The 72089-nt window shown below is 35.9% G+C and overlaps 3 protein-coding genes, 1 long non-coding RNA gene and 4 pseudogenes across 4 annotated transcripts; 4 read left to right on the top strand and 4 right to left on the bottom strand.

Annotated features, from left to right (window-relative positions):
* Nucleotides 1-5385: 5385 nt before the first annotated feature.
* Nucleotides 5386-9654, bottom strand: LOC116129799 (annotated as a pseudogene).
* Nucleotides 9655-19309: 9655 nt separating this feature from the next.
* LOC116129876 lies at nucleotides 19310-22246 on the top strand. The gene is made up of 2 exons (XR_004127965.1): nucleotides 19310-19916; nucleotides 21992-22246. It is a non-coding gene; the product is annotated as an uncharacterized LOC116129876 (long non-coding RNA).
* A 417-nt stretch (nucleotides 22247-22663) lies between these two features.
* Nucleotides 22664-24991, bottom strand: LOC116129873 (protein SRG1-like). The gene is made up of 4 exons (XM_031415604.1): nucleotides 24734-24991; nucleotides 24395-24642; nucleotides 23197-23521; nucleotides 22664-23129 (listed from the first exon to the last, which is right to left on the bottom strand). The coding sequence occupies exons 1-4, from the start codon at nucleotides 24971-24973 to the stop codon at nucleotides 22866-22868; spliced, it is 1077 nt and encodes a 358-aa protein (XP_031271464.1). The 5' UTR covers nucleotides 24974-24991; the 3' UTR covers nucleotides 22664-22865.
* Nucleotides 24992-26135: 1144 nt separating this feature from the next.
* Nucleotides 26136-30297, bottom strand: LOC116129874 (annotated as a pseudogene).
* Nucleotides 30298-31347: 1050 nt separating this feature from the next.
* Nucleotides 31348-35533, bottom strand: LOC116129875 (annotated as a pseudogene).
* A 3015-nt stretch (nucleotides 35534-38548) lies between these two features.
* LOC116129944 (thebaine 6-O-demethylase-like) lies at nucleotides 38549-39296 on the top strand. The gene is made up of 2 exons (XM_031415698.1): nucleotides 38549-38938; nucleotides 39078-39296. Exons 1-2 carry the CDS (start codon nucleotides 38657-38659, stop codon nucleotides 39294-39296), a joined length of 501 nt encoding a protein of 166 aa, XP_031271558.1. The 5' UTR covers nucleotides 38549-38656.
* Nucleotides 39297-40281: 985 nt separating this feature from the next.
* Nucleotides 40282-55942, top strand: LOC116129800 (annotated as a pseudogene).
* A 9028-nt stretch (nucleotides 55943-64970) lies between these two features.
* LOC116129942 (protein SRG1-like) lies at nucleotides 64971-67159 on the top strand. The gene is made up of 4 exons (XM_031415697.1): nucleotides 64971-65339; nucleotides 65424-65671; nucleotides 65891-66215; nucleotides 66760-67159. Exons 1-4 carry the CDS (start codon nucleotides 65019-65021, stop codon nucleotides 66967-66969), a joined length of 1104 nt encoding a protein of 367 aa, XP_031271557.1. The 5' UTR covers nucleotides 64971-65018; the 3' UTR covers nucleotides 66970-67159.
* The last annotated feature ends 4930 nt before the right edge of the window (nucleotides 67160-72089 follow it).

Here is a 72089-nt window from a genome sequence, read left to right on the forward strand (position 1 = left end):
TCCAATGAGTAAGAATGAGAAAGAACAGAAACAGAAAGAGAACAGAGATGAGAAAAGCTAAGAGTTAAGCTATATTATGAGTACTAGCTTGAGAAAGAGATGAGCAAACATGAGAAAGAATAAGAAAGAGATAAGAGCATAGAGTAGATTATGCGATAGGGAACCCGTGAGTAATGGGTAGAGTATTCCCGCATGTACGCCGCATTGAGAGAGCAGCATGAGTATGAGAAAGAGAAGTGGTGTAGCCCGTGAGAGTACATGCGGATGAGGGCTATGCCCGAGTACCCGAGAGAGAGATTATACACTCACATGGTCAAGGGTTCCAAATCCATACATAACCGAGTCCGATCGGCTAGAATGAGTAGCAGTCACGTAGAGTGGGAGTGAGTCCCGGCCGTGCCTCCGGTAAGATGAGGCCGTGACTACTAAAGAGCGAGTTAGTAGAAATGATTTATGAGAAATGAGAATGAGATGATAGAGAGAATTAAAGAATGAGAAAGCTTGAGAAATAATGAGATAGAAAGAGAGAGAGAGAGTATGAGAATGAATGCGAAAGTTTGAGCTAAGAAGAATAGAGAGTAGAAAGAAAGAAAAAAACATGCAACTCTTTTGCATTAATTGCATGTACCTCTCATACATGCATGTACCATAAGTTCTTCCATGGTTAGTGAGAGTATAATGAGAATAAGAGAGAGAACCATGATTTTCCTTTATGGTGAGTAAGAATAGAAGGAGAAAAGAGAATAGGAACAGAGAGAAAGAAAGAATAAAAAGAGCAGAACAGAGTTAAGGGAGAATAGTAGTATTAGCAAGAAAGAGAAAAACAGTGAGAGAAAGAAATAGAAGAACGATAGAGTAAGGAAAGAACCAAAGAGTGAGTTGCGGGGACAGGTAGTAGAGGATTTACTTACTGAGCATTGTTGTGCTCACCCTGTTGTTCTTCTCTGTTTTGCAGGAAATAGGAGCAACGGTCGGATGGACGTCAAGGAGCGAAGAGTATTGGCACCACTGTCCACCAGCTATGATATTTTGTATTAATTAGAAAGTTTTTAAATACATAGTCTTTTGTATTTGTAAAGAATTTTATTTTACGAGTAAAGAAAAATTTGAGCCCACTATTTTCCTTATGCTATGTATATCTATAATTTACATAGTATGCATTTTAAGAATAGTAGTAAAGAGGAGGTGTTACAAAGTCACAAGCTGCAATTGATCCACACTGATGTGTGTGGTCCTATGAAGACTGAATCCTTTAATGGTAGCAGGTACTTTGTACTCTTTATTGATGATTACTCAAGGGTGGCTTGGGTGTATTTTCTGAAGCAGAAAAATGAGGTGGCTGCTGTGTTTAAGAAATTCAAGTTGCTGGTGGAGAATGAAGCTGGAACATTGATCAAAACCATAAGGAGCGACAATGGGACATAATACACCTCAAATGAATTTAGTACAATCTGCAGTGTAGTTGGAATTCAGCATCAATTCACAGTCCCGTACACCCTTAGCAGAATGGTGTCTGTGAGAGGAGAAACCGAACCATTATGGAAATGGCTAGGTGCATGATGACTGGGAAGAACCTTCCTAAAGTGTTCTGGGCTGAAGCTGTTAATACAGCAGTTTTCCTCCTGAATAGGCTACCCACCAAGGCAGTTAAACATCAAACACCAATTGAGGCATGGAGTGGAGTCAAACCAGCTGTAGGGAGCTTGAAATTATTTGGAAGTATAGCCTATGTAATGATCCTAGCAAGCAAAAGATCCAAATTGGATGATAAGGCTGAAATTGGGATACTTATAGGCTACAGCAGCAACTCTAAAGCCTATAGAGTTTATATCCCTGAGTCTAGGAAGATTGTAATCACAAGAGATATAAAGGTTGATGAAGGTATAGCCTAGAACTGGGAAGAGAAGAGAATTGATGTGCAAGCTGAATCAAGATAGGAAGAGATGAATGAGGGGCTGATCCAAGAGGCAGATTCAGATGAGGAAGAAGAACATGCTGACAAGATCACTGGCTGATGTATAGGAAAGGTGCAATGTGGCAGTGGTGGAACCAAGATATTATCTTGAAGCTGCCAAGTCTGAATTGTGGAAGGCTGCAATGCAGGAGAAGCTCAGCATGATTGATAAAAACTAAACCTGAAAATTGGTACCAAGACCTGGAAAAAGGAAAGTAATTCAGGTAAAATGGATTTTCAAACTGAAAATCAATCATGATGGCTCAATCTACAAGCACAAAGCAAGGCTAGTGGTCAAGGGCTTTGCACAACAACCAAGTATTGACTTTTCAGAAACATTTGTCCCGGTAACTAGGCAAGACACAATCAGGTTGCTGTTAGCACTTACAGCTCAGTTTAACTAGAAAATTTTTCAGCTGGATGTCAAATCGGCATTTCTAAATAGGTGGATTTCAGAGGAGATTTTTGTGGAGCAACCGGAAGGCTACAAGGTTGAGGGCAAAGAGGCTCATGTGTACCTGCTAAGGAAAGCTTTATATGGCTTGAAGTAGGCCCTTAGAGCCTGGTACAGCCGAATAAATGACTATTTGTGCAGCCTCGATTACACTAGAAGTCCAAATGAACACACTCTCTACATTAGGAAAACTGAAAGGGGATTGGTTGTGGTCTCTCTCTATGTTGATGACTTATTGGTGACTGGAAGCAATCCTGAAGAGTTGGACTAGTTTAAATCAGCCATGCAAACTGAGTTTGAAATGACAGATTTAGGATTGATGAAATATTTCCTAGGCATGGAGATAGGTCAGATTGCAGGTGAGATTTTTGTGTGCCAACAGAGGTATGCAACCGAGATTCTCATGAAGTTTAGAATGGAGAATTGTAAACCAGTGGATACCCCACTGGTTCCCAACCTAAAACTGAGCAAAACTGATGGTGCAAAGAGGGTGGATGAAGGGAAATATAGGAGCTTGGTGGGAAGTTTGTTGTATTACATAGCCACCAGACCTGACCTTATGTTCACTGCAAGTTACCTTTCAAGGTTCATGAGCAACCCAATTGAACTGCACTTTAAGGCTGCTAAACGTGTGTTGAGGTATGTAAAAGGAACCATCATGTTAGGCATCTGTTTTAGGAAAGCTGAAAGTCTGAAATTGTTGGGGTATACTGATAGTGACTGGGTTGGATCCCTGGATGATGCAAAAAGCACCTCTGGTTATGTTTTCTACTTGAATCAGGGTGTAATTTGCTGGCTGTTAAGGAAGCAGGAGACTGTGGCACAGTCTACTGCTGAAGCTGAATATGTCTCTGCTGAAGCTGAATATGTCTCTGCTGTAGCAGCAGTGAACCAGGCTGTATGGCTTAGGAAGATGCTGGATGATTTGCACCAAGTGCAGGGTGGTCCTACATTAATCCTATGTGATAACAAGTCGGCTATGGCCATGGCAAAGAACCCTGTACTCCACGATAGAACTAAGCATATCAAGATCAAATATCATGCAGTAAGGGAAGCTGAACAATGTGGTGAAGTGAGCTTAATGCACTGCAGAGGAGAAGAACAAGTTGCTGACATTATGACAAAGGCTTTGTGCAAATCCAAGTTTGAAGCCCTAAGACTAGAACTTGGTGTTTCCAGCCAAAGCATCAAGGATGAGTGTTGAAGGTTGATGCTGTGTTGGAAGTATATTTTGCTGGAACCAAAAGTTTGAAGCTGTTTTTGATGCAACCAAAGTGACGTGCATGGTGCTGTTTTAAGTGCAGTAGTTTAGGCTTAAGTTGTCAACTTGTGTGTTAAATTTGACTTAGGTAACTCAGCTTATTTTGAGGCTTTGTGTCTCTAATGTGTAATGTAGTCGTTGGATAGGTTTGTGTAAAAGTCTTACTAACAATGGTTGTAACAGTAAGCAAAAGCATGTTATATTCAGTTCTTGTTTGTTAATGAAAGTAGATTAATTCTCTTCAGTTCTCCTTTTCTTTGCACATCCGGCATAAGCTTAAACACCAACACAAACAAACAAACACAAACATAAAGAATTCATGATCAAGATCCATATCATATAAACACAAAACATAAAGAAAACATGATAAAGCAGAAAGAAAAGAAAATCAAATACCAGCAGGAGAGACGGAGCGAGGCTTCTAGCTATCAGTAAAAATGTGGTTTTTGTTACATGAATAAGGGGAATTGATGTTGGTGTGTTTATATAAGTATAGATATATATAGACAGAGAGTAAACGACTTTTTCCCACTCGAGGTTTGCCTTAATGACACTTTCCCACCCAAAAAGTTTAAAAATACCATTTTGGACCTGTTTAAAGCGACCCGTTTTGGGCCCGCACCTATTTAGACTTGACCTGTACTCGACCCACTCACTCGTTTTGCTAAGTCTACCCGTAACTGAGGTATCCACTCTCCTACAACTCGAACACAAGATCTTTGGGTATAGCTAACCTTAGTGACTAAAGGGCTAGACATCCAGCCACAAGGTGAGAGCCTTTTTTGTAACTTAGTTTTTTTTTTTTTTTTTTTTTTTCTGTTATATGAGATATTGCCTTGAGATTGCCATCTGACCACTACCTCGCACAAATGTGTTAGGTGCCTCTCTTGCAAATCGAACAAAAGACCCTTAGGTATAAATGTGGTATGTGCCTACCGTGCAACTCGAACATAAGACCCTTAGGTATAGGTAACCCTAGTGGCTAAAATGTTTGCCTTTCGGCCACAAGTAGGGGTGTGCAAAACCAGATATCCGATTCGGTTTTGCATTTTTTTTATCCAATCCGAAAATTTGGATCAGGATGAAACCTGATCCGAATCCTATTCGAATTTGGATCAGATAAACCAGATATTCGATTTTATCCGAATTTGCATGGAAGTTATCAAGTTGCCCCCTAACATTTTTGCATTATTCTTTAGTACCCCACCACATTAGCATTTCAGTACTTTTTGACCCCCAAAGTTGTCATCGTATCTCAAAACAATCCACATACTTTACCACTTTTCACCTAAGACCCCAAAATAACTTCTTAAAACTTGTAGTTATGGACAAAACTGGATCGAATTCGGATATCTGGTTTCTTTGTAGAACCGATCCAGTATCCAATTTGAAAATCCGAATCTTCCAAAAATTTATATTCGAATCCGATCTGAATTTTCGGATATCCGGTTTCTTCGGATCGCATCGGATATGGACCAGATATCGGATTTTTTTACACATCCCTAGCCACAAGGCCCAATAATTGCCTCTCCTGCGACTTGAAGACAAGATTCTCGAGATATAGCTAACACCAGTGGCTAAAGGGCTTGTCATCCGGCCACAAGGGAAGAGGTGATTGAGAGTTATTTTTGTCATCTCCATAACCAATTGCATAAAAAAAAAAAACAACAGAAAGAAGAGAGAATATAATTTAGAGTAATTGCTGAATTTGACTAATTATTTTCTTTCTGGCATTGAATAAAGAAAATCACCAAGTAATTGAAAAAAAAAAAAAAAATCAATATGCATGGGAACCTTTCACATTATCACATTATAGGAAGGTTCACTTATCTATATATAATACTACTTCAAAATTTAACATGGAAACTCATTTGAGTTTATGGCACCTAGCTACAACTGTCATTCACATGCCCTCTTTTCAATTAAACTGCTTGTAATGTCAAAAGAGCTTGATCAGAGTGTGAATTCCTCCCTTGTGAATCGCTGAGGCCATTACTTCCTCAAATTCGATTAAATTCTTCTATTCTTTATGCAGCAGCACTTATGTGAAGTGCTACCAATGATGCATAAGCCCCGTCAGTGATTTTCATCAGCGCCTCGTGCCTTCCTTTCTCTGCGATCACCCCATTCTTCACTACTGCAATTATGTCTGCGTTTTTTATTGTTGTGAGGCGATGAGCAACAACTACTGTTGTTCTGTTGACCATCACACTGTCTAATGCTTCTTGTACAACGCGTTCTGATTCTGCGTCCAGTGCACTTGTCGCCTCATCAAGCAGAAGAATTTTCGGATTCTTTAGTATAGCTCTTGCAATGGCAATCCTTTGCTTCTGCCCTCCTGACAGTTGCACTCCTCGTTCCCCTACATTGGTGTCATAGCCATTTGGCAATGCAGCTATGAAGTTGTGCGCATTTGCTGCTTTTGTTGCTGCAATGATCTCTTCTTCAGTGGCATCTCCATGTTTGCCATAGGCTATGTTCAAGCGGATGGTTTCATTGAAGAGTATTGGCTCTTGACTCACCAACCCCATCTGTTGCCCATCACCAACTTTTTTTTTAACTCCTTTGTTCTATATGTCCAAGAATATATGGCCGGAATCAGGATCATAAATCTCTCTATAAGAACTTTACAGTCGACTTTCCACACCACTCTCTCCAACAAGAGCAACAGTCTGCACACAGAATACAAAAGCTCAGAAATGATTCAAAAGAAAACATACATATGGTTGGTGGCTGAAATGGAATCCTTTCCAGAAGGGATGCTCAAGGACAAATCTTTGAAAATTTGAACATCTGGCCTTGTTGGATATTTTGAAACTGACGTGTTCCAATTCAATATCACCACGTACACTTGTGGTGTCATGCCCTCGTTGCTGCTGGAGTCAATTTTAGCTTGCTGTCAAGAATTTCAAATATAGAAGCTGTTGAATCCTTTGCCTTCGCTGTGTCCGGAGCCAAAGCACGGATTGAGAGACACCGATTGCTGAAATTGTCAATGCGAAGAAAACCTGCAAAACTACATACGTCAGATTAAAAACTCAATAGATCATAGAAGGGTTAAATAAAAACCAAACAAATAGCTAACGCATACCTTGAAGACTTCTCCAAATGTTGCTTTTCCATGCTGTACAAGTACTGATCCAATGTAGAAGCAGAATGCATTCGTGCAGTAGAGTGCAAAGAAAGAAAAGCCGAAACCTCCACCACTTACAAGTCCTAGGCGACTCCCGTTTTCATGGGGGCATCGCATTTCTTTGGTACAAATCCATTACCTTATTTTCGCCCAGAATAGGCCACAGTTCTGATGCTCCCAACTGCATCATTGGCCACTTGACTTGCTTCCTCATACATAAGCTGTATTTATATAGATTATAGCATAATTCATTATCACCATACAGTACTAAGCACACAGGGAAAAACTAACCTTGGCTCTGCGCTGAAGCCCTTCAGAAACTTTCCTTGAAGGAATCCTTGAATTAAAATAAATGGAGATACTGCTAAAATTATAAAAGCCAAAATCCAGTTAGCAGTGAAGGATATGACAAGCCCTGCTGTGATTGTGGCTAGTTCTGGACAATTAAGGCCAATGCATCACCAACTTACTCCGAACTTGAGAAGCATCAGTTGATAACCTTGCACCAATCGCACCACTGAAAATTGAAAGTAAAATTCATTGTTAGAAGCATAATTTAAACTGGATGTATGAAGGTTACCACGTTTTAAATCACCTTGAATTTGCAGGATCATCAAACCAGCTGATTTCCTGTGCACAACTTTCTCAATGTCAAGGCACGGATTCGTTAATCAGTTTACCTCCAGCAACTCCAAAGAAGTATTTTGTAACGGTATGCTACTAGAGCAAGAACTCCCAACTACAGTACAAAATTGCCCAAACCTGGAATCTTTCCGTAGCTCATGTGGCGGTTCATAGAACATCTTAATGGATGATAGATTAAAAGACCAAATATGGGAAAGAGTACACCATTAACTGCACCTAGTGATCCAATCAACAAAACTGGAATCTCAGTGTTGTTCAAATAGGCCAGTCTCCTAATTGAAACGTTCTGTCGTTTCTCATTCCCCTTTGCAGATCTTTCAGTTCTCCCTTCCACATCTTCACTAGTCTCATACACATCAATGGGGACAGGAATACCATAGTTAAAACCAAAGGAATGTCGGCTACTTGAGTATCTCTCACTACGATCTTCCCGTAGATACTCTATGGCTCCCAGACCTTGACATGGCCTTTCTGTGACATCAAAACTTGTTTCTGACTTATCTCATCGTGATTCGAGGATCTTCACCTTCTTTAGCCCTTCTTGCAGGCGAACCAGCTGGGAGTAAGCCCCCTCAGGATCTTGGATTAATTCCTCATGAGTTCCTATGAATCAAATTTTAGAAATTTTAGTAGTCGGTGAACATTTTAAAAATCTGACAATGAAAGGAGGTTTCTGTGCTACCTTTCTCCACGATTTTCCCCTGATCACCACTGCGATCATGTCAGCATTTCTGATAGTGGTCAAGCGATGTGCAACAACCACAGTTGTCCGATTTGTCATATTTATCCAGTGCATCTTGGACAATGCGTTCAGACTCAGCATCCAGGGCACTTGTAGCCTCATCAAGAAGAAGAATTCTTGGATTCTTTAAAATGGCCCTTGCAATTGCAATTCGTTGCTTTTGTCCGCCAGATAGTTGAGTTCCATGCTCACCTACCATTGTATCAAGCCCTATGACAAAAAGCTATCTCGTTAATTACTCTTTGAAGCATTAATTAAATAAAATAAAAAAAAAAAGGCAAAAGCCTTGACTAAGATGTTAAAGTGTCTAGTGGTAAATGTAGTTCAAGCAAACAGGTGGTAATTTTAATAACACTAGTTTTTACAGGAAGCTTTACCTGGGGTAGCTTCAATAAATTTTGCAGCATTAGCAAGCTCAGTTGCTGTTCTAATCTCTTGATTAGTTGCATTTCCTTTCCCATAGCTATGTTCTCCTTTATACTGGTTGCAAATAGGATGGTTCCTGACTAACTAGACCAATCTTCTCCCTTATCCATCTGAGCTGCAACTTCTTTAAATCAACACCATCTTAAGTACTTCACCAGCTTCAGGATCATAGAATCTCTCCAGAAGGCTGATAACTGTTGACTTGCCACTTCCACTTTGCCCAACTAAAGCTGCTGTTGTACCACTTGAACATGCAATGAGAAGCCTGAAAATCTGCACCTCGGGTCTAGCAGGGTATCTAAAATAAACATCTTTCAGTTCAATATCACCCTCAATGTTGTCCAATGTTATCCCACTGGTGTCATATGGATCGATGCTTGGTTTGCGTTTTATTGTTTCAAACATCTTATATGCAGCAGCTTGTCCTCAGCAAATGCATTCACACGGGATGTCTGACCCAATGACCTGTTACAAAAGACCGCAACAAATGCTGAGATTGACAATGATTCAGGTATATAGTTACAGGGTGAGATGTCATAATCACTTACATCCTCCAGTCATGATAGCCATTATAACATAATGACATTCCCCATTATATCCTTTCTCAATGATCAATTTGGATCCATACCATACGGCAAGTCCAAAGTTCCAAAGACAATGAGCATAAGTAAACCAAGTCCGATGCCTGAGGCCAGCCCTTGATGACGGTAGCAGCGTAAGCGACTTGGAGCTTCCTATTGTACTTTTCTATCGCTCGCTTCTCCCGGTGAAGGATGCACCTGGTAGAATTCAAAATAAGTATGCAAGCTGTCATTAGAGAAAAAAACTAAAAAACATTGTATAAACATAAACTAAGATGCATAATATTGATCAATGTATCTTACTGTTCTAATGGCTCCAATTGTTTCTCCACAACATTTCCTGCATCTGCATACGCAATTTGTCCGCGGCTTGACATTTTGGACATCATCATTGACATGATTCCACCAACAATTACTACAGCAGGAATGCATGAAAGCAAACGAGTGCTAGAAGCCATCCTTTTTAAAGCAATTCAAGCCCCCAAAATGTTGAGATAAGTTGTATAAACTTCCCCACCTGTTACAAACTTCTCCATTAGGATCACATTCAGCAGAGCAAGAAAACAAAAGGGTTCAATCAAGTAGAAATAGAGATAATCATTATATAATTGTTCTCAATGTTTATGTTTTACCTTTTCTCCCATGGCTTCTTGAATAAGGATTGTATCTCCAGACATTCTCCCAATGACTTCTCCGTTGATGTTTCAGTGTCAAAGAAGGCGATGTCTTGTCTCAATATTGTTTTCAAGTACAAACCTCGAATTCTAGCAGCCTGTCTTTCTCCAGTTACCATCCAACAGACACCCTGCAATACACAACAATGCTAACAATTATTTACAGGGTTAAGATCATCTCCTGATTTGAATTTTATTTGAACATCTACAATTATAATCGGTAATTATGAAGACATACACAAAGTCATGAAATTCTTCAAAATTCAATTAAGTTTAGATCATACAAGTTAAATTTTGTTTAATTGAAAAGCACGTGAAGAGAAGGTAAGTTTCAATATGGTAAATTTAAAGCTCTTACTCATTATTTATGATTGAATTTAAGCTAGATTCCATAAAAGTAGCAATCTATAAATAAACTGATTTGTCATTTTGATATAACATTAAAAAAAGTAAAAGCTTTTTTCCACCTAGGTTTGCCTTAATGACACTTTACCACCCAAAGTTGATATTTCGTTAGACCCAAAGTTTTAAACCGATTCTGGCCGATTATTGCCGCAAAAATTCTTTTCTTCACCCACTATTGAACCTCCGGTCTTCTCTCTACAAAACTCTTCTCACTCCAACACTGATTTTTCTCAATTTTCAACGATTCAAAGCTAGGGTTTCCTATTTCTTAGTTGATTTCTGGTGATGAATATTAAATCGTCATCACTATTCGATCTACTGATCCACTATACAAAACCCTCTTACCTTGGCTTTTGGTAACTTGTTGACTAAGATCCACCGACTTCTACTATCAAAACTCTTCTTACCTTGGCTTTTGATAACTCGTGAACTTCGACCAAGAAACTAAAGTATATTTTGTATTAATGGAATATAAACTTAGATGAAAAAATGGTATTTTGAAATTTTTTGAGTAGAAAGTGTCTTAAGGCAAACCTGGGTGGGAAAAATTCGTTTTCTCCATTTAAAATGGGCCAAGAAGGCAAATGGTGGGTGATAATAGGATGATGGTTGGTCACTTCATAAACATGTTAAGTTTCATGCGTATGCTTAACTTAAAAGACAGTGCATTATTAACTCCAATTACCCGAAAAAAAGCTTAACTTATGCAAAATAAATAAAATATGAAAAAAAAAAAAGACAAAAAGTCATCTGCACTTACGTAAAAATGAAGCTATGCCTGTGCCCACAGCCAAATACTTTACTGCTATCTGAAAACCATAGGGCCAAAAATCCAAAATTTAGCATATAATTTGCATCAAATAATCTTAATTTACAACATGGTAATTAAATATAATCTACTGAATATAATTCAGGATTAATGGTAACACATCTTCCGTAAAAACAAGGGTAAATACTGTTATTTAAACAGTTGAAAATACATAAATATGTATTTAATTTTAAACATTAATTAATTTTAAAGAATTTCTTCATCTATCCTAAAAGAAGATATTATAATATCCTATGAAATTTTAAATACTCTTCTCTAAAAGGCCAAAATATACTCTAGACTCACGAAACAATTTGAAGATGAGGGTTTAGTTTAATATATAATTTGAGATTTTTTATTTTATTTCTTTGATTTCTGAGCCTGATTGATGTTTCATTTAGTCTGACCTATAGAAAAAGCTAATTTTTGGCCATGCCCGAATATGCAAAGCTAGAGTAATTTGACTGTTAAAAGTGGAGAGTATAAATAGTGGGCAGCCTAATGAATATATCTTTTTCAACTATATTTTATCCATCTTGATGTCGGCCATTAAATGAAAGTTGAAAGTGAAATTTTCCTATTCGTCTTCTTCTTCTTCTAATTATAATTCAACACACAGATGGCGACTATATAATATAGTTGTCATTGAAATTGGGTGTCAACCATTATCATTATCATTTCACTTTATCTCCAACAAGCTTAACCCAAATCTTGGATCTATTCAACATGTGTTCTAACCTAGTCTCCTGTATTCACAGGATGCCCATGCCAATATTCCACCATTAAACTGTACTAGATTCACTTCTAATGTAAGAATCATATTCTTGAAAGTCATCGGAATATATATATACAAGTAAGCACTTTTCTTATCACAACCCTAATTAGTTTTGTTTAAAACAGGAAAAGAATCAGGCGGAAATGAAGGGAGCGTAAAGTGAATGTGAATTTGAATGGGAGATCAGTTCAGTAGTTCACCCACCTTCGAAACTTCATGAATACATTGGAATATTGGGGCGGCAAAGGAGTTGATGATTGGCCAAAAAAAAGAGTCATGAACGGCTGCTGAGTCCATTACAATGGCACCAACGGTTCCCACCACCATCAAAACGACATCCTTTTTGTCAGCAAACGCAAACAGCTTATAGAATGCCACCTTCTGTGTAGTCTCCTCCGATCCTTTCTTCTTATTCCCATTCCCATTAACACTACTCGACGGTCCCCCATTTTCCGTCTTATTCTCTCCCAAGATCAATATCCCTCAGCTCTCTGTAAATCAAACAACAAACACAAACATAAGAACTCATGATCAAGATCCGTATCTATAAACACAAACATAAAGAAATCATGATAAACAGAAAGAAAAGAAAATCGAATACCAGAAGGGAGACGGAGCGAGGCTTCTAGCTATTAGTGAAATGTGGTTTTTGTTACGTGAATAAGGGGAATTGATGTGGTGTGTTAATATATAAGATATATATAAGATATATTATAGAGATGTGAATGAATGTAAAGTGAGAGGAAATTCATATTATGTTGTAAACTGAACCCACTCTTCTCAGTTCTCACTACTTCTAGAATCTGATATTTTATTATTTTCCCTATTTTAACGTCGTCACCGCTACTCTTTCTGTTTTCTCTACTTCATAGAACATGCCTCCTTATTTTGTACCTTTCCGTACACGATATTCCTCCACACTTTCCCTTTTCTTCCTCTCTTTTTTTAGCGAATACAAATTGCGTTTCTATGCTACCAAGGACAAGAGTAAACGATTTTTCCCCCCAAGGTTTGCCTTGATGATGCATTTTAATCCAAAAAAAAAAAAAATTAAATACTATTTTTTTACTAAAGTTTATGTTTCGTTACTACCTAAAACTGATTCTAAAGATTTTGATGACAAAAATCTCCATCATCACTTTGAACTTCGATTCTTTTCTGAAAACTTTTATATTTCGACACTTGATTTCTTCAATTGCTAGTTATCGCAAACTAATGTTTTTTTTTTTAGTGATTTTCGACGGTGAAATTTTCAGTCATCATCATTGACACTAACTTTCACTTATAAAATCTCGCTTATCTAATTCTGGTAACTCACGGAACCATTGAAAGAGTGAAGTATATTTTAGAATTTTAACAATAACTTGAGTAAAAAGTGTCATCAGATAAACATTGGTTGGGAAAAAGTGGATTACTCATGCTACAAAATACCAAATTTCTTAAGCATATTGTAATTCCAATAATTATTTATTAGTTTTTAATATATAAAGTGAAAAATCAATTACTATTTAATAAATAAAATAGAATTATAAAATTAATTTGTGTTTAAAAACATTTTAAATTAATTTATCTGAATTTTTATGAGTTGGCATTATTATGTGGTCCAATAGAAAAACAGCGATGGAGAGAGAGCATGCAGTCCATCTAAATGCTACATTCACAGATAACATCATAGTTCATAAATAGACGGTGACGTGCATCTCAATTGCTAAAGGAGCGCGTGGTTAATGGAAGCCTAATTTGTTGGAAATGAAGGCACATCATATTGTATGTATGACTGTGTGTGCGTGTGTCAAGTCTGAGGAATAACAGAACGCGGTTGGCGTGTTAATCTCACTTCTAGAAAAACATTTAATTCTTGGATGTCAAGAATCCACCACCTCTACCCACCCCAGGTCAAATTAGGAAAAATAAAAATAATTAATTAATTAGTTTTTATTGTATCTAAATTTGGAATTTATTACATGTTTGATTATTTGATTTTTTCATTAAAAAAAAAATATATCTCTTAGTCTTGATAAATAATTTAATTAATCACCCTTGAATAGCCGTGTGAGACAATAAAAAACTTTTGATTGTATTACTCAAAAAGTTTTGCTTTTAATTACTTTCAGTTGCTAATAGGGTTTACTTAATCGTTAATTTCAGAGTCTAGAGAAATTAGTTGATTGGTTGCTAATAAAAGTTACATGGTCGTTAACTTTAAGGCGTCGGCGGATTAATCGAGGTGCGTGTAAACTATCTCTGATTACCAAAAAAAAAAAAAGAAAAAAAAAATATTCTTTAACTTGTCAAATAGTTTTTGTATAATTTATTATACAGTTTTTTTTTTTTTTCTTTTCTTTTTTCTCTAAATTTTTGTTAATCCATCCTAAAATTAATTTTCGATTTCACCCGTACATACTTATAGAATAATAAACTCATTGTAAAGGGGATATAATCATATCATGGATAGATATAGAGATAAATACTATAAGGGTGTATTTAAATTTATAAAAAGAGATTTAAATTGGATTAGGATGTAAATTGTTATCAAGATTTCGTAGATGATATCAAAAAAGCAAACATTTGAATTCGCCAATTTTATTTTATAAAGCTTTGGTCAATCTCACCAACCTCGTTACTTGCCTCCTAAGATTCATTTAGTTATTGGCAGATTAAATTATTGTTTTATTTTGGAAATTTTTATTTTGGGTTGCGTGTGTAGAATTGGGAATGGAAACTCAACTTAATTAATTTCTTAGTCTCTAAACTCTTTATCTCGTTTAATTAATGGGATACTAGAAACCTACTCCCATTCAGATTTTGTTAGTCTTTTGGTCAAATTTTAATAGAGTGCACGGCTTTTTCCCACTCAAGGTTTGCTTTAATGGTATTTTTCTATCCAAAAAATTTTAAAATATTATTTTTTTATCCAACGTTTTTATTCTATTAATACTAAAAAATATACTTCACTTTTTTATTTGGCGTTCAACGAGTTAACAAGAGTCAAGGTAATAGGGGTTTTGTAGAGTGGAAGTCGATGGATCGAATAGTGGTAATCGATTGAATATTCGTCGTCGAAACCAGTCGAAAATCAGATAAGAATAGAAAACTATAGCTTTGTAGTGGCTGACAATCAGCGAAAAATCAGGTGTTAGAGTGAGAGGGGTTTTGTAGAGATGAGACTAATGATTCAAATTAAATGGTGGTGATTAAGAGAATTTTCGTTGTCAAAATTGGTTGAAATTGAGTCTAAATATTAACAAAATATACAAATTTTAGATAAGAAAGTGATATTTTAAAATTAGAAAAGGTCATTTAAGGCAAACCTTGGGTGGGAAAATCGTTTACTCATTATAACATTATTCTTCTTTCTATAAAAAATACATATTGGTCAAATTATAATAATATTTTTCTTTACGTAAAGTTACTTGTTTTCGATCTTGAATACCACTTTTACGATAGCAACACTACATCATCATAATGACATGTTTATTATAATATAATATTTTCCTTTAATCTTTATACGTGGGTTCTTCAAATTAAATTCAAGAGTAAATGACTTTTCCCACCCAAATAGTGACTTAATGACTCTTTCTTACCCATAGATTTTTAAAATAACACTTTCTCACCCAAAAAAATACACTTTTCGATTCGGTGACGAACGGAGAGCAAACTCGGTACACTCTATTGGGGCTTTTGAAGAGGAAAGGCAGGTAAATCTTTTAGTGGTGGAATGTTAGATTTTGATGGTCGTGATCAGTTAGAATTTAATTTGGGAGAGGTGGTTGCGCAAACGCTAACTGCTTTATTTCTAGCAATTGACGGGATCGACAGTAGTAAGATTTGAGAGATTTTGGTGAGTGATGATTAGGAAAGAGAATGATGGTGGTTTAAGGTCGCAATAATATCGGAATCAACCGACGATTGGTAAGGTAAGTGGGAAAGTGATATTTTAAAAATATATGAGTAAGAAAGTGTTATAAAACCATTATTTAGGTGGGAAAAAAGTCGTTTACTCTAAATTTAATTATATAGTAATTTTCCAATTTATCCAGATTGTTACATATTATTATCCTTTCACGTGCTTCATCAGAAACTTTATCTTAAAATTGTCACGGTTAAAATTTGACTTCCAAAGTGCATTTGCACCAAGAGACTAGCAAAAGTGTCTGTGAACCTAATTGACTTCATGTGATTTTTCACCAAAATAATAATTGAAGGGGTTGCATAAAATTAGGCGCTTATGGCATATTGGTCCTACCAATACCACTAACGAGTGAGTAGTCAAGATTATGCATTAAAATTGTAGCAATGTATTTAACCGAATTCGTTCCTTCAATGTAAATCGGCCAAACTTTATTATTTTAATTCCTTTTTATAGTTTTAAAGCTAATCTATTGATGGATTGTTGAATACTATGAGCTAAAGCAACACACATACGTACCTTTCCAAGGCCAATTCATCGAACCTTAATCGCTTAACTCATCGGTGCGCTTACTATTGCATTGCAAAACTCTTTATATTCGTTTCGTTAAGTTTAAAGTTCTACACTACCATTGATGGAATATGAAAATAAACAATGGTGGACCGCCCCAGGGCCACCCGAGACTTTATATATGAAAATTACAATATCATCTTATTAAAAGCTATTTTTACCATTTGGTCTCTCTCGTGCATTAAATATTACACTTTGGCCCTTGGCCACTGAAAATAGAGTAAACAGACTTTTTCCCACCCACTTACACAATTTTAAAATACCACTTTATTATCTAAATTTATATCTTGTTTCTGATTCCAACATCGTTGCGACCTTACACCACCACCATTCTGTCTCTCAATCATCACTCATTAAAACCCTTTAAACCCTACTCTCGCCGACCTCGCCAATTGTCGACAATCGAGCGATTATAGTTTATACAGCCACCATTCCTAGGTCAAATTTCGATCAATTCCAATCACTAAAATTCAATATTTCACCACCAAAAGACTCATCAGTCTCCCCTCTTTAAAAGCCTTAACAGCGGACTGAGTTTGCTCTTTGTTTGTCATCAAAATATAAATTTGGATAATTAAATGATATTTTAAAAGTTTATAGGTAAAAAAATATCATTAAACCAAATATTAGGATGGGAAAAAGTCGTTAACTCCTGAAAATATAGTTGCATGATGGTTAATGACTTAAGCTTTTAGTTTCGTGGGCATGTATGAAGGGTCTTTATACCTGGCTTGAAGTTCACAAAAAACCCCCCAGGAAGCTTTTGTAACTTGATCAAAAGTTATGTCTACTAAAAGAAGATCAATCATCCTTTACAATGTTGACAATAAATCAAAATAATCGAACTTTAATTATTTAAATTTAGTATATAAATTGAGCTTTTAATTACTTAAATTGAGTGCCATCCTCTCGAGACAGTGAGGTTGCCCTTTTTGTTAAAATTAAGAACTCTAATTAAAGGTGGACAGACCCTTCTTGTCTTCCTAAAGCAAGATTATTCATTTATTTTGGGCTTTAATTAAATGAAATATTTATATATAGCCTCTCAATAATTAATTTAATTAAATGTTCCATTTTTATTCCAAAAAAAATTAAAAGAGAGAAGCTTTTCTTTATGCCATCAAAAGAATTTGATTGAATCTTCTCTTTCTCTTTTCTTTGTGTTACTTTTCCACTTTTTTTTTAATTTTTTTTATTAAATAAAAGTATTAGGAAGTACAATTTATTAGACACGTGCCCAAATAGTTAGGTTTATAAATAAATACTATTTTTTATACTATTTATTAGATACGTGCCTTAGGAGTCAATTGTTTTTTTTATAAATAAATTATTAGCCTTAAATCAATGTATTAGAATGCACAATTCTTTTAGGCCCTTGCCCAAGTGTGTGTGTGTATATAAATAAACCACACACGTGTGTGTGTGTGTGTGTACATCTTTGTGTGTGAGAGAGAGAGAGAGAATGAAACATCAATTCCTCAACAAACAAAACATACATATGAAATAATAACATACATATGAAAGCCATAAACTAGAAATCAAACAGTCTAATTCAAACAATTTATCCTAAAGACAAATTTTCAAAATACTCGTTTGGCAAGAAGACAATAAATTCAGAGGCAAAGAATTCAATTATGCTAAACTTGCATCCTCATGCGCTAACATATTAGTTTTCCTTCTGGTCCATCGAAACCCAAATGAGGAACAACTATGGACAAGGTTGTGAATATCTCTCACAATTACATCAATTTCCCAAATTTTTTTTCCTTCTTACAAGCTTTAACAAGATCTAAAGAGTCTATTTCTAGTAAAACCTTACTCAAACTCAGATTGGAAGCCAAAGCTATAGCTTGTAAGTTATTGTGGCCCATTATCATTATTAATTGTTAATAATAATAATAATAATAATAATAATGACTTCCCATATCAGTTACTTAACTTTCCACCAGTTATAAGTATTAACTTCCCTATATACAACTTCTTCTTTGATGGAGAAGAAGATATACAAATTACATAAAATAAAATTAAACATAAGGGAAAACATGTCACTAGTCTACAAGAAAGTCTGTGATTCTTCATCCATACATGGAATAAAGTCTTGGATAGATTAGAACCAATCTCAAGTGTGACCTACAGTAGAAAATCTGTGATTCTCCATCGATATATGAAATAAAGTCTTGAATAGACTAGAGCCATTCCCAGGTGTCACCTACAATATTTGGAAATTGATTGCTATGGCGGGAGCTATGTTATTGGGTTTCCGCTTTTGATTTATTAAATTGATGATAAATTGGTTACATAGCTTCGCCTCAAGGGGGGTTGTAGCAAAATTTTTTGATGCTTGCCTCATTAACAGAATACCTTTGTCGTCCCTGTCTACAATTCCCATCACTGAAAATGATAGAGCCACCGAAAGTTACGCACTGAATGACGTGGCAAAATCTTGACCGTTGATTAATATTAACTGATAATAAATCAACGATCAAAATTTTATCAAGTCATTCGGTGCACAGATTCGTTGCACAACATTCGGTGACTGTAGCATTACTCTTCCCATCACTCCTTCATGAGAGTACTTCTTAAAAGCTGCGTCACATTTGATTTTAATCCAATTAGCAGGGGGGTGGGCTCTGATTATTGCAGAATGAGGTGGAATTATGGGCTATTATAAATGCAGCCCATAGGAATTTTAGGAACACCCACTGTATGTTCCTTTTGGGCTTTTAAAGCAAGCTTATTAACCATTTTCGTTCTTCACCTGTATTTGTAAGGTTCTGCTAATGCATAATTACATATTAATTAATGAATTAATAAAATGCTTTTAAAAAGGTTTAGCCGACGTGATGTAACTTAATGTGGTGATTAATGGCAGGGGATTTGGGAAGCTTGTAAAATTGTTGTGAGAAACTGAGAATATAAGATAATGTGAAATGAAGAAGAAATAAAAGAAGTTCACACCTTTTTTTTGCTTTAATCTTTATTCATTTGAAGGAATATTGTTTTTTTGTTAGAATGAAATAAAGAGTTCAGCTTTGTTACTTTACTTGGTTCCATGAAAGAGCCCCAATTTGCTATAGTTTGTGTAGAATGAGTGATATGAAGTTAAATACAGTAGTTTCAAAGGTTTAATACGAGAGAAAATGGTGTGAAAATTGGAAGAAGAAAGGGGGGTAAAATGTAAAGACAAGAAACATAGCGCGGGGTTTGGTTTTTCAAAGAACGATAGAAGTGAACGACAACAAAAGACCTCGGATACGCAAACCAGCCCCACCACATTACACACTCTCTCTCTCTCTTTCTGTATTTGTACGTTGGGTTTCGTGCGATCTATAAGAAGAGATTTGTTTGTCCACTCAACTCTTTTCATCCTCTGTCTCTCTGCAGTTCTGCTACTACCCACAACCTCACTTTACTCTCTCTCTCTTTATAATTAAACTAAACCCCATTTGTTTCTTTCTCTCTCCCTCCCTCTTCTCATTTCGTCTTTTCATTTTTAGGGTTTATTAAGATGTGCCTGTGCTCTGCAACTGCTGCTGCTCCCCCTCACGGCCCTACTGGCCATGGTTTTTCCCAGAAAGGTAACGTTTTTGCTTCAAAGTTTTGTTTTCTTTTGTTTTTTGTTTTTTGTTTTTTTTTGTGTTTGGCTTAAGGTTTTTATCTGGGGTTTTAGGGTTGTTGTTTATCTACTGTTTACTGTTGATTTGTGTTTTTGTCATTGTTTGATTTGGGCATTTGGTTTTGTTAAAATTTGTAAAGGGTTTTTACTTGGTTATTTCGTGACTTTATGTGAAGCCTTAAAAGATTGTGCTTGAATTCATGACAATAACGAAAACTTGGGGCCTCGTTTGGGTGGCATTTTGAGTAACTTGAGATGTGGGTAGGTGATGATTCTCAGTTTATATGTTGTGTATTCTAAAGAGAAGGCTAGTAGAGATGTGGACAGAAAATCAACTTGTATTAGGTGCCTTTGTTGAGTGCTACACAGAACAGGAGAAATTTAGTGTGGCATTGAAGAAATTGGGTTGCACAACTCTGTAATTATGTATTTCTGGTTAATTTATGAGTCTTGGGCATGATTTGTATATAGGCAAGGTTCTTGGCTGGGGCAATTCATATTCTTTTTGTTGTTTTTGTTTAGTTTGTGGTTTATATTTTCGTTGTTCACAAAGGGGCTTTTGTGGAATTGGTGATACAAGCTATTAAGATTGTAAGTTCAAAACATTAGGAAGATTTTTACTAGAGAATGAATAGGTTTGTTTGGCTACCTTATATAACTTGAAAGGAGAAAGCTCGTATTAAGTGAGGGGTAGAAATTAAATTTTAAAACCATACAGAGATGAATGAAAAATATTTGAGAGAAATAAAAGGTATGCAAAGAGAGGGAAAATGAGCATAAAGAAAAAGAAAATATAAAAAAACAGACATGAACTGCTTTGCACCTTTAGCAAAATCCATGTGTTCAGATTGCTGGCCCTTTATCTGCCCAACATATTATTTTGACATTCTATCATGGTCATAAAGACATTTAGGGATAAAACATATTTTTTTGCCTCATAGTATCCAGCTGTTCTCCCAAACTATTCACCACATTCTGGAAAATGACAATATTTCTTGGATATTTTGAAAAATCGCTGACTACTGGATACAGTTCATCTTGCATCTTAACCAATTCAGATACAATAAATATATGTGAGGGATTTCGAAACTTGGTACTTCATAAGTTTTATTGCTTCAACACATCTTAATTTGTTATTCATTGGGCTGAATTCTGCTGGTAGTGTGAGCAGTAGCAAACATGACATTGTATGCTATTCCCATAATGCTGATAATTTACTAGAAAATTTCAAGCATTCTGACCCTTGTATCTTGTGTTTTTTGAAATGTTTTGGCACTAATTGAGAGCAAACTGGGCTAGCTAGCCACCCAGGTTGAGTTATAATACTTGGATCTCCTTTGGGTATTCTGGAATTTTACCAACTCGTTTTTTTTTTTTTGTTTATTTTATTTTTTAGAGATTTGTGCTAGGCTTATGCTTAAAGAACATTGATGATGATTCACTGTCAAAAGGAAAGATTACCATCTAAATTTTTATTAACACTTTATGTTGTCAACCTATTTGTGGTCACAATTAATGGGTGACAAAAATGGTACTTACATATTTCCAACCCAGGGAGACAGATTAAACATAGTTGGAAACCATCATAGTTACTGTCACTAATAGGTACTATTAACTTTTGTCAAGTATGAGTTACATTGTGACTACCATTATCTCCTTTTCCCTCGTTCCTGAACTCCTAATCATTATATTTTAGAACCTTATTGAACATATTAGTGTCACCAAGAACTTAGACATTGCTAAGGACTTATCCAGTTTTGAGAACCAGAACTCTGATATAACCCTTATGACATATCTCTAATAGTGGATTGATTTTAATACCTTTAATGACTTGGAAGGCAATGTTGCATGTATTTTTTTTTTTTTCTTTTTATTTGTTGCCTATGTGGATGTTATAGATCTTGTTTCCATTTTTTCGGCTTCCATCCCTTTCCCTGTGAAAGTGTCCCTGATCCTTTGAACATATTTTTGTGCAATTACTTTTAACATGACATGTTTAGTTGTTGCTTCATATTTTTTCCTAATTTTCTCTGTCAGGTTTGGAGACAATAGTGATGCAGCTGATGCTTGCTGCTGTAAGGAGTATGCTCTGTTCCAACATTAAGTGTTAAAGATCTATCACTTTTAGGTAGTGTTGGAATTTATGGATTAATATACTTCAGGTTTGGGATAGGGAATGAAGCCATCGGTCCGTGTAGTATAGGGTAAATGTATTATATTGACATTTACTGTAAATTACTGATCTATTTTTAAGTTAGATAATAGAAACAGTGCTGCAGCTTCAATTTGTTCTCTTTTTGTGTTCTGGTCAGTCTAGCAGTATATCGGAAATTTCATACTTCTCTCTTCCCCTTCATTTATTTTACTATAAATCCATAATTCTTGGCTTGTTTTCGGAGTATCATTGACAACTTGATGCCTGGAGGTTTCGTTGCAGGAGATTCTGAAAATTTTTCATCTTGTATCATATATATACGATTCAAAGATTAGGTAGTATTAAAAGGGGTAAAATACTGCTGCAAGCTTTGATGAGAACATGATAATAACCATCACAAGCTCTCCAATCTAAACGGGTCATGAAAGGCATCTATTTGTGCTATATTGTTGGACATTGACTTAGCTATACTTTTTTTAACTGTGGAAATATCATGTATCCATTTTTCCCTAGCTTTCAGGCTGCAAAATAGAGCAGGATTATATTTTGCCCCAAACCTGTCATTCTCACGGGTTTTTGTTTATTTAGACCTATTATCGATTTGGCAATGTCAGCATGGATGTACATAAAACAGACCAGTGTTCTAACCAGGTTGAATTACTCTCAATTACAATGAAATCATGTAGCATCAAACAGATGCCTGTCAATTTTTAACCAACTATATAGATAAACCAAACCTTTGAATTTCAACATTACTCAACAACTGTCGTTCTCATTTTCAATCCTCAAGACATCAAGGTATGATTTTCCTTGCAGTTCGCGGGAAAAGAATCCCTTGAAGTAATCTGCAACACTTGTTCTCTCAAACAACGCCGGAGTCTCTGGTGTAACAAGGCTCGGCGCTGGACCCATATTGCCGTCTATTTTGGGGCTGTAGAATGTGGCAATTGAGAGCCTTTCTTTGACAGAGTTTACTACTGCTCGATGCTCAATACTACGGTAAATTCCATTGGTTAAAACCTGCAAAATCAAAATCAAAAGATTCAACTAACGGGTTACCATGGAAGTGCTTTGTGATGAGTATTACCTCCAAAGCGTCTGCAATGTTGATGATAAAAGCATCTGGTAGGGGTTTAACAGGAACCCACATTCCATCTTTCCTGATTTGAAGGCCTTCCATCTCGTTGAGCTGGAGGAGGATGGTAAGGCCGCCGCCGTCAGAGTGAGGATTGAGGCCGGTGACAAGCTCTGGTTGTGGACATGGAGGATAGTAGTTCACTCTTATTCCCTGCATCCCTCCTTCAAACAAATCGTTCATATCCTTAGCGTCCATTCTCAGAGCTTTTGCCATTTGGTTCAGGATTTTCATAGCAAGATCTCTTAGTTCTACTGAGTAAGCATCCAATGTTTCTCTACATTAAAAAAATAAGTAAATAAATAGAGACTAGATTTATATTACCCAAAAACAAAAGTGCTATATGTAAACTACCATTGGATGGCTTGATAATAAAAGAGAAAAAAGAGGTCACGAACTTTTGTGTTCGAGTCTTCTCAGGTATTAATATGGGTAGTCACTGAAGCTCTTATCGGTCAGCAGTTCTAGAGGGATTAGTTGAGATGTACGTAAGTTAGCTTGGACATCTCTAGTGATAAAAAAAAAAAAAAAATTGTTATCTGTTTGTTGATTATATGAGTCAAATTGAGTACCTAATGTATATAATAACGCTAGGTTCATAATCTTCTCTTACAACCCTCGATGTGGTAGTTCATCATTGGTTAGCTCGCATGGGTAGGCAGGACCCATACAAGTAGGCAGAACCCGTTTTGCGTGTTAACCAATGACGAGTTGACACATTGGGGATTATGAGAGAATGTTGTGAGATTGAATTGTGAACCTAACATTCCTATAATATATTACTAATACTACGTCCACAACCTCCGATGTAATAGCTCATCATTAGTTAGCTCTTAATGTATGAAATTTGAGTCTTACTGTTTCATTTCAATGCTTCTCCCAATTGATTTCCTATCATATAAATGTATTATACTATTATAAACACAAAAGTTCTCTCTTTCTGAATGATTGTATCGTAGGGCAATTAAATTTGAAACCACAAAATAAATCAAAAGATTAATATAAAAAACTCCACTATAATATTATAATGGACCAAAGAAGATTTGGTGGTTGAAGATTATAATTTCGATTTTGACGTATACGAATATTTGGTGCGCGGGCCTAGAGATCTCGCGACAAGGAAAAGAATTGATATATAGAAAGAGAAAACCTGAAAGGGAGAGGGAGATTGGGAAATAGGTGTGGCTTTCTCAAATGAATCGGAAGGCTGGTCACGAAGAAGATGTCTGCCCAATCAAGCTTCTGCTCCTCAGACACAACAAACGCCTGACCAAATCCTTCCATCTCTCCTTTTTTTTGCCAATACTTTTTCTTCTCCTCCATTGGCAGATTGAAAAATTCCTGAGTTTCTACCTTCACTTTCTCCACCAATGAACTGGTCACTCCATGGTTTATTAACTGTAAATAAAACATTTCCATCTTAAAACATATTAAATTGTACATGACACATGACATATATGCTAATTTTGATTTATCTTTTTACTAATACCTGAAAGAAACCCAATTCTTTGCAAGCATGGTGAAGCTTGTCTAATTCTGAATCCATCAGGTCTCCAGAAAGCAGCTTTTGCAAGTCGATTACAGGAACTTGTGGAAAAGAAGTGGCGTTGGATATGAAAGGAGGGTCTTGGTCTGAACGAACATATCGTTGTGGAACTGTAGTGAGTGGCTCCTTCGCCAGCTCCTGAACACTAGGCACAGGAAGAGAGCTCCACACCTTTTTCTCCATAGATGATTGATCTTCTCTTTAAAGATTATATGTCTTTATATATTTTGTTTTTGCTGGCTCGCACTTAAAAAATAATATCATGTATAAACCGGAAAAGAAAACTTTTGCTTTTGCATGTTACTTTTATTTTTATAATAAGTAACCAACTACTATCCGGCTGCTATATATTAATTTATTATCTCAAACAACAACCGGTTGAGTGTTTGAGAAAACGAATGCTTTAAGTGTTCTTATAATCGGGGTGGGTGGTTCTGAGTATCTTGAATTTTTTAAAAGAATCAGAATCGGTCGGTTCCTAAGATTTGGAATCGGAACCGGAAACATATGTTCCAAGTTTTGGGTACCCAGGTTAATTTCAATTATCCCCCTATTTAAAAAAAATTATCAAAACACCCCCAATAGTTTATAAAAATTACAATTCAGTTCTGGTTCTGATTTCCGGATCTAGCACTATAGAAATCAGAATTGGACCTAAGAATTCCCAGTTTCAATTTTTCTGAACCGGAACCGGACCCTAATTATGCTCACCCTTCTTAAGATTGACCAAAACACATGCGATGATTGCTCTTAAAATTATAAGGTATGGAGATTATAAACTCACTGCTATAAATTAATAATGATACCATTCATAAGTAAACACGTGTTGGTTTGTCAATGACTGTATGGAACTTGAATGGTATCATTATTAATTTAATGTTCAGGTATCTCGATCATACAAGACAAACAATTTGATGTCATTTTCTTGAGTTTATTTTATAATATCGTATCTTGAAAAAATTATTTTATGAAATCATATCTTGAAAAATGTCACCAATGTATAAAAGCATCTGGTTGGGGTTTATCTGGAAACAACATCCCATCTGTATAGATTTGAAGGCCTTCGATCTCTTTAAGCTGGAGGAGGATGGTTCGGGCGACCGCATCAGAATGAGGATTGAAGCCAATGACAATTTCAGGTTGTGGACATGGAGTATAGTAGTTCATCATCCACATTGATATTTTTGCATGGTTACTTTTAACTTGACCTCTTGAGTTGATGTTGCTTCATTTACTTTTCTTATTTCTCTATGTCAGGCTTTGAGACAATAGTAACGCAGCCGATGGCTGCTACAAGGATTATGCTCTGTTTTAACATAAAGTGCCAATGAGATTTATGGATTATAATGACATTTACTGAAAATTAGAGAGATGAAATCAACTGGTGTGAAACTTTGTTTAAATCTCAAATGGGTCTGTCTATAACAAACCAGCTTGAATTACACACTCAGCTACAATGAGATGATGTAGCATCAAACAGATGACCGATCATTTATTCACCAGCTTCTATAAATAAACTAAACATTAGGTTTTCCACATTGCTTGTCCTCATTTTTAATCCTCAAGCCATCAAGGTATGATTTTCCCTGCAGTTCGCGGGAAAAGTATCCCTTGTAGTAGTCTGCAACACTTACTCTCTTAAACAATGCCGGATTCTCTGGTGTTATGAGGCTCGGCGCTGGACCCATATCGCGGTTTGTATTTGGGCTGTAGAATGTGGCAATTGAGAGCCTTTCTTTCGTAGAGTTTACAGTGGCTCGATGCTCAATACTAGGGTAAGCTCCATTGGTTACAATCTACAAAATCAGAAACTCTAATTAAACAACATCAAAGTTATGCTCTTCATCTTTCGTGTCTCTATGTATATATACGAAAATTCTCTAGTAAGGATTGCCCCATATAATTATATTTTACATATAAAGATCTAACAGTGAATATGTTAAAAGAGTTAATATATTTATCCATTGAGATAGGATATAATAATAAAAATCCTCCCGAGGTTTCAAAAATTAATAGATATCTCCCTACTGTTAAGCTAGCATGTAAGTGTTAAAATAAACGGACAGAAGGATTTAACAGTCAAGAGGATATTTATTAACTAATAACAGTATAAATGAGGATATTTATTAACTAATAACAGTATAAATTTTAACAGTTTATTAACAATCCAGGGAATTTCTGTTATTTCAAAAAGCTCAGGATGATTTTTATTATTATATCATACCAAGGGGGATTAACGTCATTAAATCTATTTTAAACTTACACATCAAACCAAACCTCTCCCGTCTTGTTATGAACAATATTTCTTTGTGATGAGAATTACCTCTAAAACGTCTCCAATGTTGATGATAAAAGCACCTGGTAGGGGTTTAACAGGAACCCACATCTCATTTTTCCTGATTTGAAGGCCATCCATCTCATTGAGCTGGAGGAGGATGGTAAGGCCGCCGCCATCGGAATGGGGATTGATGCCAATAGCAAGCTCTGGCTGTGGACATGGAGGATAGTAGTTCAATCTTATTCCCTGTCTCCCTTCGTCAACCAATTGTTCATATAATCATCTTCAATTCTCAGAGCTTTCCCATTTGGTTCAGGTTATAATGGCAAGATCTTTTAGTTTTAGTGAGTAAGCATCCAATGTTTCTCTACATTTAAAAAAAGATAAATAAAAGAAGTAGAGACTAGTCTTTAAAGATAAAGGATTAGACAGTTGAGTAGCAAATGTATGGCTCCGTTTGGTTCAAATTGGGGGTTTTGAGAAAAGTTTTTTGAAAAAAGTTAAAAAAAAAGCTGAATTAAGCGGGTATTACGATGTAGGATTTATAAATTAATAAAATACTCCATATGTTTGTTTTTTTACAAAATACCCCCTATAATAAAAACTTAAAGTTAACAAAAATACCCCTAACCCACCCTCAAACACCCCTAGTCGGCCCCCACACCGAGGGTGGCTGGAGTCACCTTATGGGCGCATGACCGGCTGGATCTTGCCGGTCATGCTCCGATATGGCTTTTTCGGCCAGATCCACGGTGGATCTAGCCGGCAAAGGCCATCTACGCCAGATCTGGCCGTCAACCACCAGATCTGGCCTATGCTATCAATGATGGCCAACAAATGGTCGACCGTTTGTTGGCCGTCGTGACCGACTGTTACGGCCAAAGATCTGGCCGTCAACGCCAGATCTTTGGTCTTAGATCTGGACTTTTCCGGCCAAATCCACCGTGGATCTGCCGGAAAAGTCTAGATCAGCGCACTACCGGCCAAGTCAGCCGAGTCGCCATCCTACCAAATCCGGCCATTTTCCAACGGTGGTGGCCGGAATCTGGTAAATGTGGATTGTTGGGGTGTTTTTATATTTTAAAAAAATATTAGGGGTATTTAATTACATTAACAAATTAGAGGGTTTAAAAAAAATTAATAATATTTAAAATAGTATCCCAAAAATGAGGGCTCCGTTTGGTTCACAATTTGTGTTTTTGGAAAAAGTTTTTTGAAAAAAGTTAAAAAAAAGTTGAATTGGGCTTATTCGATGTAGGATTTACAAATTAATACCCCCTATGTTTGTTTTTTTACAAAACACCCCTTAAATAAAACATTAAAAGTTAACGAAAACACACCCATCCACCCTCAATATGACAGCCGGCCACCTGCCGGAGGGTGCCGAGTCGCCGTAACAAAAACATTAAAAATATTTAGGGGTATTTAATTGAATTAACAAATTTAGGGGGTTTAAAAAATGTTGAATAAAGTTGAATAATATTGTGAGTTTTTGGGTATTTTACTGTTTAACTTTTTTGGGAATACTAAAAGTAGTATTCCCAAAATCCAACCAAACGAAGCCAAGAATTTTTGGGTATTTTACTGTTTAACTTTTTTGGGAATACTAAAAGTAGTATTCCCAAAATCCAACCAAACGAAGCCGAGAGTTTTTTGGTATTTTACTGTTTAACTTTTTTGGGAATACTAAGAGTAATATTCCCAATCTTGAACCAAACGATTCCATTGTACAAACTTAAAAGTGCCTGTTGAATATATGATTAAAGAGGAAACTACTTATTCCCACCCAAATAGTGGCTTAATGACCCTTTCCCAATCACTTGCTTTTAAAATACCATTTTACTACCTAAATCTATATTCTGTTTCCGATTTTGAGTTTCTGACATCTTTGTGACCCCATACCACTACTATTCTCTTCCTTTATCCTTATTCACCAAAGCTCATCAAACCCCCTTCAAACCCTATTCCTGCCAACCTTGTCAATCATCGGCAATTGATCGATTAGGGTTTACGTAGTCGCCACTCACAAGTTAAATTTTGATCAATTTCAGTCACCAAAATCTAATCTTCCACCATCAAAAGACTCACCGGCGTCACCTCTTCAGAAGCCTTAAAAGTCGAGATTGAGTTTGCTCTCTATTCGTTGTTGGAATATAAATTTAAATAGTAAAATAGTATTTTTAAAGTTTGTGGGGGAAAGTGTCATCAAACCATTATTTGGGTGGAAAAAAATTGTTCACTCATGACTAAATTGCTATCTAATCATGATTATGACATTGTATTAGTTATCATATTTAATTAAATATAATATGCTAGCCGATGGTTTTCAATGGCACTAATATAAGATAATTTTAATGGTTATCTGTCCAGATAATTTAACTTAAATTATGTTCACTAGATATAAGATATAAATAATTAAACTATGATCTAAATAGCTTTTAAACTGTAATTAATTCAAACATCGATATCAGAAACGTCACTATTATATTATATGATCATGAGCATAGCTGGAGAATCTTGACAAAGAAATAATTTGACAGAAAACAGAGAACCTGAAAGGGAAAGGGAGCTTGGGAATTAGGTGTGGCTTCCTCAAATGTAATGGGAGGCTGGTCACAAAGAACATATCTGCCCAGTCAAGCTTCTGCTCCTCAGACACAACAAACGCCTGCCCAAATCCCTCGATATCTCCTGCTTTTTGCCAATACTTCTTCTTCTCCTCCATTGGCAGATTGAAAAACTCCTGAGTCTCTATCTTCACTTTCTGAACCAGTGAACTGCTCACTCCATGGTTTATCAACTGCAAAACATTTCCACTCTTACAACAAAATTTTACACGACGCATCATATATAGTATATATTGATTTGATCCTTCTACTAATACCTGGAAGAAACCCCATTCTTTGCAAGCACGATGAAGCTTGTCTAATTCTGAATCCGTCAAGTCTCTAGAAAGCAACTTTTTCAAGTCGATAACTGGCACTTGTGGCAAGGAGGTGGCATTAGATACGAAAGGAGGATCTTGATGAGGATGGACATAACGTGGTGGAACAGTCGTGAGCGGCTCCTTCACCAGCTCCTGAACGGAAGGCACAGGGAGAGAGCTCCACATGTTTGTCTCCGTTGATGATTGATCCTCTATTAAAAGATTTCAGGTCTTTCTCTATATAGTATCTTTTCGTGGTTGCGCATTTGGCATAGGTATAAAATATAAAGCAGAAACTTATTGCTTATTACTTTATTTTGTAATGAGTAACCATCCGACTCTCATATTAATTTATTATCTCAGACGTGGTTGACTCATGACAGTTTGGTATAATTTGGACGTTGACTACTAAACTTAATTTCGGCCATCTTGGGTTCCTAATCCATATATTGGATCTAGATTAGAGATGGTAGTTGGCAGTGCCCTGCCAGGCCAAAATTTTCACAGCCCAACGTGCCATGGGCCCTGCCGTACCAGACAACCTGGTGGGCTGTGTAGTGCCTTCGTGGGTTGACCCACACGTGCTACACAGATTTTTCTCAAAAAAATTTAAAATTTCTGTTTCTTTTAAATTCATGAGCCATGCCATAGTGATCCACGTGCCAAGTCCTAAGCCCATGACACAGCCACATAGCCCACATGCCATTTCTTACTGTGCCAAAAAAATGGTGGGCCGTGCCAGTATAGCCCATTGTCACCTCTAACCTAGATCCAAATCTTGTCATCAGCCTATATGTTTTTTTAGCTCAGGTAAGATTCATATCTAGAGTTCTTTTTCTAGTTGAAGGTGGTACAAGTAATTAAATAAGGAAGGTGGTAGATAAGAGTTAGTATGTAGAAAACTCCCATAGACACTATAAAAGAGGGAATACTTTGTCATTTTATACAGACCCGGTTAAAGAATCAATAGTAATCTTTTCTTAAACACATTCCTCTCATTTTCTCTAAAATAGTTGAGTTAATTAGAAGCTCCTCTTCTCAACAATGGAATAGATGAACCCAGGAAGGAAAGGTGGGGTGGTCACATGCCCTTCTGGCCTGTGTTGAGTCCGCTCCAGGGTAATTATTTCCTTAAAACATGAACTTTCAATTGCTACTACTCCCAAGTTGAACAAATTATTGACTATAGAAATATCATGGAGCATCCATTTTCTCCTAGCTTTACCGGCTCCAAAATAGAACAAGATAACATAATTCCCAAAATCTGTCAATTCTCATGAGTTTTTGTTTGTTTACTCCTTCTATCAATTTAGCAATGTCAGAACGAATGGATGTAGCAAAAACAGATGTCCTGTCAATTATTTATAAATCTCAAATTGGTCTCTTGATAACAAACTAGCTTGAATTACTCGATTACAATGACATGATGTAGCACCAAAAAGATGACCTGTCAATTATTAAGAAACATTTTAGACAAAACAAACATTTGAATTTCTACTATACTCAACCACTCTCATTCTCGTTTTGAACCTTCAAGACATAAAGGTACGATTTTCCTTGAAGTTGGCAGGAAAAGAATCCCTTGAAGTAGTCTGCAGCACTTATTGTCTTAAACAACGCCGGAGTCTCTGGTGTAATAAGGCTTGGCGCCGGTCCCAGTTTGCCGTCTACTTTCGGGCTGTAAAATGTGGCAATTGAGAGCCTTTCTTTCATCGAGTTTACAGTTGCTCGATGCTCAATACTAGGGTAAATTCCATTTGTTACAATCTACAAAACCACAAACACAAATTAAACAATATCTAGTTATGCTCTTCATTTTATTTCACTTTAAGATCTCTATATAATCCCAATTCCCAAGAGATCTAACTAACTGATAATTATTATCAACTGAGGGGATGATCATTACCTCTAAAATGTTTCCAATATTGATGATAAAAGCACCTGGTAGGGGTTTAACAGAAATCCACATCCCATTTTTCTTGATTTGAAGGCCTTCCACCTCATTGAGCTAGAGAAGGATGGTAAGGGCGCCACCGTCAGAATGAGGAATGATGCCCATAGCAAGCTCTGGTTATGGACATGGAGGATAGTAGTTCATTCTTATGGCCTGCCTCCCTTCTCCAAACAATTCTTTGAAATAATCAGCTTCCATTCCTAAGGCTTTTGCCATTTGGTTCATAATTGTCATGGCAAGATCTCTTAGTTCTGCCGAGTAAGCTTCCAATATTTCTCTACATTTAATAAATAAATAAATAATGACAAATCTTTAAAATTAAAAGAATTGAAACCAATGTTTTAAAAACTGACCCGGGGTGAAATCCGGCAAAGTGACCGGGTCCTGGGTCGACCGGTTTAACCAGTTGGTTCAACTGGTGATGTCATCATGCTGACACCAAAAAAAAAAAAATTCCTCAAAAAACTCAAAGCAAAAAAAAGGCTAGCTTTCTCTACACATTTCCACATGTCAGCATGATGACACCCAACAAATTTTTTCCCAAAAAATCACAAAGTAAAAATAAAAAAAGATCCTAAGCTTTTTCTACACACTTCCACAACACCCCAAGAAACAAAGAGATGACAAGACTCTCACAGTAACTCTATTTCCACCTCCCTCCACTTTGCATCTACCTCCTCCCCTTCCCTCCTCTCTCTCTTCATCACCCAAGTAAATCTTTTTCTTCTCCTTTCTGATGCTTTCTTATCTTGGTATTTGCTCTTTTTCTTGTTCTTGTTCTTGTGTTTTTGATTTTGATGTGTGTTGTTTGTTTGACTTGAACAATCATCTTCTATGGGAGAAAGAATCACTCCTAAAAGTAATTGCTGCCGAAGATGAGATGAGATGAAGATAACGAAAATGAAACAAAGCTACTGCTGAAGTGGAAATGAAAAAATTAAGAGATGAAACGAAAAAATCGATGAAGAAATTAAGAAATAGACTAATGGAAGAGGGCAAATATGGGTTAGGCCATGAAAGAATGAAAAATTGAGGAAAAATGTAAAAAAAAATCACATTTAGGAGGGGGTTAGAGTTGACTCGGTTTTTTCCCAAAACCGGTTGGACCGGCGGGTTGCTACAGTATCTCCTGTCTAACCGTTGGTCATACCAGGTGAATTCAATTATCCGGGTTTTATGCTAATCCGACCCGACTCAGTGGCTGGGTCCCGGTTGAACCGGCCGGGCCGAGCCGGGTTTTAAAACATTGATTGAAACTATTAAATATTGTATGGGTCAAAAATCATCTTGAGCCATGACACAATTCCGGTTGGGTCTACGTCAAGGTTTATGTCACAGGCCAGACACATGATACTAACTAGCCTCTCCAAGTTATATTATCCAGATTGGGCCTCACCATTAGCCTACCTAGGATCAGACCCATTGGTCCATGATATCCTCTAAGGGTCTAGAATCCCACTAAAACCCTAATACATCTACTTCCTATTTGGTTTTATCCTAGTTTACTCAAAATCCTATATTTCATATGAATTAGGACCCTTTTTTTCCTTAGCCCTCACTAAATAGCCTCTTTCAGTCTTGTTGCCTTGAGCGTCAGAGTGCCTATAGCAAACACCACATTGATGTTTTACGTAAGCTTTGTGCTTGTTCTTTTTAGGTGTAGATTCAGCGGATTGTTAGTGACCTCAACCTCACAAGATTAAACCTTCTTCCGTAACCATATATTTTACCATCTACAAGTATCTAATGCACTGAATCTGTGGCTTTAATGATTTGCATTAAAAATTCATTTTACTTTGTCTCGCGGGTCATCATATTGGGATCTAATTTAACATCGGACATAAGATTGTTGGAGAAGTAAAGAAAATTAAACATTTTAATCCATAAAGTTTGTTAATTATAAGGATTAAAATGTTACTAAGAAATCTGTAAAGTAAAAAATTCATTTTCCATTGTTTAATAATGTTAAACATACAAATTTGAGATCATAATTTTGTATCCTCAATGATATGGTGGGTTATGTGTCAACACCCCACCTTTTTATTTATTTATTTAATGACTGAGGGTGTCTAAGCCAGCTTATCCGCACCTCAAAAAATCCATCAGGACCTTAAAACTACCGGTCGGGTAAGAGCTCTAGTAGCCACTCCTATTAGCAACCATTTTTTTATTTTTTTTACTGACCAAGGGTGTCCAGACCAGCTTACGCGTACCTCAACTAATCCTCCGAGATCTTAGAACTACTGGCCGGGTAAGAGCTCTAGTGGCCACTCTTATTAGCAATTGAGTAAGGACTCGAACTCAAGACCTTTTGAGTAATACACTCTAGAATCCTTATAGAACCATTCAACCACCTAAGGGTTGGTTGTGTCAACACCACCTTAATGTTAGAATAATGAGATAAGTGAATAACTTTTCTATAATCACACGTGAATAGCCAAGTCATTTGGCATCTGAACTTTTCATGTGTAGCATTATTATTATTATTATTATTTTAATTTATTTATTAAACAAATAATATTTTGTTTGATTAAAATGATAAGTCTTTTATTAATTAAATATTTTACGTAATTGCTTTTATCCGCTAGAAATAAAAAAAAAAAATTCTAAAAAAGGTAAATAAAATATTTCTTGTCCCTTTAACGATATTTTAATTAAAAAAAATTATATTATTTTATTCTTAACTTAACCTTTAACATTAAATAATAGGTTGTGCATGCTAATATATATTCCACTCGTAGGTTTAAGACAAAATTGGACAGCACCTGTATATACTCCAAAGGTGTTATCTGTAAAAAATATGAGTTAAATTGTTGACTAATTGTGATAATGACAATACCTTACCTCGTCATGTTTAATTTCAAATGGTTGATTGAATCAAGAAAAGTTATAGTATCCAAGCCAATGGAATTTCTAATAATTTAACTTAAACAATGGTATGATGGCGGGCACAGCTAGAAATTTTGACAAAGCAAAAATTTGACAGAAAGAGATAACCTGAAAGGGAGAGGGAGCTTGGGAAATAGGTGTGGCTTCCTCAAACGAATTGGAATGGTGTTCACCAAGAATAAGTCTGACCAATCAAGCTTCTGCTCCTTAGACACAACAAACAACTGCCCAAATCCTTCTGCATCTCCTTCTTTTTGCCAATACTTCTTCTTTTCCTCCATTGGCAGATTGAAAAATTCCTGAGTTTCTATCTTCATCTTCTCTACCAATGAACTGCTCACTCCATGGTTTATCAACTGTAAAATAAAACATTTCCATCTCAAAAGATAATTTATACATGATATTTGACATGTAATATATACGATAACTAATTTTTGTTTTATCTTTTTCCTGATACCTGAAAGAAACCCCATTCTTTGCATGCATGGTGAAGCTTGTCTAATTCTGAATCCATCAAGTCTCCAGAAAGCAACTTTTGTAAGTCGATTGCAGGCAGTGGTGGCAAGGAAGTGGCGTTGGATGTGGAAGTAGGGTCTTGATCTGAACGAACATATCGTGATGGAACTGTACTGAGTGGCTCCTTTGCCAGCTCCTGAACAGAAGGCACAGGGAGAGAGCTCGACATCTTTGTCTCTGTAGATGATTGATCTTCTATTAAAAGATTTCACGTCGTATCATATATAGTGATTTTTTTTTTTTTTGTTTTTTTGGAAATGATATAAAAATTAAAATATAAAGCAGAAAAGTCTTATATTAACTTATTAGTGCTTAATTTTCCAAGCAGAAAAGTTAATTAAAAGATTTCAAGTCATATTCTATGTAATATATACTATAGTTTCTTTTTTGGTGGCTGCCTTTTGGAAATGATATAAAATATAAAGCAGAAAAGTCTTATATATATTAATTTAATAGTGCTTTTCCAAGCAGAAAAGTATATTAAAGTCTTAGAGTTGGTGAACTCTATTCAAAGTTAGGTATCCATTTTAATGTGCAGCGGAAGAGACTTACCAAGTTGATTAAGCAAGTTAAGCTAGAACAAATCACAAATCATAAATGGTAAATAAAACACTCAGTCATATATATGGTCCGACTAAAAACCACTCTTAGCCTTCATCCATGGGACTTTGTCCAGATTGAAGTAATCCATTAAGTCAACAAACATTACAAGATAACATTCAGAGTGATTAAAGTTGCAGCAAAAAGAACTCCCTGTTCTAGTTGCACTAAACACCACACTTTGAATCTCTAATGTTTTGTTGCTCCAAGGATCTTCTTCACACTGGGAACACAATTGAGGAAAGCTTGAGCTCCACCCAAGTCTCACATGCTGAAGCCACGCTCCAGCATCAACAATGGAACCAAGTTCTAGCAGCCATTCAATCAAGTACTTATCATTTTAATCAAACAAAATATTATTTGTTTAATAAATAAATAAATAAATTAATAAAAAGAATAATAATGCTACACATGAAAAGTTCGGATCCCAAATGACTTGGCTATTCATGTGTGATTACAGAAAAGTTATTCACTTATCTCATTATTCTAACATTAAGGTGGTGTTAACACAACCAACTCTAGGTGGTTGAGTGGTTCGATAGGGACTCTAGAATGTATTACTCAAAAAGTCTTGAGTTCGAGTCCTTACTTAATTGCTAATAGGAGTGACCACTAGAGCTCTTACCTGGCCAGTAGTTCTAAGGTCCTGGAGGATTAGTTGAGATACGCGTATGCTGGTATGGACACCTTTGGTCAGTAAAAAACAAAAAAAAAAAAAAAATGATTGCTAATAGGAGTGGCCACTGGAGCTCTTACCCAGCTGGTAGTTTTAAGGTCTTGATGGATTTTTTGAGGTGTGGGTAAGCTGGGTTAGACACCCTCAGTCATTAAATAAATAAATAAAATGGTGGGCTGTTGACACATAACCCAGCACATCATTGAGGACACAAAATTGCGATCCTAAATTTGTATGTTTAACATTATTTAATAATGGAAAATGATTTTTTTACTTTAGGGATTTCTTAGTAACATTTTAATCCTTATAATTAACAAACTTTAGGGATTAAAATGTTTAATTTTCTTTACTTCTTCAACAATCTTATGTCCGATGTTAAATTAGATCCCAATATGATGACCCAGGAGACAAAGTAAAATGAATTTTTAATGTAAATAATTGAAGCCACAGATTCAGTGCATTAGATACTTGTAGATGGTAAAATATATGGTTAAGGAAGAGGGTTTGATCTTGTGAGGTTGAGGTCACTAACAATCCGCTGAATCTGCACATAAAGAGAACAATCACAAAGCTTACGTAAAACATCAATGTGGTGTCTACTATAGGCACTCCGGCGCTCAAGGCTGCTAGACTAAAAGAGGCTATTTAGTGAGGGCTAAGGAAAGAAATGTCCTAATTCATATGAAATACAGGATCTTGAGTAAATTAAGATACAACCAAATAGGAAGTAGATGTATTAGAGTTTTAGTGGGATTCTGGACCCTTAGAGGATATCATGGACCAATGGGTCTGGTCCTAGGTGGGCTAATGATGAGGCCCAATCTGGATAATACAACCTAGAGAGGTTAGGTTAGTATCATGTGTCTGGCCTGTGACATAAACCTTGACGTGGACCCAACTGGAATTGGGTCATAGCCCAAGACGATTTTTAACCCAACAATACTTCATAGTTTCAATCAATGTTTTAAAACCCAGCCCGACCCGGCCGGTTCAACCGGGACCCAGCCACTGAGCCGGGTCGGATTAGCATAAAACCCAGATAATTGAATTCACCTGGTATGACCCACGGTTGGACCGAAGATACTATAGCAACCTGCCGGTCCAGCCGGTTTTGGGAAAAAACCGAGTCAACTCTAACCCCCTCCTAAATGTGATTTTTTTTTTTTTTTTTTTTTTTACATTTTTCCCCAATTTTTCATTCTTTCAAGCCCTAACCCATATTTGCCCTCTTCCATTAGTCTATTTCTTAATTTCTTCATCGATTTTTTTGTTTCATCTCTTAATTTTTTTCATTTCACTTCAGCGGCAGCTTTGTTTCATCTTCGTTATCTTCATTTCATCTCATCTTCGATAGCAATTACTTTCAGGAGTGATTCTCTCTCCCATAGAAAATGATTGTTCAAGTCAAACAAACAACACACATCAAAATCAAAAACACAAGAACAAGAACAATAAAAAGAGCAAATACCCAGATAAGAAAGCATGAAAAAGGAGAAGAAAAAGACTTACTTGGGCGATGAAGAGAGAGAGGAGGGAAGTGGAGGAGGTAGATGCAAAGTGGAGGGAGGTGGAAATGGCATTACTGTGAGAGTCTTGTCATCTCTTTGTCTCTCTCTCTTTGTTTCTTGGGGTGTTGTGGAAGTGTGTAGAGAAAGCCTAGGATTTTTTTTTTTTTACTTTTTTTTTTTTGTGATTTTTTGGGAAGAAATTTTTTGGGTGTCATCATGCTGACATGTGGAAGTGTGTAGAGAAAGCTAGCCTTTTTTGGCTTTGAGTTTTTTGAGGGAATTTTTTTTTGGGTGTCATCATGCTGATGTTAGCATGATGACATCATTGGTTGAACCAACTAGTTAAACATGTTAAACTGGTCAACCCAGGACCTGGTCACTTTGCTGGGTTTCACCCCGGGTCAGTTTTTAAAACATTGGTTTCAATTCTTTTAATTTTAAAGATTTGTCATTATTTATTTATTTATTAAATGTAGAGAAATATTGGAAGCTTACTCGGCAGAACTAAGAGATCTTGCCATGACAATTATGAACCAAATGGCAAAAGCCTTAGGAATGGAAGCTGATTATTTCAAAGAATTGTTTGGAGAAGGGAGGCAGGCCATAAGAATGAACTACTATCCTCCATGTCCACAACCAGAGCTTGCTATGGGCATCAATCCTCATTCTGACGGTGGCGCCCTTACCATCCTTCTCAAGCTCAATGAGGTGGAAGGCGTTCAAATCAAGAAAAATGGGATGTGGATTCCTGTTAAACCCCTACCAAATGCTTTTATAATCAATATTGGAAACATTTTAAAGGTAATGATCATCCCCTCAGTTGATAATAATTATCAGTTAGTTAGATCACTTGGGAATTGGGATTATATAGAGATCTTAAAGTGAAATAAAATGAAGAGCATAACTAGATATTGTTTAATTTGTGTTTGTGGTTTTGTAGATTGTAACAAATAGAATTTACCCTAGTATTGAGCATCGAGCAACTGTAAACTCGATGAAAGAAAGGCTCTCAATTGCCACATTTTACAGCCCAAAAATGGACGGCAAACTGGGCTCGGCGCCAAGCCTTATTACACCAGAGACTCCGGCGTTGTTTAAGATAATAAGTGTTGTAGACTACTTCAAGGGATTCTTTTCCTGCCAACTACAAGGAAAATAGTACCTGTATGTCTTGAAGGTTCAAAACGAGAATGAGAGTGGTTGAGTATAGTAGAAATTCAAATGTTTGTTTTGTCTAAAAAGTTTCTTAATAATTGACAGGACATCTATTTGGTGCTACATCATGTCATTGTAATCGAGTAATTCAAGCTAGTTTGTTATCAAGAGACCAATTTGAGATTTATAAATAATTGACAGGACATCTGTTTATGCTACATCCATTCGTTCTGACATTGCTAAATTGATAGAAGGAGTAAACAAACAAAAACTCATGAGAATTGACAGATTTTGGGAATTATGTTATCTTGTTTTATTTTGGAGTCGGTAAAGCAAGGAGAAAATGGATGCTCCATGATATTTCTATAGAGTCAATAATTTGTTCAACTTGGGAGTAGTAGCAATTGAAAGTTCATGTTTTAAGGAAATAATTACCCTAGAGCGGACTGAACACAGGCCAGAAGGGCATGTGACCCCACCTTTCCTTCCTGGGTTCATCTATTCCATTGTTGAGAAGAGGAGCTTCTAATTAACTAAACTATTTTGGAGAAAATGAAAGGAATGTGTTTAAGAAAAGATTACTATTGATTCTTTAACTGGGTTTGTATAAAATGACAAAGTATTCTCTTTTTTATAGTGTCTATGGGAGTTTTCTACATACTAACTCTTATCTACCACCTTCCTTATTTAATTACATGTACCACCTTCAACTAGAAAAAGAACTCTAGATATGAATCTTACCTGAGGTAAAAAAATATAGGCTGATGACAAGATTTGGATCTAGATTAGAGGTGACAATGGGCTATGCTGGCACGACCCACAATTTTTTTGGCATGGTAAGAAATGGCCTATGGGCTATGTGGGCCATGCCATGGGCTTAGGATTTGGCACGTGGGTCGCCATGGCATGGCTCATGAATTTAAAAGAAACATAAATTTTAAATTTTTTTGACAAAAGCCTATGCAGCATGTGGGTTGGCCCACAAAGGCATGACACAGCCCACCAGGCCATGGGCCGTGTCGAGGGCCTTGAGTTTTGGTTGTCTGGTATGGCATGGCCCATGGCGAGATGGGCTATGAAAATTTTGACCTGGTAGAGCATGGCCAACCGTCACCTCTAATCTAGATCCAATATATGGATTACAAACCCAAGATGGCTGAAATTAAGTTCAGTATTCAACGTCCAAACTATACCAAACAGTCATGAGTCAACCACATCTGAGATAATAAATTAATATGGGAGTCGGATGGTTACTCATTATCAAATAAGGTAATAAGCAATAAGTTTCTGCTTTATATTTTATACCTATGCCAAATGCGCAGCCACGAAAAGAAACTATATAGAGAAAGACCTGAAATCTTTTAATAGAGGATCAATCATCAACGAAGACAAACATATGGAGCTCTCTCCCTGTACCTTCCGTTCAGGAGCCGCTCACGACTGTTCCACCACGTTATGTCCATCCTCATCAAGATCCTCTTTTCGTATCCAATGCCACCTCGTTGCCACAAGTGCTAGTTATCGACTTGAAAAAGTTGCTTTCTGGAGACTTGACGGATTCAGAATTAGACAAGCTTCATCGTGCTTGCAAAGAATGGGGTTTTTTTAGGTATCAGTAGAAGGATCAAATCAATATATACTATATATGATGCGTCGTGTAAAATTTTGTTGTGAGAGTGGAAATGTTTTGCAGTTGATAAACCATCGAGTGAGCAGTTCACTGGTGCAGAAAGTGAAGATAAAGACTCTGGAGTTTTTCAATCTGCCAATGGAGGAGAAGAAGAAGTATTGGCGAAAAGCAGGAGATATCAGGATTTGGGCAGGCGTTTGTTGTGTCTGAGGAGCAGAAGCTTGACTGGGCAAACATGTTCTTTGTGACTATTAAGTATAATAGAGTGGGGGTGTGTTTGTAAGTATGAAAATGTTTCTTAATATGGTGTGTTATGCTCTGTTATATAATAACAGATGTACTGACATGTAACTAACTCTTCATACAAAAAATACAGATTTCACCTTTTTCAGCTTTTTGGTATCACTGTTTTCTTTGGTTTCTCTCTTTGTTCCTTTTCTGGTTTTTCATCAATAATCTTCATGGTATCAGAGTTGTAGACACACGTCAAATGGCTCAAATCAATCCTGAGTTGCCCAATCTTGCTTCGAAATCAGAAGGTGAGCAAACTGGAAATGCAAACGCAAATAGTCTGGTTGCCCATCCTTCACTTCCCACACTTTTAGTTAAGCTTGTGGAAAAGAATTATGGTTACTGGAGGTCACAGATCTTTCCTGCTCTTGTATCTCACGGTCTTGATGGCTTCATCACTGGTGAGAGTATCTGTCCACCTATGTTTCTTGTTGAAAAATCTGTTGATTCAGAGGAAGTAGTAAAGAAACCAAACCCTAAGTATTTTAATTAGAAAAGACTAGATCAATCTTTAGTTTTTGGTTGTTTTCTTTAATATCCGAATCTATGTTCAGACATGTAGCAAAATGTGTGAGTTCATATGAAATTTGGAATACTTTAGAGCTACATTTCCAGTCTTTTTAAAAGGCTAGAACATTACGTCTACGGAATATGTTATAAAAAACTAAAAAGAATGATTTAAGTGTGAATGAATATGTCCTCAAAATGAAGGAGATTGGAGATGAATCAGTTGCCAGTGGAGTAAATCTTAGAGAAGAAGAGTTACTCTTGTATATTTTAGACGGTCTTGGTCCTGAATATGATGCGGTTATTGCTAGTTTGATATATAATAGTAGTACAACAAGTATTCAAGAAGATCTGTTTATGCTTCATATGCATGAGATGAGATTGGAACGTCAAAGTTTTTCTATGATGAATTTTCATGAACATTTAAAATCTGCCTTGTTGGCTACCAGACAACATGATGCTCTTAATCCAACTACGACACAATTTCTGAATACTGCTACTAAAGCAACACCTACTGTACCACATTCTCTCAATCTAGAAACTGGTGCACAACATTATTTACCTACTGGTGTCTCTATTCCAAGCTTAACTCATTTTGCAGATAATAGAGGTTCTCCTATAAGCAATGGTTATCAAGGGCGAGGTGTGTTTGGAAGCAATGAGTTTCAAGGGTATCAAGGGTCGAATTTCAGACCATTTGTTCATACTCAAAGTTTTCCTGGTGGAGCGTTACAGTTTAGCAGTAACTTGGTGAGAGGCAGACGTAGAGGCTGAGTATGCTTCAAACCAAAGTTAGTGTGTCAAGTTTGTGGAAAGACAGATCACTCTGCATTGCAATGTTACCACCGTTTCGATCAAGAATATCAGGGCTTTAATGGTTCCTTTTATAGTCACCAACCCTCATACAATCAACAACTACAACAGCCACAATCTGCTCTAGTTAACAGTTTTACTAATGAAGGATCAACTGAATCAGCTCAAGCTCTAATTGCAACCAACTTCAAACCAAATCCTGTTCAGTTTTCGATCACTTCCTTTCTTGGTTTTCATGATCATTTAGCTTCAGTACCTTCCAGCTCAAATAAATATGTTGTTTCTGAATTTTCGTATCCAGGGAATTATCCAGTTTACTCTGTTGGTGCTACGTTAACAAATTCTCCCAATCCTGTCGGTGATCCATCACTACAAGCCGACTCTATGTATCAGGCAGTAGCCACTCCACATACTGCTCATGATCAGTCCTGGTTTATGGACCCTGGTGCATCAAATCATATGGTGGCTGATGGCTCAAATCTGGTACTTAAATCTCCCTATCTAGGAAGCTCTAAGGTGCAAGTTGGTAATGGAGAATCCATTCCCATTACTCATACAGGTATGCTGATGGTATCTTCATTTGATAACAATATATCAATTCATCTTAGAAATATTCTCTATGTTCCACAAATTGCAAAAACCTTGCTGAGTATATCACAAATCACTAAGGATAACAATGTGATTGTTGAATTTCACTCTGATAATTGCTTGATAAAGGACAAAAGCAGTAAAGATATATTGCTTCGGTGCACAGTAAAGGATGGCTTATATCAGCTTGAGTTGACAAAGCCTGTTAATCCAAGCATGAAGTCTATCTCTTGTCCTGCTGCTCCTGCTGTTACAAAGTTACCATCTGTCTCAAAGGAGTTCTTTGGAAATCATTGTCCTCCCAACTCAAAAGTAGTTACTACTTTTCCTACTACCGTATCAGCTTCAAATAAATGTCTTAGTCATAATGCAAATCTAGACTTGCTCACGTTGTGGCATGCAAGATTAGGCCACCCTAATAGTAGAACACTTCATGTTGTCTTGAACAAACTAAATGTAAAGTCGTCTCTGTCTAGTAATAACAGCTTCTTTTGTGAAGCATGTCAGTACGGGAAGCTGCAATAATGTCATTTTCCTATGTCAGATTCTAGAGCTGAAGCTCATTTAGAAATAATACATCCGGATCTATGAGGTCCAGCTCCTGTAAACTCTTGTGAGGGATATAAATACTATCTCATATTTGTTGATGATTTTAGCAGATTTACTTGGATTTATCCTTGAAACTTAAATATGAGGCTTATACTGCTTTCGTATAGTTTCATTGTTTCATAGAAAGACAATTGGATTCTAAAATAAAGTGTTTGTAAATTGATTGGGGAGGAGAGTATAGAAGTTTTGCTGGTTATTTACAGAAACATGGTATTATGTTCAGGCATTCTTGTCCATATTTACATCAACAGAATGGCAGGGCTGAAAGGAAGCACAGATCAATTACCGAATTTGGGTTATCGTTATTGGCTCATGCTAGCATGCCATTGAAATATTGGTGGGCAGCCTTCAATACAGCCACGTACCTGTTGAACAGACTGCCTAATTCAGCTCTTAATTTTGTATCCCCTTACTTCACCTTGTTTCATCAAGAACCTAATTACACTGATCTGAAAGTTTTTGGGTGTAGTTGCTACCCTTATCTTCGTCCTTATAATAAACACAAACTCTCCTACCACACAGACAAATGTGCCTTCTTGGGGTATAGCCTCTCTCACAAAAGTTACTTATGTCTTGCTTCTACTAGAAGGGTATATATCGTTAAACAAGTGAAGTTTCATAAGACTGATTTTCCATTTAAATATGGTTTTAATCAGCCTATATCTTCAAAGAACTCAACCTCTTCGAGTGAAAGTTGTATCAACTCACCTGCATCTTCGTGGACTCTTCCAAAGTCTGTCTCAAATTCTACTGATTTTTGTTCTATTGACTTTTACTCTGTTTTGAACTCAGGTGCCAGTTCGTCCCATACTAATGTCATTTCTGATCATGCACCACTGTTATCTCATAGTCAATCGAAGACACTTACTGTGACTACTACTACACCTATACACCAGGCACTAGTGGATAATCCAATCTCCATGGCTACTGGTCACTCTGACTTATCACCTCTGTCTGCACAAGAGTCATCTGGTGTGAATTCGGAATCTTAGAATAATCCATTCACAGAGTGTCTGCCCAACTTCTCTCTTCTAGCTTCTCCTCCAGCTTTAGACCTTCCAGGAATTCAGTTGGAAGTTGTACTTCCCTGTTTTTCAAACCCAGGATCTCATAACTCAGCTCTCAATACTCACCCTATGATCACTTGATCGAAAACTGGTTCACTTCATCCAAGAGCTTTTCTAACAACTACTAATATTCTCTCAGAACCAAAAACTGTGACTGAAGCCTTGCTTAGTCCTAAATGGAAGCAAGCTATGGATGTGAGTATCAAGCCTTGTTAAAGAACAACACATGGGATCTTTTTCCTTATGAAGATGGAATGAATATTGTTGGAAGCAAATGGGTGTTTAAAACAAAGTTGAACAAATGGCTCCCTGCAGAAATACAAAGCTAGGCTGGTTGCCAAAGGCTTCCAGCAAACACCTGGCCTGGATTACTTCTACACCTTCTCACCAGTCATCAAAGCAGCTACCATTCGAATAATGCTATCCTTAGCTGTTCATCACAATTGGAAAATTCAACAGTTGGACATGAACAATGCGTTCTTAAATGGAGACTTAACAGAGACTATGTTTATGGTTCCTCTGGAAGGATATTATGATGCTTCTCAACGAAAGAGGTTACAACAAGTATGTCGGTTGAATAAGGCCCTGTATGCGCTCAAGGAAGCCCCTCGCGCATGGTTTGATAAGCTAAAGACTGCATTGCTTGAATGGGGTTTTGAAAATTCTGTGTTCGATGTAAGCTTGTTCTACTATAAATGTGACTCTAAAGTGATGTATTTTCTGGTTAACATGGATGACATTCTTGTCACAGGGAATGATAACTTGCTTATATCTCAGTTAGTAGATGATTTAAATAGCAGATTTTCGCTCAAGAATCTTGGTGAAGTATAATATTTTCTTGGTTTTGAAGTGCAGTGCAGTATACTGGGTTACTACTCATACAGACCAAGTATGCTCAGGATTTACTTGTCAAAGCAGGTATGGCATACTCAAAACCATGTACCACTCCTATGGCTACTGGTTTGAAACTTGGAAAAGAAGAGAGTAAGGTTTTCGATCAACCTACTCTGTACAAAAGTGTTATAGGTGGTTTGCAATATTTAACATTGTCCAAGCCTGATTTAGCGTTTGCAGTTAATAAACTCAGCCAATTCTTGCAGCAGCCTACAGAAGCACACTGGACAGCCTGTAAACGAATTCTCAGATATGTAAATGGCACTCTTCATCATGGCTTGATCTTTAACAAACATAGATCTTTCACCTTAGAAGCTTTCGCAGACGCTGACTGGGCTGGAGATGTAACAGATAGGAAGTCTACCAATGGCTATGCTGTCTTTCTTGGCAGGAATCTAGTACAGTGGTCCTCTAGAAAACAGAAGGTTGTATCGTTATCATCTACTGAAGCTGAGTATAGATCCCTTAGTCAAACAATTACTGAGTTAGTATGGATTCAGAATCTATTTAAAGAGCTGGGAATTCACGTCCAGAATGTGCCAATTATTTGGTGTGATAACATGAGCGCAGGAGCACTCTCTTCCAATCCAGTTTTTCATGCCAGGACGAAGCACATTGAAATTGATGTGCACTTTGTTAGAGAGTTGGTTATGAAAGAGGTCCTATATGTTCAATACGTAGCTTCTGAATATCAAAAAGCAGACTTGCTCACCAAAGCTTTGCTTGTTGCCAGATTTAACATGCTGAAGGAAAAATTTAATCTTGTGTCGGAACTAACATCCAGTAATTATGTTGAAGCAAATGGTGTTAGTACATGATGGAAGTGATCAGTGTGTTACCTGGGCTATGCAGATGTGGAAAGTGCAGATATTCGTGTATATGCAGTAGTGAAGCAATGGAGTATGCAGACGTGAAAATAAGTAGTAAAGAATGTGGATGTTCGTATGTTGAACATAGTAATTGATAAAGTTGGTGAGGTATTGTAGTGATCTAGAAATTCAGAATGCAGTACAGATCTGCAGTTTTTTTGGTGAGGTACCGTAGTGATCTGGAAATGTGTTACTATAGTGTTTTGGAAATTCGTAGTGCTCTGGAAAATTCAGAATACAGCAGTGCAGATGTGCAGTTCTTCGAAAATTCAGAATGCAGCAATGTAGATGTGTAGTTCTTATGTGCGGTTTTTTTCTTTTTGGCAGTATAGTTTTTAGAGATTGAAAGAAAGCTTAGTTTAAGGGCGAATATTGAGTATAGTAGAGTAAGGGTGTAGTGTTAAGGTTTGGAATGTTTTCAGATATTGAGAGAGCTTAGTTTAAGAGGGAATATTAAGTATAATAGAGTGGGGGTGTGTTTGTAAGTATTAAAATGTTTTGATATGTTATATAATAACAGCTGTACTGACATGTAACTAACTCTTCATGCAAAAAATATAGATTTCACCTTTTTCAGCGTTTTGGTATCACGTGTTTTCTCTGGTTTCTCCCTTTGTTCCATTTCTGGTTTTTCATCAATAATCTTCAGTGACCAGCCTCCCATTTCATTTGAGGAAGCCACACCTAATTCTCAAGCTTCCTCTCCCTTTCAGGTTCTATGTTTTCTGTCAAATTATTTCTTTGTCAAGATTCTCTAGCTATGCTTGTGATCATATAATGTTATAGTGACGTTTCTGATATCGATGTTTGAATTAATTACAGTTTAAAACCTATTTAGATCATAGCTTAATAATTTATATCTTATATCTAGTGAACATAATTTAAGTTAAATTATCTGGACGGATAACCATTAAAATTATCTTATATTAGTGCCATTGAAAACCATCAGCTAGGATATTATATTTAATTAAATATGCTAATTAACACGATGTCATAATCATGATTAGATAGCAATTTAGTCATGAGTGAACAACTTTTTCCCACCCAAATAATGGTTTGATGACACTTTCCCCCACAAACTTTAAAAATACCATTTTACTATTCAAATTTATATTTCGACAATGAATAGAGAGCAAACTCAGTCTAGGCTTTTAGGGCTTCTGAAGAGGTGAGACCGATAAGTCTTTTGGTGGTGGAAGATTAGATTTTGGTGACTGAAATGGATCAGAATTTGACTTGTGAGGGACGACTGCGTAAACCCTAATCGATCGACTGCCGATGATTAACGGGGTTGGCGAGAATAGGGTTTGAGACGGGTTAGATGAGCTTTGGTGAGTGGGGATCAAGGAAGAGAATAGTGGTGGTATGGGGTCACAAAGATGTCAAAATCGGAAATAGAATATAGATTTAGATAATAAAATGGTTTTTTAAAAGCCTATGCGTGGGAAAGTGTCATTAAGCCATTATTTGGGTGAGAAAAAGTAGTTTCCTCTTTAATCATATATTCAACCAATAACACTTTTAGGTTTGTACAATGGAATATAACATACATTAGCTACTCAACTGTTCTAATCCTTTTATTTTTAAAGACTAGTCTTTACTTCTTTTATTTATCTTTTTTTAAAATGTAGAGAAACATTGGATGCTTACTCACTAGAACTAAAAGCTCTTGCCATTATAATCGTGAACCAAATAGGAAAAGCTCTAAGAATTGAAGATGATTATATGAAACAATTGTTTGAAGAAGGGAGATAGGGAATAAAATTGAACTACTATCTTCCATGTCCATAGCCAGAGCTTGCTATTGGCATCAGTCTCCATTCCGATGGTGGCGGCCTTACCATCCTCCTCCAGCTCAATGAGATGGATGGCCTTCAAATCAGGAAAAATGAGATGTGGGTTCCTATTAAACCCCTACCAGGTGCTTTTATCATTAACATTGGAAACGTTTTAGAGGTAATGCTCATCACAAAGAAATATTGTTCATAGCAAGACGGGAGAGGTTTGGCTTGATGTGTAAGTTTAAAATAGATTTAATGACGTTAATCCCCCTTTGGTATGATATAATAATAAAGATCATCCTGAGGTTTTCAAAACAATAGAAATTCCCTTACTGTTAATGAACTATTAATAAACCGTTAAAATATATACTGTTATTAGTTAATAAATATCCTCTTGTTCGTTTATTTTAACACCTATAGGCTACTGCTTAACGGTAGGGAGATATTTGTTATTTTGGAAACCTCAGGGGGATATTTTTATTATATCTTATCTCAGTGGATAAATGTATTAACTCTTTAACATATTCACCGTTAGATCTTTATATGTAAAATATAATTATATCGGGCAATCCTTACTAGTGAATTTTCATACAAATACATAAATACATGAGAGATGAATAGCATAACTAGATGTTGTTAATTTGTGTTTCGGATTTTGTAGATTGTAACCAACGGAACATACCCTAGTATTGAGCATCGAGCCACTGTAAACTCTATGAAAGAAAGGCTCTCAATTGCCACATTCTACAGCCCAAATACAAACCGCGATATGGGTCCAGTGTCAAGCCTTATAACACCAAAGAATCCGACATTGTTTAAAAGAATAAGTTCTAAAGTTAAAAGCAAACTCATCAAAAGCAAAGAATTAATAATCAATTCATGTTTCTATGCCCTAAGTTGCACAAATATAAAATTATAGGATCTTGAAACTTGATGAATTTTCACATATATATAAAAGAAATACATACCTGATTCCATAGTTTGAAAATTAAAACTTGAATCTTGATTGAATGAAAATAGGCAGTGTTTCTCTCCCTTTCTTCCCTTCTATAATCACAAACTCTCTCGATGGACAGAGAAAATTTTTAGTGTACATTAGGAATAGAGAGAGGACCCACCTTTTATATTGCAGTTATTTAATTAACTGCAAACATTAGTTATTTTATTAACTGATGTAACCTTTCCACCAAAGGTTAAAGACCAATATGCCCTTCAATTAAATTAATTATTACTAAACCTTATATTATATTTAATGCACATGGACCACTTTATAAGAATTATAAATAATTAACATTCTCCCACTTGGTCCATGTGTCATAAAAATAAAACTTTACAGCTTAGTAATTAAACATAATGTGTAACAATAATAATTAATTAAAGGTCATATCTTAAATGGTCAAGATATAAACATTATAAAGTAGGAACCTGTAAGGATCATGGCGGTCATATGTTATTAAATCAACATATTCCCTTCCATGTATCACTTTAAAAATTCTATACTCAGAACAATCTATAATATATCTTAATGGTCCAAAAATAATGCCCCTATCAAGGACAAATTCTGTCATCTTTATCATTCATGTATACAAAACAACATAATATAAAGAAACATACAACAGAATAACTTATATCAATCAGAAACAATACATCAAGAGCTTAGAGTGACTAAACATAAAGAGCTTTATGTACGTAAAAACAACATAGTGTTAACAACATAATGTCAAGGAATATATACAATACATCATAAATCAATCTTGACAGACAATAATACCCATCCTTTCAACGTGCTCACTAAAGGTCTTAGGTGATAGCCCTTTAGTAAGCAGATCCACTATCATAAAATTGGTGCTAATATGCTCAATAGTCACTCTTTGTTTCTGAACTTCTTCTTTAACGCAAAGTATTTTAATTCCATATGTTTAGCACCTTTTGAATATTTGTCGTTTTTAGAAAAGAAGACTGCTGCGGCATTATCACAATAAATTTTCTGCGGCTTGGCAATACTATCGACAATCCCAAGTCCTAAAACAAAATTCCGTAGCCATAATCCTTGAACTGTGGCTCAAAGCATGCCACAAACTCAGCCTCCATAGTGGAAGCAGCAATGACAGACTGCTTCGCACTTTTCCATGAAATTGCTCCTCCAGCTAACATAAATACGTAGCCAAAAGTGGATTTCCTGGTGTCTAAACAACCAGTGAATTCTGAATCTAAATATCCAGCTACCTCAAGATAATCAGATCTCTTATAGGTAAGCATATGATCCTTCGTCCCTTTTAAATATCTTAACACTTTCTTTGCAGCTCGCCAATGATCCATTCCAGGATTACTTTGATATCTACCCAGCAAACCGACCACAAAACTAATGTTTGGTCTGGTACGTGTCTGAGCATACATTAAACTTTCGACAACTGATGCATAAGGAATATGCTCCACTTGCTTACGTTCCAATTCAATCTGTGGGCATTGCTTAAGGCTCAACTTATCTCCTTTCTGAATTGGAACTGGACTCGCAAAGCACTTATCCATTCTGTATCTCTCCAGAACTTTGTTGATAAAAGATATTTGAGACAATCCCAACAATCCTTGTGCTCTATCATGGATAATTTCAATTCCAATCACATAGGATGCCTCGCCCATATCCTTCATCTCAAAGTTCTTAGAGAGAAACTTCTTGGTTTCATACATCATGCCAAGATCATTAGTAGCAAGCAAAATGTCATCAACATACAGGATTAGAATTACAAATGCGCTCCCACTGACCTTCAGATATATACACCGATCAACAGTGTTTTCCTTAAATCCGAAAGTAGTAATGGTACCATTGAACTTGAGGTACCACTGTCTGGAAGCTTGTTTTAATCCGTATATAGATTTCTTTAATTTACACACCAAGTGTTCCTTCCCTTCAATTGGAAAACCATCAGGTTGTTCTATGTACACTTCTTCTTCTAAATCCCCATTCAAAAAGGCAGTTTTCACATCCATTTGATGAAGCTCTAGATCATAATGAGCTATCATTGCCATAATAATTCTAAACGAGTCCTTTGAGGAAACTGGCGAAAAAGTCTCGTTGTAATCAACACCGTCTTTCTGAGTAAAACTTTGGCAACAAGTCTGGCCTTGTACCATTCAATATTGCCATTAGAGTCGTGCTTAGTCTTAAAGACCCATTTACACCCGACTGTTCTACAACCTTCAGGCAATACTACTAGATCATAAACTTCATTGTATTCCATTGATTTTAACTATTCTTTCATGGCGTCTAACCATTTTACAGAATTATCACTTTTAAGGGCTTGTGAAAACGAAACTAGATCTATTTCCATTCCTAAGTCAATTTCAGACTCTTGAAGATAAACCATATAATCATTAGAAATGGCAGATCTCCTTTGTCTTTCTGATCTTCTTAATGCAATTTCTTGTTGTTCATTAACTACTTCATGTGGCTCACCGACCACAGGTTCATTGATTTCTAAATTATCAGGTAGTATTTGCTCAATTATTTGTTGTTCTTGATTGTTATCAGAATGTCTGACAACTATATGAACTACAACCTCAGTAGAAGTCATAGGCGCAAGGACCTGTACCCTGACTTCTTGAATATCCACTTTACATGGTTTAACACTCCCACTGGTTTCACCATTCTCAATAAACCTTGCATTTCCAGTCTTAACTATTCTCGTACTATGACTAGGACAGTAAAAACGATACCCTTTAGATTTTTCTGGATAACCAATGAAAAAAACCACTTGTCGTTCTTGAGTCTAGTTTCTTTTCATGTGGATTATAAATCTTGACTTCTGCTAGGCAACCTCAAACATGGAGGTGCCTCAAACTAGGTTTCCTTCCTGTCCACAGTTCAAAAGGAGTCTTTGGAATTGCCTTACTAGGAACCCTATTTAATAAATATTTAGCAGTCTTTAATGCATATATCCACAATGATGAGGGTAATGAGGAATGATTTAACATACTCCTAACCATATCCATTAACATTCGGTTATGCCTTTTTGCAACACCATTCTGTTGCAGTGTTCCCGACATTGTGTATTGGGCACATATGCCTCGACTTTCCAGGAATTTAGCAAATGGACCCGGACATTATCCAGATTCATTGTATTTACCATAATATTCAACACCTCTATCTGATCTTACTACTTTCACATTTCTATCTAATTGCCTCTCAACTTCATTAATGAATACCTCAAGGATATTAACAGATTGAGATTTTTCATGCAATAAATAGATATATCCATAACATGAAAGATCATTTATAAAAGTGATGAAATATCTTTCTCCACTAAAAGAAGGTACATCAAAAGGACCACATATATCTATGTGTATTAATTCAAGGAGTTATGTGCTTCTTGTGGCTGCTTTGTTAATTATGGATGTGGTTTGTTTTCCTTTGATACAATCCACACAGACGCCAAGATCAGTAAAGTCCAAATCAGGTAAAACTTCATCATTTACTAATCTTTGCATCATTTCTCTTCATATATGGCCTAAATGCTTATGCCATAAATAAGCAGATTTCTCATCCACAGAAGCATGTTTTGTTCCTATACTATGATGCAGGGTCAATAATGTCTCAGCAAACAAATTATCAAGATGTAATTTGTACAATCCATCACAAAGCACCCTAGAACCAATTAAAAAATTATATTTAAATAAACTGAAACATCTATTCCCGAACTTAAAAGAATATCCTTCTAAATCAAGTTTAGATAAAGATATTAAATTACGGGATAACTCTGGTACATAAAGAGTATTAAACAAATCTAAATGATGTCCAGTATTTAAAATTAAATGATAGGTTCCAATGGCTTCAACTCGTGCTTTGACTCGATTCCCCATGTACACAAATCTTTCATTGTCGTTTATGATCTGGGTCATAAGGAATCCCTACAAAGTATTAGAGATATGAGTGGTACATCTAGAATCAATCCACCAAGTATTATAAGAAACTTCCAATAAATATGATTCGAAACATACAAAAGCACTAGGCTTACCTTTCTTTTCGAACCATGCCTTAGTTTCAGGCAGTCCCTCGTAAAGTGTCCAACTTTCTTACAGAAATGACACTTTTCTTTAGTCTTATCCTTCTTATGGACTTAGGCAGAAGACTCGTTAATCTTCAGTGGCCTTTTTCCCTTTCCATACTTCTTGTTGGATTTGTTCTTAACTCCAGACAAGCCCACAAGATTAACAAAATGAACTCCTTGTTTCTTCAATCTTTCCTCCTCTTGAACTAACTTAGTCTGAAGCTCAGTCATATTCCATTTATGTTTAATTGTGTTATCATTAATTTGACATGGACTAAACTGAGGAGGTAAAGAGTTAATGATAAACTGAACAAGGAAACTTTTGTCCACATACATTCCCTTGTTTCTAATTCTTGCTGCAATATTTGACATCTCAGTCACATGTTCATACATGCTACGAGAACCATCATATTTCATGGTGGTCAGCCTACTCATTAATGCTCCCGTGTGGGACTTGTCAGCAGCCTCAGACTAAGAAGTCTTTTTGGCTAATCTCATAAATTCCCTAGAATATTCTGTGGTAGGAAGTGAGGTCTTGTTTTCGCTCACCACTGTCATCCGTAAATATTTCAGGCTCAATCTATTCAATCTCTCCCATTCCTTATGGAAAGACGTTTCTTCATCAGTGCTGTTCTCAGTGAGATCAGCTGGTTTCTCTGTCATAAGTGCAAGGTTGAGATTTTAAACACCCAAGTAATACTCAACTTGTTCACTCCATTCATTATAATTGAACCCATTAAACTTAATAACAGATGAGGCGTGAAGAGTAGATGCTGGCAAAACAAAAATTATGCTTACATATTAATGTTTTGAGTTTTATACCTTATACATAATTTCAGATTCAGATATTAAAATTTATTATTATTAAAACATAAATATATATTGAAAATCTCCTTTGGGAGAAATAACAATATACGATAATAAACTTAATTGATGCAATCTTTTATAAGTTTTCTTAATTGGTAATTAAATGTACTTTAGTTAGACATGTTTGTTATCTTTGGATATACTAAACACACCTAACAAGTACATTAATTAACCACGATTATGTTCATAATAGCTAATCTACCTTTGGGCAATCCTTAACTATCCTATAACATATAAACTTCAAATTACTCATGTCCAATACATTATGTCATCTCATTAAAGCATCTAATGATCATGAGTAATTGAATCTTATTTAGTTTGATATCTGTGGGATAATCATTTTAATTTGGCCACTTTGGTGACCAACAAATTATACATAATATAGTTATTAAACTTAAATAATAACTATAAGTTTGTGATACTTACCTTTCTCTAAAGAAAATTATACTTTAGAAACTTATACACATTTCACGGGCCTAAACGCACATTAAAGACAAAATTAGGTTGATTCAACCCTCATTGTTAATTTTGATTGTTACCGTTAATTTTGATGGTTGACCGTTAACTTTAACAGTTGACCGGTTCAGTGAACGGTCTGAACCGGTTTAACCTGTTGACCGGTCCGGTTCACCTTTTCAGATCTAACTGGGTCGATTTGACCCACTTTTCTGATTCGGTCAACCCATTTTAACATATTTGGGTTGACCCATTTGACCAAAAAGGGTTGGGATTCTTTATGGCTTATTCTTAATGAATTTGAAAATTGGGCTCACTTAATAAGACTTTAATCATTGGGTTGGGTCAATTATTGACCCGAATTTCTGGAAAATTAGGTAAACTTCATATTCCGAATTTCTAGAATTTTTTTATTGAAAAAAGCTTCTAGATTTTGAAAATTTGCATTTCATAATAATAATAATAATAAAAAAAAAAAAATCTACAACAACCTTCCAATTTGTTAATTTCTAAACCCAAACTACTTTCTTAAATCTATTTTACCCAAACCATTCCTATTTCACAATTTCAAAAAACCCAATTAATTTGTACATCCCATAAGAACCCTAAAAATAACTTAATGGAAAATTCATCAGTCTCTAAACCTGAAATAGCTCTGATACCACTTGTAAACTTAAAAGCAAACTCATCAAAAGCAAAGAATCAATAATCAATTCATGTTTATATGCCCTAAGTTTCACAAATATAAAATTATAGGATCTTGAAACTTGATGAATTTTCACATATATATAAAAGAAATACATACCTGATTCCATGGTTTGAAAATTAAAACTTGAATCTTGATTGAATCAAAATAGGCAGCGTTTCTCTCAATTTCTTCCCTTCTATAATCGCAAACTCTCTCGATGGACAGAGAAAAATTTTAGCATACATTAGGAATAGAGAGAGGACCCACCTTTTATATTGCAGTTATTGAATTAACTGCAAACATCAATTATTTTATTAACTGATGTAACCTTTCCATCAAAGGTTAAAGACCAATATGCCCTTCAATTAAATTAATTATTACTAAACCTTATATTATATTTAATTCACATGGACCACTTTATAAGAATTATAAATAATTCTAACATAAGTGTTGTAGACTACTACAAGGGATACTTTTCCCACAAACTGTAGGGAAAATCATACCTTGATGTCTTGAGGATTAAAAACGAGGACGAGAATGGTTGAGTGAGCAATGTGGAAAAGCTAATGTTTAGTTTATTTATGGAAGTTGGTGAATAAATGATCGGTCATCTGTTTGATGCCACATCATCTCATTGTAGCTGAGAGTGTAATTCAAGCTGGTTTGTTATGGACAGACAAATTTGAGATTTAAACAAAGTTTCACAAATAATGAAAATATCTATTATACTCTTATTTTTTTTTTAAATTTTTATCCCAATAAAAATAAAATATCTTGAACCTTTTATAGATGATAGGATATTATTGTTTATTATAGATCAAAACCCCATTTTCTTCGAATCCCTAAATCATTCAAAACAACACAAATGGTGGCAGGGCCAGCGGTGGCCATTGAAGGCACAATATAAGCTTTTTGTAGACAAGTTAGAAAATTTGATTCAGCAAGTCGACCAACCGTCTCCCTTAAGTTAATGAAGACAACAATTCATGAAATCGATGCTACGAAACTGACTTGGCTTACCTTTGGAAATGGAAGAGTACTCAGTAAAACTAAGAAATCTTGCTAATGGAACGCAATTCATAATTACATTCATGATCTTAGTGCTGAGATTATGCCTTGCATTATGATGATGATATTGGGGCTTGATTCTTGTAAAACCGTTTTGTGATTATGGGTGATTGTATATTCATTACAAATATTATTTGCCATACTTGTATTTACATTTTCTGAATAACTAGGACAAATTACATGTAAACAATACAATACAAATATATACAAAGGTTTATCTTCTCTCTTCTTTCTCTTGGCATACTTAGGCTTCTCTTTACTCTCTGCCTCTTTTGCCTTTCTTTCACAATCTGACATGGTATTATTGGTATCAGGGCTATAGTCTAGCTTCCGCTATTCTTTTTCTGTCCCTACAATAGCAAACAGATTTTCTGTTAGAATTTTTTTTCATACTATCTCAAACCAAACCAAATCTTCTGGATGGCAAGCAACCAAAATACCACAAAACAACAAACGGCCTTACAAACACAAACTAAACCTCCACCAAGTTTACCAGAAGTCCCAATTACAAGCAATACAAGCCCATTGCCTCACACGAACCCACATTCACACAATGGCCCAAATCCAAACACAACCAATGGTCCAAACCCAACAGTAGACCCAAACACACACACTGGCTGAACTCCACACACTGGCCCAAATCCAATTACCAATCCAAACCCATACCTTTATGGTATGCCGAGTTACAACCCGGTTCAATCACAAAAAACAGGTACGAATCCCTACCCGTTTACCTTCCAAATGATTCTGATAGTCGAAAGTTGCCCTGAACCAAGCGATGTTTTATTTTCACTGGCGTTATATGGGTCGGAAATCACTTTAATCAAATAATCATTGGTGGGTTTAGACAACTACTAAACTTGGGCTCGTGATTTCCAGTGAGCCCTTGTTGCTAAGGACAAGGATAGCTTCATCAACGACACAGTCCCACCACCACCGATCGACTTCCTCTTCATTGCCACTGGAAGAGATGTAACATGCTTGTACAGTTATGGCTTGGCAACTGCTTGTCATAAAAAATGGTGGCCAGACTGCCACCAACTGAAAATGCAACATAAATGTGGAATAACATTAGAGAAATGTATGGAAAATTAGATCTAGCAAAGATCTACACTCTCCGGCAACAACTCGCCAAGATAAATCAAGGTAATTCCACTGTCACAATTTATTTCAACAAATTATCAAGGATTTGGCATGAACTTGAAGTTGTCAAAGAAAAGCTTGAGTGACCACCAGCAACCCTTGCACAGTTTCACCAGATTCGTGATCAAGAAAGGCTAAGTTGTTTTCTTCTTGGCCTAAAAGAGGCATTTTTGGCTTTTAGAACTTAGATCTTGGCTGCCTCTTCACCATCAGACCTTCAACGCATCTTCCAGTTGGCAGTCCAAGAGGAGAGCCTACGTCATGTGTGTTTTCCTCAGTCTAGGAACACCGTAGCCTTCGTTGGTGCAAGAGGAGACCAATCATCTTCTTTGATTTAAGAGAAAACGACTGCAAATTTTAGGAGTGAGTGGCTAGGGTTTCCAAACCCTACACATTCTTCTTTTTTATATGAAGGGATGAAGGGCCAATATTCAATCACTCAATCCAACAATCATCCACTTCTCTCTCTCCTACAAGGATCCAATGGCTCATGTGCTGCCATGTCACAGACAAGGTCAAACAGGCCAAATGGGCAAAACTAGGCAAACAAGTCAACTAGGAATATTGGCCAAAATGGTCAACCTGGTAAAATAGGCATGGATCTAGCAAATTCGGGAAAAAAGGGCTATACTGTGAATATCGTAAAAGGAAAAATCACACTCGGGATCATATTGCTGGAAACTGCACGGATGCCTTAACACAGCCAGCAAGGAGAAAATGGTAATTCTTCAACATATTAGGTTGCAACTATTCCTGTTGGAAATCAGATGTCTACCCCAATGATTAACGCAAAACAATACAATTAGTTGATCCAGATGATAAATTGAATTCCCCAGATGCCCATGGCATCATATGTAGGTACTTCTTTTTGCTTGAATTTTGTTAAAGATAATGTTTGGATATTATTGATTCAAGGGCTGATGATCATATTATTTGTTACCCCAAATATTTCACACGTAAATCCACCACATCATCTATTTCCGTTTACATGCCAAATGGAAATATAGCCATGGCCACCCATATAGGAACTGTTTGTCTAAGTAACAAATTAATTCTTAACAATGTGCTTTTTGTTCCTACTTTTCATTTTAATCTCATGTTCGTATCCAAGGTATGCACTGATAATAGTTGCCACTTGAAATTCAGGACCATAATTCATATGAATTTTAGTACACTTCGATTGGGAAATTGATAGGCTTGGGTAGAGTAAATAATGGTCTATACTACTGGACCTCTGATAGAGTTTCTCAAAATTTATCTTCTTGTATTACCAATAACTTTGTTCATTGTAATACAAATATAAATAAAAATTCCTTTATTCTTCATCAATGATTAGGTCACAGTGCATCTATCCCACAACCTAAGCGTCCAGTTTGTCCACTTGCAAAACAATCTCACATTACCTTTCCACACAACACATTTACTACTAAACAACCTTTTGCCCTCATCCAGATTGACATTTGGGGCCCTTACTGTTAGAGTAGGTGCTCTAGAGCCAATCAATTATTGTAATATTGACTCTGTAATAAACGTTTATTTATCAATAAAAGGCATATTCTTCTATATAATGTAAATCATAGGTATATGTAATGATATATGTCCTTAGGATGGTAGAATCGGGACGAGGGTATCAAGTGTTTCAAATCTTGATAGTGAGAACCTTATGATTACATATGGTGGCCATTCTAGAAACGTCCGTAGCCCTAGTATTATTCTGACCAAGGACACATATAATACGCTAAGACTATCATAGCATTGAATGACCCTATCGAAAGGCAGTGACTGATCTCACTTGTCAAGGTTGTTTGCTGACAATCTGGTGTAACGCATGGGTCCTTGCCAAAGGTAAGTTCACTGGACAAACCCATCAAAGGATTCCATATGGATGGTAACCACAGTATCTATGGAATAAATCCTCTAACGGACAGTGGTGCATGTGATCCTTAGACTTGATATCACCGGAGTGCGTTGTGCACCAATTGGTAGAGTTTGACATTAGCCTAACGTAGTTCTATTCCGAGCTATCAATACGGTAGTGATTGGCTACATTAAGAAGTGGATCGATGAAGGACTGATCACTCTTGGGTACGGGAGAAGTTATCTCATTGGGTAATTCAGTAAATGCCAGTGACACTAAATCTGTGGCCATAATGGGATTGAGTTGATGCTCAATCTAATTCATTATTCCGGTCATTGGTCCATTGACTGAATACAAACATGTCGAGAATATCTGAGGTTGACACTATTTCTGTACCTTAGTCTCGATGAGATAACAGATGATAAAAGGATTTGATTGCATAGTAATCATACCGTTGACAGGCTGCGATTTCATTGAATCTGAATCTATCGGGTGGCCATGATGCCTTGCTAGGGGCCAATTTTGGTCTGTATGTAGTAAGATGATTAATTGGTGTTAATCGCGATACTACACACTGCCGATATGATGAGAAGCCTACGGGTACATACTTAGAAGATAATTTAAGAATCAATTTGTAAAAAGGGTATTTTCGTCTTTCAGGAGAAAAGGGTATTTTGGTAATCTCACAGTGCAATTGAATTTGCTGAGGTTGTTGCCTGTATTTAATTTTAATATTAAAATTAAATTAGTGAGATTTTATTTAAATATATCTATGTATATATTTAAATGAATTATTATTATTAGTAATTAAATGTTAATATATTATTATATATTAATTGATTTTAATTATAATAATAATTAATTAATTAAAATACCATAAAGGGTGTGTTTGGTTGCAAGGGTGAACTAGGGTTGGAGACTATGGCTATTCCTAAGTGGAATAGGGTTTTAATTGTTGCACTATATAAGTGCAACTTAAAATAAAAACAATAGAGTATTATTCAATTATAAAAAACCCTAGCCACTCTCTCTCTCTCTCTCTCTCTCACGTTACACTCTTGAGTGAAGAAGAAATTTTTTTCTTGTTCTTCTTTCTTGATTCTTGAAGCCTTTGATTGTTTTAGCAAAATAATCAAGGATTTTACGGATTATCTTCATGTGTGAGTGTGATCCTACAGCGGATCGATTAGCAAAGAATCATGTGAATAGTGTCAGTGAACAATATCCAATGAATAGTTGGTGAACAATAGGAGGTGAACAGTAGTCGGTGAATAATATTTGTGTCTGAAGTCAAAGATATTCGGAGGAGCCTCCAAACATTGGTATGAACTAAATCTTGTATGGATTTGTTTTCATACAGTTTTATTTTACGTTTTAGTTTATGCATGAAAACGTTATAATCTGTACTCGAATCTTGGTTTGTATAATTGATCAATTCATTTTAAATATTACGTTTTTTCACTACGCGAATCTGGTCAGTTACTAACTCTTACCACACCCTTAATCATGATGGATCTAGGTTTTTATTTACTATAGTAGATGATTTTTCCCTTGGGAACATGGGTTTTTCTAATGCAGTCTAAAACACAAACTCTTTACATTAAGAATTTCCATTCTATGATAACCACTCAGTTTCATACATTAGTTCAAAGGGTCCGAACTGAAAATGCTTGTCAATGCTCCTCCCTTTTCCTATCCCTTGGGATACTTCATGAGAGTTCCTACACATATACTCCTCAACAAAATGGGGTAGTTGAGAGAAAACATAAACACTTTCTAGAAGTAGCTTGAGCCGTTAAATATCAAGCCTACATTCTTATGAAATTTTGGGGCAAATGTGTGATCACAACCACATACCTGATCAACCCGATACCGACCCGAGTTCTTGGTGGCAAAACTCCATATGAGATGCTATTTGGAAAAACACCCAACAACAATCATCTATGTGTTTTTGGTTGTTTCTGCTACTCTACTATCATTGGGTCTTGTGACAAGTTTTGTCCCCGCGTGACTCAATGCATATTTATGGGTTATCCAATGCTGCAAAAAGGATACAGACTATATGATTCTGGTACAAACAGATTTTTTATTTCTCTGGATGTGGTATTCCATAAAGACAATTTTCTTTTTACAACTGATGATAGTTCTAGTACTTCAGAGCAATAGCCTACTTTTCTGGAGGATGATGCCCATCACATCCTACTTTCATCATGCAACTAGCCCCTGACATAAATCTTCCACCAAAAGATTCGACACCACCTACAAGTCTTGATCCTAATCTTTCACAACCATACATATCTCAGTCCACCGACAATTCAAAGATAGCAAATAAATATTCACCTATGCCAACTCCGAAACCTCTTCAACAAAGGTCCACTAGAAGCACTAGACCACCTATCTGGACATATGACTATATTTGTCCCACAATGTTAGCTTCATCACATACTCCTTATCCCACCTCCAATTATGTAAGTTATGATTGACTATATCTTGCACACAGAGCATGTGTTCATCAGATCTCTACCAATTGAGAACCTACCAATTATTCTGAAGTGGTCCAACATACTTATTGGCAGCAAGCTATGGCCGATGAACTTACAACTCTAGCTCAAAATCATACATGGGACTTGGTACCTCAACCACTATACTGTAAACCCATTAGTTGCAAATGGTTCTACAAAATCAAACATCATGACGATGGCTCGATTGAATACTACAAAGCTTGATTGGTCACAAAAGACTTCACTCAATGGGAAGGTTTCGATTATCAAGAAACTTTCTCACTTATTGCCAAACATGTAACTGTCAGGGGTTTTTTTTAGTAGCATCTGTTCGAGATTGGTCTCTTCATCAAATGGATGTACACAATGCTTTTCTACATAAAGATCTCAATGAAGAAATCTATATGGACCTTCCTCATAGCCTTCGTAAACAGGAGGAGAACACAGTATGTTGTCTGTGTAAGTCACTCTATGGTTTAAAAGAAGCATCTAGACAATGGAATGAGAAATTCATAGAAGCCCTTACAAGCATAGGCTTTGTCCAATCCAAACATGATTATACTCTCTTTTCTTGACAAGAAGGGAACTCATTCATTGCCCTCATCATTTATGTTGACAACATCTTAATCACAAGAAACAATGAATCAACCATCAAAAACTTAAAGGAGCATCTCAATAAGCACTTTCGAATAAAAGATTTAGGTGAGCCAAAATATTTTTTGGGAATAGTAATTGCAAGATCTCCAGCAAGCATCTCACTAAGCCAATGAAGGATGTCCTAAAACTTGTATCAGACTCTAAGTTATCAACATGCAGGCCAAGTGTCATTTCGGTCAAACAAAATACCAAGCTTACCACTCAAGAGTATGATAATGGTGCTTCAGAAAATGATCCATCTCTAGAGGATCTTTCATATTAACCAAGGCTGGTAGGGTAACTTATTTACCTTACTATGACATGACCAGACATCAGTTATTTAATTCATATTCTCAATCAGTTCATGCATGGGCCAAAGAAATCTTACATGGACATAGCAATAAAGGTTCTTAAATACCTAAAAGGTTGTCCTAGTTTAGGGCTTTTCTTACCTTGAGAAAGAAGTCTAGATATCACAACATACTACGATTTTGATTGGGCCAGATGTCCGATGACAAGAAAATCACTCATCGGGTTTTGTATAAAACTCGAAGGAGCATTAGTCTCCTAGAAAACAAAAAGACAGTCCAGGTGTCACTTTCATCAGTAGAGGCTGACGATAGGGCCATGGTTAAGACTACATGTGAGATCATCAGGATTCTAGGGCTACTAAGAGATTTAAAGGTACAAGTAAAACAACCAGTTCTCTTATACTATGATAACAAGGCTGCAAATGACATTGTAGCAAATCCAGCATTTCATGAGAGAACAAAACATATAGAGATCATTGTCACTTCAGCTAGGGAAAGATTCAGGAAGGGATAATCAAGACTCTACACATTCGTACCTCAGAACAACCTGTTGATATCTTTACAAAACCATTGTGTAGTAGACAACACTCATATCTTCTTTGCAAGCTTGGAGTTTTTGACATAAACAAACCACAAGCTTGAGGGGAGGTGATGGAATGCAGTGATTACATCCGTGATCTTAGTGCTGAGATCATGCCTTGCATTATGATGATGTTATTGAGGCTTGATTCTTGTAAAATCGTTTCCTAATTATGGGTGATTGTACATTCATTACAAATATTATTTGTCATACTGGTATTTACATTTTCTGTATAAATAGGACAGATTACATGTAAACAATACAATACAAATATATACAGAAGTTTATCTTCTCTCTTCTTTCTCTTGGCATACTTTGGCTTCTCTTTACTCTCTACCTCTTTTGCCTTTCTTTCACAATATGACACTTACCATGAAAATCCTGAACCAAATGGCAAAAGCTTTGAGAATGGAAGCTGGTTATATGAAAGAATTGTTTGAAGAAGAGTGCAAATCAAAGAGGATGAACTACTATTCTCCATGTCCACAATTAGAACTTGCTATTGGCATCAATCCTCATTCCGACGGCAATGGCCTTACAATAACAATCTTGCTCTAGCTCAATGAGGTGGAAGGCCTTCAAATCAAGAAAAATGAGATGTGGGTTCCTGTTAAACACATACCAGGTGCTTTTATCATCAACAATGGAAACATTTTAGAGGTAATGCTCATCACAAAAGACTCGCATGATCTTAAAGTTAAATCCTATGTTCATAGAGATGGGAAGAGGTTTGGTTTCGATTTGTAAGTTTACAAAAAAAAAAAAAAAAAAAAAAATTAAAGACACAACAGATGAAGGGATAACTAGATATTGTTTAATTTGTGTTGTGATTTTGCAGATTAGTTGTAACCAATGGCATTTAAGTACCTAGTATTGAGCATTGAACAACTGTAAACTCTATGAAAGAAGGGCTCTCAATTGCCACATTCTACAGCCCAAATATAGACCACTTGATCAAGTTATTGACATTTTCACAAAATCTCTCAAATATGATACTTTTCAGAAATTGAGAATGATGATTGGTGTTGGAAAGATGTCAAGTTTAAGGGGGCATTGAAATTAAACTTGACTTTATTGCAGAATGGTAAATTTCAACAAGAATTTGAAGAGGTTACAGTTATCCAGATTCAGCTTATAATATATCAATGTACAACCCTGACTGTCTAGTTTCTAAACCTTCAAACCGCTCATCAATTGGATTTTTATTGAGTAAGTTAGTGAAAACCAAAAAACAGGAGTAAATTTACTATTGACAATTTAGTGAAAACCAAAAAACAGGAGAAACCGAAATGTGTACCCTTTGGTTGTAAAACGTTTGTGTGTCTTTTGGTGTGTAAAACGTATGTATGTCTTTTAGTGTGTAAAACGTACAATGAATGTGAATATATACAGCCATACACTCAAGCTATACTTAACTCATAAATAAGAATTTTGATTTGTGAATTCCTCTTCTATTTCCTCCTTCCTTGTGAGCTTTGTGCCTGTCTGTTTCTCTCTGAAAGTTCTAGTTTTCTATTACTTGTTATGTTTGTTTCCTTTGAAAGTTTCACAACTTTCTGCTTCTTCTTTGAATTGATCCTAGGACTCTCAGAAGGATCAATTATCAACAGAGACAAAGATGTGGAGCTCTCTCCCTGTTCCTTCCGTTCAGGAGCTGGTGAAGGAGCCGCTCACGACTATTCCACCGCGATATGTCCATCCTCATCAAGATCCTCCTTTCGTATCCAATGCCACTCGTTGCCACAAGTGCCCGTTATTGACTTGAAAAAGTTACTTTCTGGAGACTTGACGGATTCAGAATTAGACAAGCTTCATCGTGCTTGCAAAGAATGGGGTTTCTTTCAGGTATCAGTAGAAGGATCAAATTAATATATACTATATATGATGCGTCGTGTAAAATTTTGTTGTAAGAGTGGAAATGTTTTGCAGTTGATAAATCATGGGGTGAGCAGTTCACTGGTGGAGAAAGTGAAGATAGAGACTCAGGAGTTTTTCAATCTGCCAATGGAGGAGAAGAAGAAGTATTGGCAAAAAGCAGGAGATGTTGAAGGATTTGGGGAGGCGTTTGTTATGTCCGAGGAGCAAAAGCTTGACTGGGCAGACATGTTCTTTGTGACCAGCCTTCCATTTCGTTTGAGGAAGCCACACCTAATTCCCAAGCTCCCTCTCCCTTTCAGGTTCTCTGTTTTCTGTCAAATTATTTTCATTGTCAAGATTCTCCAGCTATGCTCGTGATCATATAGTATTATAGTGATGTTTCTGATATCGATGTTTGAATTAGTTACAGTTTAAAAGCTATTCAGATTATAATTTATATCTTACATTAGGTATTCAATAGTTCTAATCCTTTTAAAGACTAGTCTTTACTTTTTTATTTATCTTTTTTTAACATGTAGAGAAACATTGGAAGCTTACTCACTGGAACTAAAAGATCTTGCCATTATAATCCTGAACCAAATGGGAAAAGCTCTGAGAATGGAAGATGATTATATGAAAGAATTGTTTGAAGAGGCGAGGTGGGGAATAAGATTGAACTACTATCCTCCATGTCCACAGCCAGAGCTCGCTGTTGGCATCAACGCTCACTCCGACGGCGGCGGCCTTACCATCCTCTTCCAGCTCAATGAGATGGATGGCCTTCAAATCCGGAAAAATGAGATGTGGGTTCCTGTTAAACCCCTACCAAGTGCTTTTATCATCAACATTGGAAACGTTTTAGAGGTAATGCTCATCACAAAGAAATACTATTCATAGCAAGATGGGAGAGGTTTGGTTTGCTGTGAGTTTAAAATAGAGTTAATGACATTAATATCTCCGTCGGTATGATACAATAATAAAAATCTCCGTAAGATTTTCGAAATAACAGAAATTCCCTTATCATTAATGAACTGTTAGTAAATCATTAAAATTTATACTGTTATGAGTTAATAAATATTCTCATAACCGTTAAATCCTCTTGTTCTTATAATTTAACACCTACAGCTTAACAGTAGTTGAATTTCTGTTATTTTGGAAACCTCAAGGGGATTTCTGTATTGTATAATACATCAGGGGGATAAATGTGTTAACTTTTTAACATATCGATGGTTAGATATTCATATGTAAACTATCATTTCAATCCAATTAGTGGATGTATTTGTATTTAAGCACCTAATATAATAATATAGGGTAATCCTAACTAGAGAATTTTCGTATATATACAAAGAGACAAGAAAGATGAAGAGCATAACTTAGATGTGTTTAATTAGAGTTTTGGATTTTACAGATTGTAACCAATGGAACTTACCCTGGTATAAAGCATCGAGCCACTGTAAACTCTATGAAAGAAAGGATCTCAATTGCCACATTCTATAGCCCAAATGCAAACCGCGATATGGGTCCAGCGCCGAGCCTTATAACACCAGAGAATCCGGCATTGTTTAAGAGAATAAGTGTTGCAGACTACTACAAGGGATTCTTGTCCCGTGAACTGTAGGGAAAATCATACCTTGATGTCTTGAGGATTAAAGATGAGGACGAGAGTGGTTGAGTGAGCAATGTGGAAAACCTAATGTTTAGTTTATTTATAGAAGCTGGTGAATAAATGATCGGTCATCTGTTTGATGCTACATCATCTCATTGTAGCTGAGTGTGTAATTCAAGCTGGTTTGTTATGGACAGACCCATTTGAGATTTAAACAAAGTTTCACACCAGTTGATTTCAGATCTCTAATTTTCAGTAAATGTCATTATAATCCATAAATCTCATTGGCACTTTATGTTGAAACAGAGCATAATCATTGTAGCAACCATCGGCTGCATTACTATTGTCTCAAAACCTGACATGTAGAAATTAGAAAAGTATATGAAGCAACATCAACTCAAGAGGTCAAGTTAAAAGTAACTATGCAAAAATATCAATGTGGATGAACTACTATATACTCCATGTCCACAACCTGAACTTGTCATTGGCTTCAATGCTCATTCTGATGCCGTCGGCCTAACCATCGTCCTCCACCTTAAAGAGATCGAAGGCCTTCCAATCTATACAGATGGGATGTTGTTTCCTGATAAACCCCAACCAGATGCTTTTATACATTGGTGACATTTTTCAAGATATGATATCATAAAATAAACTCAAGAAAATGACATCAAATTGTTTGTCTTGTATGATCGAGATACCTGAACATTAAATTAATAATGATACCATTCAAGCTCCATACAATCATTGACAAACCAACGCATGTGTTTACTTATGAATGGCATCATTATTAATTTATAGCAATGGGTTTATGATCTTCATACTTTATAATTTTAAGAGCAATTATCGCATGGGTTTTGGTCAATCTTAAGAAGGGTGAGAATAATTAGGGTCCGGTTCCGGTTCAGAAAAATTGGAACTAGGAATTCCTAGGTCCAATTCCAGTTTCTATAGTGCTAGATTCGGGAACCAGAACCAGAATTGAATTGTAATTTTTGTAAACTGTTGGGGGTGTTTTGTTAATTTTTTTAAATAGGGGGATAATTGAAATTAACATGGGTACCCGAAACTTGGAACATATGTTTCCAGCTCCGGTTCCAAATCTTAGGAACTGACCGATTTCGATTCCTTCAAAAAATTTAGGGTACCCAGAATCGCTCACCCCGCCTATAAGAACAATTAAGCATTCCTTTTACCAAACACTCAACGGTTGTTGTTTGAGATAATAAATTACTATATACCAGTCGGATAGTAGTTGGTTACTTATTATAAAAATAAAAGGAACAAGCAAAAGTTTTCTTTTCCGGTTTGTACATGATATTATTTTTCAAGTGCGAACCAGCAAAAGAAAAATATATAAAGACATATAATCTTTAAACAGAAGGTCATGTTAGTGTATGCCTTAAGAACCAATCGTGTCGTTAGTTCCAAGGCATTATGTTTTGTATATATATGTTAATATATATATTTTCTATATACATTTTATCTTATTAATGAAAAAAGTGTTCTTATTTCACATGTGGTTTATTGCTTCATTTATATATATATGTATTACATGTGAAATGTCAGGATAATACAAATCTTTAGAAGATCAAAATCATCAAAGTATTCCCTACATAGGTAATATTAATTAGGCAATAATATTACATAGTAGGCATGCTGAATGCCTCCGTAGAATATCATGTGATGGTATTAGTATGAGTGATTATAAAAGTTATATCACTAGGGCATTAGCATGGATAAGCGGTTAGTGAATTATTTATTGAAGATGGTCATTTATGATGAATCACGTGGACATTTAAAATGTAGTAAATGATTTATCATAAGATCATACTAGTGTATTATTAATCCTTAGACCAGAGATATCATGGTTGGATTTTGCATAAACACATATGATTCATATGGTGTATAAACACGAGGCTAATCATGTTATGTGTTAATAAGCCGATTTGGCCATGTGTTGTTTATGTGTGAGGACAAGTGATAGTCAAGATGAGATCCATTGACTTGGTATAGATTGATATCAAGTTCCTAGACAAATGTCAATATACATTGGAAAAGGGAAATCTCCGGCCAGGGTATATAAAATGTTACTTGAAAGGTTGTTTCATGATGACACGTTCCATATGTATTGATTGTTAATTTGATATAAAATTAAGATAAGGATTTTGGCATACCATGAATCTATTCTTAATTGGGATTAGACAACGAAATGATTTGATTATACATCGCGTATGATTATAAAAGAGTTCGTTTGAGTATATCTTCATTTGATTTAGGGGTTATGGAGCATTGCTAGATGCCTATCATACTCGGTGGGAGTTTTGTTCATAAAGATTTATGACAAAACATATTGAAATAGACTATGATATTGGGCCCACGGCTAGGCCACAGTGAACCTAAGAGGTCACACATAAAAACTAAGGAGAATGGAGAAATAGCCAAAGAAAATTGATTATCCAAGGTTGGCTAGCACCTACCAAGAGTAATAAAGTTATTTATATTATTATCATTGAATTAGATTTAATAGAGGGTTATATTAGTTATTATGAATAATTTAAGAGTTAAATTGCTAATTGGAATTAAATGGATTTCCAATTCATAATTAATCATTTTCTTTATATTAAATTGGATTTAATAATGGGTTGTAATTGTAAACATATGAACAATTTAAGAGTTAAATTGTTATGTGAATAATTTAAGAGTTAAATTGTTATGTAAATAATTTAAGAGTTAAATTGTTATGTAAATAATTTAAGAGTTAAACTATTAATTGTGATTAAATGTTAATCCAATGTTATTATTTAGAGAAGTTTAGCAACTTCATAATAATTATGGAATTATTTCCAACTCCAAAACAATTATGGAATTGTTTAAGGAAGTCCAAAACAATTATTGAATTGTTTAAGGAAGTCCAAAACAATTATTGAATTGTTTACAAGGCTACATATATAAAGAAAATGATATATCAATTTTAGGGTAGAGATCAAAATTTCTAAGAAGCCTAAATGTCTCTATTGGTCTAATTCTTCTTTTACCTTAGTGTGTGTTAGTAAGAGTTAGAAAATGGTTAGTTAAGTAACCTATAGACTGGGTTAGTTAGCTATTGTTATGTGTTAGTTAGCTACTGTTATGAGCACTATAAAAAGTGCATTTTACTGTACAAATAAAAGTAGTAAAAAGCGTGAAATTTTTTAGAACCTTCTCTTTACTTTTCTCTGTATTTTTCTCTCAAAACTCTCATGGTATCAGAGCTGTCGACTAACGTCAAAGATGGCTGATCCTACTCAATTCTCCTTTAACCAAAATAAATCAGATCTCAAATCTATTATTGAGCTCGTTAATTCCACAAACGCTTCATCAATGTCTTCTTCTTCTCTTCCTGTAATTTCCCCCAAATTAATTAGGGATAATTATAGATTCTGGAAATCACAAGTTCTATTTGCTGTGGGCTCCCATGACTTAGAGGAGCACCTTACTGAACTGGTTTCATGTCCAGTACCATTCGTTAAAGTGCCAACTGAAGGCATTGAGGGTTCGACAGAGAAGAAGTCTAACCCAGCATATAATCAATGGAAGAAGACAGACAAGCTATTAGTAAGTTGGATTCTTGGATCTATATCAGAATCTATGTTCTTTGTAGTGTCTAAGTGTCAATTTTCTGCTGTTATGTGGATTGCACTAGAAAAAGAGTTTCTTACGGAATCTAGAACTAAAACTGTGCACATTAAGAGTTTGCTACAAAACACTAAGAAAGATAATCTTAGTATCCATGAATATTTTGTAAAGATGAAAGGATTTGCTGAAACATTGTTAGCTAGTGGAATTTTAATTTCTGATGCAGAATTAATGAACTACATTCTTGATGGTTTAAGTTCTGAGTATGATGCTACTGTAGTAAATATTGCTACAAGATTGGAGTCTAGGATATATCCTATTTCTATTAGGAAGCAAATATTATTTTGCAAAAATATGAGCTCAGGTTAGAAAGAGCAAATCTAGTTGCAAATTCTGTTGTCAGCACTGAGTTTCATGGAGGCTCAATCCACCTTGCTAATCTCACTACTGATACAACTCAAACAAAATATCAGAGTGAACAATCCTCACCTAATACTAGACAACATCAGTTTTCACCTATACAGAACCCTAATCTCTCCTTCCACAATTTGCAAGCTCATCAACTTGGTACTGATTTCAATCAGTCTGTGAACTCAACATCATAGAATCACTTTTATCCCTCACAATTCACTGGTGTTATGGGAAGAAGCAGAGGAGCTGGAAGAGGCAGAGTTATATGTCAAGTTTGTGGAAAAAGTGGACACCTTGCACCAAATTGTTATCATCAGTTTGACATAAGCTACACTGGAAGAAATACTTCACTAGTCATACCATCACCAAATTTTGATAACAGTTACTCTAGAGCTCAAGTTGGGTTTTAGAACTTACCATATTTCACTTAGAGTTCACCTCAACCTTCTTATGACCCCAACATAAGTCACTAACCTTATCACCTCAACATAAGTCAACAACTAGTTGGATTTTCACATTGTCCTATCCAAGCTTAGGAGCCCAAAACCTCAGTGCTATCTTTCCATCAGGATCTAATCAAAGCTCAGGCTAATCACACACAAATTCTGGCCCTCAATCAGCCACAATTGCTGCTCCTAATCAAGTATATCTGTCCCAGACTCAGCCATCAAATTACTCCAATCCTGTTGCCAACTACATTGCTACACCTTCTACTGTCCAGGATGCAGCATGGTACATGGATTCTGGAGCCATAGATCATGTGACTTCAGACCTATCTCAACTTGCAGTAAACTCAAGCTACACTGGTAATGAGCAAATTCAGGTTGGAAACGGTGAGTTACTCTCTATATCACATACTGGTTTTACTTCATTACCATGTCAATCTAGGTCTCTTTACCTTAAGTATGTTTTATGTGTTTCTCAAATTAGAAAAAATCTCTTAAGTATATCAAAATTTACTAAAGATAATTAAGTTATTGTTGAGTTTTCTGCTGATCACTGTATTGTTAAGGACAAACAGTCCCAAGCTGTTTTTCTTCAAGGAAAGCTTAAAGATGGTCTTTACCAACTCCAAATTCCAGCCATTCCCTTTGTCTCTAAGTCCA

Source organism: Pistacia vera, unplaced genomic scaffold (assembly GCF_008641045.1).
Source record: "Pistacia vera cultivar Batoury unplaced genomic scaffold, PisVer_v2 Contig214, whole genome shotgun sequence".
NCBI classification, from domain to species: Eukaryota; Viridiplantae; Streptophyta; class Magnoliopsida; order Sapindales; family Anacardiaceae; genus Pistacia; species Pistacia vera.

What these genes read in the sequence shown, in the direction of transcription:
- LOC116129944 (XM_031415698.1), top strand. Translation starts at nt 38,657, where the DNA reads ATGACAATTATGAACCAAATGGCAAAAGCCTTAGGAATGGAAGCTGAT. An exon ending in ATATTGGAAACATTTTAAAG is followed by an intron (nt 38,939 to 39,077) that starts GTAATGATCATC and finishes GTGGTTTTGTAG; the next exon opens with ATTGTAACAAATAGAATTTA.
- LOC116129942 (XM_031415697.1), top strand. Translation starts at nt 65,019, where the DNA reads ATGTTTGTTTCCTTTGAAAGTTTCACAACTTTCTGCTTCTTCTTTGAA. An exon ending in AAGAATGGGGTTTCTTTCAG is followed by an intron (nt 65,340 to 65,423) that starts GTATCAGTAGAA and finishes AATGTTTTGCAG; the next exon opens with TTGATAAATCATGGGGTGAG. An exon ending in AAGCTCCCTCTCCCTTTCAG is followed by an intron (nt 65,672 to 65,890) that starts GTTCTCTGTTTT and finishes TTTAACATGTAG; the next exon opens with AGAAACATTGGAAGCTTACT.
- LOC116129873 (XM_031415604.1), bottom strand. Translation starts at nt 24,973, where the DNA reads ATGGAGAAAAAGGTGTGGAGCTCTCTTCCTGTGCCTAGTGTTCAGGAG. An exon ending in AAGAATTGGGTTTCTTTCAG is followed by an intron (nt 24,643 to 24,733) that starts GTATTAGTAAAA and finishes TTTTATTTACAG; the next exon opens with TTAATAAACCATGGAGTGAC. An exon ending in ACATTGCAGACGCTTTGGAG is followed by an intron (nt 23,130 to 23,196) that starts GTAATACTCATC and finishes TTGATTTTGCAG; the next exon opens with GTTTTAACCAATGGAATTTA.